Source organism: Cibotium barometz, chromosome 25 (genome assembly GCF_041138505.1).
Source record: "Cibotium barometz isolate CiBa-2024 chromosome 25, ASM4113850v1, whole genome shotgun sequence".
In the NCBI taxonomy this organism is placed as follows: domain Eukaryota; kingdom Viridiplantae; phylum Streptophyta; class Polypodiopsida; order Cyatheales; family Cibotiaceae; genus Cibotium; species Cibotium barometz.
Genome location: NC_141070.1, coordinates 48,832,579 through 48,886,286, shown reverse-complemented (window position 1 = coordinate 48,886,286; position 53,708 = coordinate 48,832,579). Strand labels below are relative to the sequence as shown.

At 42.8% G+C, this 53,708-nt stretch overlaps 1 protein-coding gene across 1 annotated transcript; it reads right to left on the bottom strand.

Moving 5' to 3' along the window:
• Nucleotides 1–11,691: 11,691 nt before the first annotated feature.
• LOC147624670 (uncharacterized) lies at nucleotides 11,692–34,944 on the bottom strand. The gene is made up of 5 exons (XM_086819695.1): nucleotides 32,427–34,944; nucleotides 14,207–14,334; nucleotides 13,727–13,952; nucleotides 13,189–13,316; nucleotides 11,692–12,983 (listed from the first exon to the last, which is right to left on the bottom strand). Exons 1-5 carry the CDS (start codon nucleotides 34,783–34,785, stop codon nucleotides 12,171–12,173), a joined length of 3,654 nt encoding a protein of 1,217 aa, XP_086675821.1. The 5' UTR covers nucleotides 34,786–34,944; the 3' UTR covers nucleotides 11,692–12,170.
• Nucleotides 34,945–53,708: the final 18,764 nt, after the last annotated feature.

Here is a 53,708-nt window from a genome sequence, read left to right as displayed (position 1 = left end):
ATTTCGTGAAGTTAAGTTTCATGAAGTTAGGTTTCATGAACCGGTGAGGTTCAATGAAACAGTGGGGTTCCGTGAAACACGGTTTCGTGAACCAGTGAGGTTCCATGAACTGGTTAGGTTTCGTGAAACAGTGGAGTTCCGTGAAACGAGGTTTCGTGAACCGGTGAGGTTTTGTGAAACATTAAGGTTCCGTGAATTGGTTAAGTTTCATGAAACAGTTAGGTTTCATGAACCGTTGAGGTTCCATGAAACAGTGAGGTTTCGTGAAACACTGAGGCTTCGTGAAACATTGAGGTTCCGTGAAACATTGAGGTTCCATGAACCGTTGAGGTTCTGTGAAACAGTGAGGTTCCGTGAACTGGTTACGTTTCGTGAAACAGTTAGGTTCCGTGAAATAGTTAGGTTCCGTAAAACAGTGAGGTTTCGTGAAACGCTGAGGTTTCGTGAACCGGTTAGGTTTCGTGAAACTGCAGGTTCACGAACCTAAGGTTCCATGAAACAATGAGGTTTCGTGAACCGGTTAGGTTTTGTGAAACTGCAAGTTCATAAACTTGAGGTTCCATGAAACAGTGAGGTTTCGTGAAACAGTAAGGTTTCATGAACTGGTTAGGTTTCATGAAACTGTAGGTTCACGAACCTGAGGTTCCGTGAAACTACAAGGTGATAATATCGTGAATCTTTAGTGAAGGTGCCGTTTGTTATGTTATTGGTTTTTCATTTTTTTCTTTCATTGTTAAGGTGCCTACTGTGCTTTTAATGCATGTGAGGATACCGTGAAGAAATTTTTAGAATAATTATGATTCAATAATTTATGTACAATAAGCATTCTCGACAAGATATTGATCAATCATGAAGATCAAAAATAAAAGAAGAAAAAGAAAACAAAAAGGGAATGGATCAAGCTCCCACCTCGATAGGAGACAATCGATTATAGCCCAAAATTCGGGATGGAAGCACAACAATCAGTAGTAGCGAAAGTGAAGCACAATTGAAAAGCAAAGGTCACACAATGCAAAATGACGGAAAAGGAAAGAAATTTGATTTTATAACGCAGCCATCGGACAAGGCGGCTACCTTAATGAAGAAAACCTGTGAACCAGTTCACTGTATGAATATTTTTGAACTAGTTCATGGCATAAACTTCTTTGGATCATGAATGCACAAGATCGATACCTTCTCTTTTTTTTTCTTCATGCTCAAGCAGTTAAACATGCACATAATGAGTGAATGATACCCTGCGTACCTTTGTACCCATTGTGTAACCATTGGATACCTTTATATTTTATTGCCACGAGAACCAAGGGGTTACCTGGGCACTTTTGGGTATTTGTTGATGCAGTCGTTTTAGTTCTATGTGGGAGTCTTTAATTCTCCTCTCCACCCAACTGAACAATGTTGTTACTATGTCCTGTGGTGGAGGGCTTCTATTTGTGTCCCTTTGCTGAACTTCTTTGTTTCTACCTTTAGGTTCCATGTTCAGTTCTATGACCTGAGTGGCTACTGTCATTGTTTTGGCAATTCCCAACCTATTTTGTTGAGTTGTCTTTTTCCTCCACACAAAGGTTGGCGAGGTTCATGCCTGGGTTGGGAGTTGATGCTGTATGTTTTTAATACTCTCTCTTTTGTGACTTGAATTGCTTATGGTGTTGGCCACTAAGTGAGGTTTGGGTACCCATATTGCCGTATTGCTTTAGTAGTATCCTTGTGCTCGCAGTAAGTCTTTTTGGACCCATTGCTTATGGAACCCTTGAGGTCTATCGGGATGCTTGGAGTCCTGCCAATTTGTTCGTGTAAGCAAGGTCTGACTTTTGATTTTTTTATAGATTTTTCTTGCGGTCCCCATATTATTCATGGTGTCCTTCTTGTGAGGTTGGTTTTCAAGTTGAATCTAGGGCACCCACTTCTATGTACCCTTAGATTTTGGGTATTGTTTATGTGCGAGTTTTGTGGGACTAATGCTTGTTCTGTTTTATGAGGTGAGGTCATTGTATTCGTTCATCATTCATGACCTGTTTCCCTATGTTTGTCAAGCTCCATATAAGGGTATGGACATGACCTTGTCGCCCTCGCTCAACAACGTTGTCCTCTCTTCCCATTGGATATTGCATTTCCTGGCACAGATCTAGGATCGTCCTAGAATCATTTCCTCTTCCATGGAACCTGCAAGCATGACAAACACCTTCCCAACCAAGGAATTATTTCTGATGGAGATGTTAACACTTAAAAATCCCTCAGCTCTAGTTATTAAGTGCACATTGCGTACTTGCACATCAGTGGGTTCAAGGCGTGGTCTATCTAATGCTACCCAGGTGTCATACGAGATCAAGTTATGACTTGATCTCGTATCTCTTAATGCAATGCTCGTTGCATGGCCTTTAGGTGTAGTAAGTCCCACCTTGAGTCATGCTGTCTTAATGTTTAGTTCTTGTTCATCCAAGAGAGTCACGGAGGCCATGTTGACATGTATCTCAGATACTCGGAATGGTCCCAGGCCTCAGTATTTGAGTTTCTTTTTCCTAGTGCTTCCTACACCATACATGAGGACAAGGTCCCCCATTTCCAGTTCTTTTTGTTTTGGATTTTTGTCGAACCAATGTTTCCTGCATAGTTTTTTGACCATGTGTCCATGTAATGCTATTAGCCTAGTCTCATCAAGCTTCTCTAAGTCAATTAGCCTTTCAGCTAATTCATTCTCCGTCAAAAGTTCTTGTACTACAATCCTTAAGCTCAGGACTAGGTATTCCATAAGCATAATTGCCTCAACACCATAAGCTAGACGGAAGGGAGTGTATCCCGTCGCTACATTATATGATGTTCGATACACCCATAGGGTTGCTGCAAGCTTATGTTCCCAGTCTGTTCGAGTTGCTTCCAAGGTTTTTGTCAAGATAGTACATAAAATTTTGTTTGTACTCTCTACTTGACCATTGGTCTCTCTGGAAAATAAGGTGATGATTTTCGATGAACCACTAAGAATCCCGCAAGTAAATGATCAATCACCTCATTAATAAAATGTGAGCCGCGATCACTAACTAATTCTAATGGGCAGCCGAACCTCGAGATAATTTGCTCGTATAAGAATTTTGCTGTTGTTTGTGCATCATCTCTCTTTGAGGCTCTGGCTTATGACCATTTTGTGAAATACTCTGTGGCCACGATCACATATCGGGCTTGGGATGGATGTGCCACACTGGACTAATAGGTCCCACAAAATCTTATTTTTTGAATGGTTGTCTTACAATAATAGGTGTGAGCGGAATCTTGTCCTTTTGTTATGGGATTGCGAAACGGCTCCGAATAACTTAGGCCACCATAGTCTTGCTTGAAGCACTTTTCAAGCTGTGATCTCTCCAGCAAAATGCTCGTCTGCTATCCCTGAATGAGATTCATCCAATATTGTGAAACAAACTCATCTTCTCTCATGCATCTTCTTAGCACATTGTCTTTTCCTAGCTTATATAGTTCTTTCGCAATCAGTTGATAAGGTGCAACAAGCTTGATAAGCCGCCGCATTTTATCTTTGTGCAAAGGTGGAAAACCATGAGCTAGATAATCTGAGATTTCCTCGCTCCATTCGGGTACCATGTCCAATTTGAACAAAAAAGCATTAGGGAGATCTTCAACACCAGTTGTTGCTGGTTCCCCATTTGGAATTCTTGGCATATGATCGGCTAACACATGCTGTGTTCCTTTTCTTACTGTGACTGTAAAGTCGAATTCCAATAATAATAGCAACCATCGTGTGATTCTCCCCGTGGTGCAAGGCTTATTCACCAGGTTTAATAAGGCTTGATGATCCATGAAGAATACGAATTCGTTGGCCAAGAGGTAATGTTGATACTTCTTGACGCCGGCGTAAACCATGGCCAATCCTTCCCTCTGTGGTGGTGTAGTTCACCTTTGCATCATTTAACTGATGACTAGCGAAGCAAAGACTGGATAGTCCAATTTGAACTCACCGGGCTAGGCTAGTACGCAACCAATAGCAAAATTTGATGCATCAATATATGCACGTGAAATATGAGATCCCAATTAGGGGGTCGTAGAATTGGCACACTAGCCAATGCTTGCTTCAGCTGATCATATACTTCCTGGCATTCCTTAGTCCATTCAAAGACAATGAGTAGCTTGTACAATGATCTGGCTATTTTAGCATAGAAAATTATGAAGCAGTGATAATACCCCACATGGCCCGTAAATCTTCGCACACCTTTGTAATTGGTAGGCGGTGGCATCTCCAATATCAACTTACCCTTGCTATCATCCATTGGATATACCATTCTTTGAGACAATGTGTCCCAATATCACAACATGTTTGACCGAAAACTGACACTTTAAAGGGTTCAAGGATATACGATATAATCGACATCGCTCGAACACTTTCCTTAAGCAGGCCAGATGGTCTATCCATCAAGAGTGCGCACACAAATTGTCAATGAATACCTCCAACCACTTCTGTAGTAGTCCTTGAAGGCTGTGCACATCAACCGTTGAAATGTTGTTGGGGCATTGCACGTGATCTAAGGCCCAATCATGCACCAATTTGGATTCCCTCATGAAGAGTCTCCCCAATATTATGTCATATGAATCAGGCATAGGAAGTCCATGACCACAAATGTATGATGGTAGCGAAACGTAAAGAGATTGAATGTCACATTCTCCAGAAGTCCAATGGGCCCTGAAGATGTTCCGTCAACCATTTTAACGATTAGATCTGCTTTTTTTAGATTGGGTTTTCCCCAGTTCTCCCAACAATGTTTTGTGATGATGCTAACCCCCGCCCCACCATCCAGGATAGCCAGTGCCTGCTCTGCTGGTACCCGTTATGATGAATTGGGATTGTAGTATTTGTATTGTCACTTTCGTAATAACGCCCCAGTTGATTAACTCGTATCTTAACGACTCAAGTTTTCCTTGTGTGTCTCAAGGTTCTTTCTACCCAGAGGTGGCAGAGCCTCATCTATAGTATTGGCTGGCTTTAGTCCACCTTCTACCCATTCTTTTATGTATGTCCATAGGGTTGGTGAATTGCATAATAGTTTCCCTAATGGCATTTGTACAAGCGTGGACAGTACAACTGCGAGACTTCCTATGTCTCTGGGTTCTTTGGAGATTGAGTGTTCTCCCCAGGTGTGTGACTCGCATTCATCCATAGGGAAGGAATGGATGGAGTCCCCCAACGCATTTTCCTCAAACATTCTGGACATTGTGTTTGCTTGGGATCCCTCTTCTGTTTCTTCTGGAATTGGAGTAGATACGTCCAATTCCCTTTCCCTAGTTGGCTTGTTTGGTGGATAAATTGTATCCCTCACCCGGTTAGTAGTCCTTCGCTTGGCTTCATGAAGCCATTGGCATTCTTCGACTAAGGCCCTGGCGTCTTTGAGCTTTCTTATTTCCTCGTCGGCATTGGAGTATTCATCGACTCCTTTAGGAGTTGTTGGTTGCTCCCTTTTCTCCTCTAGGTCCGGCCCTTTGTAGTTGATCCTTTGATCCCCCTCTTCTCTCGATTGGGTGGATCGTGTCGATTGTATCTTCCTCGGATCCATCTTGGATTGTGACCCTTGTGTCACCCTTACCCACTTTTTTCACTCTTCTCTTACGCCTAGTTTTGGAAATAGTCGCATCTTCTCGATTCTTTCCCTTGTCTCCTAATTGAGCTTGAGCTCTTGTCAGGACATTGAGTGGTGTGATACTTCCAGGTTGCACACTAATGGTTCGGATGGTGGCCTGATTGGTAGTAGAAGTCGAACCACTTGCGCGGTATGGATAATCCATGATCAAATGATCAATCCCACATTTAGTACAAGTGAGTATTGGCATGTCATTGGGCGTACCAGCCACTTGTTGGGATTGGTGCATATGAACCATATTTTGTTTGGGCCCTTGGCAACTCGATGTGGCCCTCCACAGCCAAAACATTGTAGCGGTCCTCTTCTCAGGTTCGAGTTCATGTCCTTGCCCTTCCACTGTACCGTGGTTTGAAACACAGGTACTAGTGTGTTATTCTGTAGGACGTAGACGTGACCTCCGTCGTTTCCTCATAGTACTCTCCGCTAAATTCTACTTCACGCACCAAATCAACATCTTTTGACGGCTCTTCAATCAATACGTAATTGATTTTAGCCTACGGGTGGTTGTGGTGGCAGAATTGGTGGTGGGCAGAGGTGAAGCGTCCTGTACCCGGAACATCCTCCTAGGTAAGTAGGAAGAGTAGGTTTGTCTTGCAGTAGAGCGGTGATCTGTCTAGGTGGCACAGGTAAAGCCAATGGAGCTCTAAGTGCTGGTAGCTATTGCAACATTTTGGAATCTTGGATATCTACACATTGAAGTGTCATGATTCCCTAAATTTACACAGTGGGCACAATAGAGTAATGGCCTTGCTCTTAATTGTGGACATTTGGTGGTAGTGTGATTCAATCTGCACATAGAGCACAACACCAATTCCGTGCAGGGGTAAAGATGATTATGCCCATGCCCAGATGTGTCTCTTCCCTCCTTTACTTTCAATTTCTGTAGTATAGCATTACTGAGCTTGTCCACAGTCATGTTTCCGACTTGCTTGCTCCGAGTTCCAATTTCTTGGTGACTCGAGACACGTGAAGTCTTAGTTGCTGAAGATGTTCTGACATCTTCCGGTTACGAAAATTCTAGCATATTATCTTCATATTTAATTGCCAGTTTGCAACATGCATCAAGAGTAGCGGGTTGGGCTAGTACTAGATAATCATGCATCTTGTGGTCTCTAACCCCTCTCCGAAAGCAAGGCAATAACTGATTGTCGGTACCTCTCCCGTAGTGTGCACCTTGAATTTAAGTGCTTAAGCTGGGACACATAGTCTCTCATCAACTCAACTTCCTTTTGTTTAATATTATGTAACTGTGTCACAGGGCTCCATCTATCACCACTTCGGGCAAAGCTGGGCACAAACACATTCTTGAGCCGTGTGAATTTAACATTATTCTCGAGTTTGAGGGTTCGAAACCACTAATGCACTTTCCCTTCCGGGGTCAGTGAAAAGGCATGAATCATTGTCACATCACTAACAGGCCCACAGGTTTCACATGTGGATTCAAAAATCTCTACATGTTGGGATAGGATCTTCGTCCCCATAGAATTTTTGGATGAGTTTGGAAATGATGTGTGGCTTCATCTGGGAGGGTCGGGATTCTAGAGCAGTGCCTAGTTCTCTAACTATTCCTCGGCCCATCTCCACCACCATATTTAGCAGATCTGTCCTTTTGGCTGCATTAAGGTCAATGGTTGGATCTATCCTTGGTCTTTGAGGGTTTGCTCCCCCCCTTCCTAGACCTCGTCCTCTTCCTGTATTGGCACTTCTAGGTATCTCCGGTCCATGGGATGGTCTTGCCGCTGTACCTTGGAGTGGTTCGTCTCATTAGTCCGCCTCCATACACCTTTGCAAAATTAGAAGTTCCATGTCTTTTAGGAACGTAGGATAATTGATCTACTCAATATCTTTTTTGCTGTACAGATGGTCCCCCACTTCACCCGCCACTCTTGTTAGGTTATTCTCTTCTTCTATGGTTGTAAACCCTTCCTCAGCTCTGGGCTCCTCATTTATGGCTTCTAAGTTCGGAATTTCTCCCTCACTTCTTCCCATGACCAATTCCGGTTCCTTACCCCGTGATTGGAGTAGGTTTAAACCTCTCGTTTCCTTTTGCTTAGCTATCGCCCTTCGAGGATCGAGCTCTTGTTTCATTACGCTCAACTCTCTTAGCTGTCGTTCCACCTCACTCCTTTTGAGATCTAACTCTACTTCCTCTGAGGTGGGGAAGAATATTTGACCCGTCCTGGCCGCACTTTCCATGTCCCGTCTCATTCGGGGAGTGTTGGTGTTCAACAGCGAATTCGACGTTTGGATGGGCACTTATTATCATGGACCGAGTCCAGCATTGGTTGACGGATCCATGCCCACAGATTGCACTTCTTTGTCATGACTTGTTTGGAGACCAAAAAATCCCCAGGCGATATCAATGATACCACTAGACCTAGTTGGGGAGGGTGGTTTCTCCCCTTCCCCAAACCCAGAGTACCTAAGGGATTCTTCACTACTAGTTTCAACAGTGGTCAAGTTTCTTAAGACGCTCAGGCATCTATTTGTTTTGCTGAATGACCTGAATCCACACTTTTTTGATAGGAAGATCTTGGGTGATTCAATGCACTATCATCAGGTGTAGGATCGTCTCCGATGAGCTTTCCAGATCTTAAGTGTATGTATGTATTATTTGATAAGCTACTTTGTTGACCCAATTTAATTTTGATCCAATTCTACAAGTCTGTTTCGGAGGCCCTGAGATTGCAGAGAATAGTTCACAGCATGAACTGTTAGAAAACAGTTCATGTCGTGAATATTTTTCTGCAATTTCACGTGTTCAAAATTTTTTGCTTTTAGGGTCAAAACCCCTCATCCTTGTTGTAGGCGTCCCCCCCTTACCGACCTTCGTGGCCTTAAAGAGTTAGGAAAAGTTCACGTCGTGAACAAAAAAGGGTTCACACCGTGAAGGGTTTCTAATTGGCTCACATCGTAAACAAATTGGTTCACGCCGTGAAGAGTTCTGAAAAAGTTCACGGCGTGAACATTTTTCTAAACTTTCACGTGTTCAAAATCTTGTCAGACTTCGTGGCGTCAGAGGTGTCACATAAGGTTACCTATTTTTGGCAAGGCAAGCCCGTGATTTGCAACGTTAATTGCGGCGCTAATGTCGAGAGCGATTCGTGGCGTAAAGTTCCAAAAAAAGTTCACGGTGTGAGCGTTTCTCTACAGTTTTACGTGGAAACTTCCTGCGTCGAATGTTATGTTTTTCGGTGCAAAATACTTATCCAACGGATCCAAAAATTATTGTGCCACGCCTAAGGAGTGGAATACAAGTTCACGGCACAGTCAATGGCTCCATATGTTTTTTATTTTTGTGAATTTTTGGAAAAGAAGAAAACAAAACACCAACCTGTTCATTCACGTTGATGCTTCCAACGATGCAAATATCAAAATTAACAAGAGAAAACAGTGAAGCTCTATTCTAAGACCACTCCACCACACACATACACAATAACACAACCAATTTCACACGATTTCTTACTTTCACACAAATCTTATCCATTCATTTTTTACACAATGCACTACCAGAATGCAAGGGCAATCATGAATCTTATGCAATGGGAGCTAAAACTCCAAGAGGAAGGAAGAAACAAAGGTGTTTCCTCTCGGTAGCGGTGCCAAAAATGTTATGGGCTACCACACCTCCAAGAGGGAACTCAATGCATTCACCTAAAGGATGAGCAATAGATCACAACTATCGTAGGGCACTTACCAATGCTTCGAACTTGAGTCCCTTGAGGCCTCCAAGTTCACTTGTAAAGCTCCACCTCCATGCTGTCACCGTAGAGTCACTCGCACCATCGCATAAGGCAATCACTCTCTCTCACTCTGCCACAATCATACAAGCATAGAAGAGGAACAATGCTAGAATGCTCTCTCTCTCAATCTCTCTCAACACACAAGGAAGAGCTCTCTATAGCACAAAAGGAAATTGTGTCTTTTCATAATGAGAAAATGCCTTATATACATTTGGTCCTTATTCACACTTGGGCGCCCAAAACTTACTTAACTAGGCCTTGGGTGGGCGATATCTCATAATGTACAACTTTTATAGTTCTATTTCATGATACTTATTAATGTCCTCAATTGGAGGATCATGGTTGTTAATCCAAAATGGGATTAACATACACTAGGGAGCTAGCCAGTACACCCATGCTTTTACTCCTCATAAATGGGACACCTTACACTAGGGAACTAGTAGGTACACCTGTGCTTTTGTAATACTCTACCACAAAAGTGATTACTCCTCATAAATGGGGCCTTACACTATGGAGCTATTCGGTACACCCATGAAGTCAATCATGATGAGGATAGAACATTAATTTCCAATACCATGTTCTCACATCTAAACTAAAGATTGACTGTAATATGACCTATTACAATGTCCACTAAAATCAATTGAAGATTGGACTTGAAATAGCCTTCCAAGTCTACTTGCCATATCTAGGATTAAAAAATTAACGTCATCTTTGGAGTACATAGTACAATGACATAGTACAAAAGAACCTCCTACTAGTAGTCCATCTATAAATTTTCTACAATACTTGGATCGTCACATGCAGATTCTTCCCTATTTATGGATCCAATAACCTTTCAAAACATCAATATCCCCAACGGATCACAATCTTATCTACCTTTATAGCCATGAACATCAAGAAACTTAACACAAATTATCTACAACGACAAAAGAAAACAAAGCTATGTACTATGTACTATGTACTATATACACATAGAAACCTAAAAAGTCCAAAAAGAGAGAGAGCTCTATTAATCTCATGATCAATCATCTAACAATTAATTTGACAACAAAACCATTTGGTATCTTTGGAAAACAATTAGTAGTAGTTGCTGATTGCACATTTCTCTAAAGATGATAGAAATGCAAAACAAAAAAAGACCCCAAAAAAAAAATCAAATGGCACCCCATATGTGAGAAGAAGCTTATGAAGTATAAAAGCCAATTTTTTATGTTTGTGATTAGCTTCTTCCATTTATGCAATAGAAGAAGTGCTCTCTCTACACAACAGATACTAGCTTGGCTTGCAACAAGTCCTCACAATACATGTTTAGGAAAGTAGGAGCATAAACAAACCTAACAAAGAAACAACCTCAAACTAGAGTTAATTGATTATCTAGAATATTGCGTAAAACTACGAGTAAGTTCCTTGGAGAGTCAAGTTGGACCCTATGTTAGCCAAGAAGACACCCTTAGACCAAGTAGCTCTATGTGAGACAATTGGAGATAAGTATAAATTGTTTGGGAGCCTTTCTTCAAGGAGGTCCATCAATATAAAGTGGTTACACAATGGAAAGGACCTAACAAGATCAAAGCCAATTTTGGTAGTAGCAAGATTTCTTCGCGAAGATAGCCTACACTTAATTCCTTTACTGGATAAAAGGTGAGAGTTTGGCAAGTTGAGACCAATTCAATGGAACAACTATATCTTTGGTTGCATTATTTGTTCCACAGTATGACTTATTTCTTGTAAATTTAACCATTGACTTAGATAATCCTACATAGTTCAATCCCACTTTCAATAAGGTTCCAAAACCAATACAATTTTTTACCGCATGGCATATGTTTTGATTGGTTGTCCAGTTCTTTTCCACACATTACATCGTTAAAATTTTCATCAACGTGGGCTACTGGTCATCTGGCTACCGTAACTAGTCCAAAAAAGTGTCTTGCATTGGTTATTATCGATGATGTTGGAATGAATTCTTGCCCTTGTAGTTATTACATCAATGATGTTGGAATGAATTCTTGCCCTTGTGGTGGTGTATTATCTCACATGGTGGGTTGGGGTCTAATTGACTCTAGCCCTTGGTCTTCCCTCATCCCCCAGCCAGTTGTTGGCCTCCGTCCACGTGCTGCACCTCCACTCCGTGTATGGGACTCAAAGTAGGCATACCATGGATACACATTTATGTCATTCTACTTTCAACTTCATGTAATTGCCTCCATTGAAGGCTCCTCAATTGCTGCTACAGCATAAAATCATTTTTCAATCCCACAAGGGTACTCTTGTTCAATTACATACACGTGACTCCAGGCTCTGAAGTGGGGGCAGGGGGATTTCAAAATTTCATCTTGAATAAAGGTCCACAACAGATAAGTATACGGCACTACAACTAAATGATATTCGTGGCACCCAAATTGCAGCCCAACTATGCATTTACAAACACTCAAAAACCACTCTGATACATGATACAGCTTACTTGGTTGCTGCAATTAGCTTCTGGATTTCAAGACAAATTACAGCTTAGCTTGTTTTTATGCACACGAGAGCTGTGCCTTCCCAAGGGCAAGCAAGCACATAAGAGTCTGCTCAGTTCAACCATAGAAAGAGGTTTCCCTATCCATCTTCCTGTAACTCCCCTACTTTCATGACTGGTTTGCATGTAAAGCACTGTTCAAATCCTTGCGAGAAAACCAATAGGCAGTTTACCATTGCATAAGTGATCTAACCCTTCGAAGACACTCTGGCTCTTTCATTTTAAATAAGCATCTGATTCCATGGCAAGAACATGACTTTCAGCTATACATTTCAGGGGCTATTTAGGTGTCAGAAGCCTGGCTAGCTCATCCACCGGAAGCCCTCCCATTCGAGGTACATCTACTGTAGGTGACTGGAAAGCTCGCTTTGCTGATTTCTTGTGTCTTTTTAAATTCTGGAATCTGCCAAGTTGAATTTGCAAATCGCTGTCTGGCCTTTTCTTCATCTCTTCTTTTTTGATTTGCAGCTTGCTCAATAGTCTTCGTGTATATACAGGTCCAATAGGGGCTACCTGTGCTAGTTCTCCTGCTTTCTTGACAACGGAATCACTGTCCATATCTGCCTCATCAAGTTCAATTGCCATTCCAGATGCAATTGCATGATCCCACAGAGCATCCACACGCACAACCACATAATTAGCTTGAACCCCCTCCAGCAGACTGTTGATAAGCTCACCATCTTGCGCAGCCTTACCGGCCAAATCATCTAGGGCATCCTTATTACCCTCCACTTTCTGTAAAGAAAATTCCAAGGGTACAGCTGCCTCTGGTACCATCTCTTCATCCAGATCTCGTTGTTGAATGAGATTAGATTTCACAGATCTGCTTGATTCCCCTGAAGGAGTATCTGGCGCTGTATTGGCAGATGCATCATCACCCAAAACCTTGATTTCACTTTCGAGGATACTAAGATCAGAGCATCCTAGATCACAGGAAGTTGATGTCTTTGCAGCTACCAGATCAGGATTCTCTGTCAAACTTACACCTCCATCTGGAGGCTGCATAACAACATCTAAAGAAGCCTTTGCTTTCCCTTTCCACATCAAGATGTGCTCTTTGTCAAAAGAAAGCAGAACACAAGGTACTAGATCCTACATCAGAAATAAAACATATCAGATTTCTTGTAGAGGCCAAACTTAAAACTATGTGAATCTTCAAAGTCCATGAGCAGCTGGTATAGAGGCAGGTATCAGAGGCAGCTAAAAGAAGACTAACACTAACATAGGGCATAAAGCACTCATTTGATTCATGTAAAGATCCATGTATAAAAAGGGTTTGGGATTGTCTTCAAATTACTCTCAATTTTGCCCCAATTTTTTTATAGTCGCTTGGATTCAACCCTTGACAGTCGATGCGCACCAAGTCATCCACTTTAAAAGCATTTCTTACATCCTCCACAAGAGTCAAGTACACCCCATTTTTACCTGCCAACAAGCACGAATTCAAAAATGGTACATATCTCTGAGCAAAAAAAGATATCTCAATAATTTTGAAAAATCTTATATATTTGAATAATGATAAATAAACCGATCTATTACTGATTAGTATATTTTAACAGCAAATTTAATTATTAGATTGACATCCTATCAAAATATTTTTTTACAAACGATTAGGTAATATACATATTATTAATTTATTTACTATCCTATACAGACTCATTGAAGAAAAATTAGATAAACTTGTGAAGATTTTTCTTTTGAGTTTATTAATAAAGATATCAATAAAATATATAATCTTTTAAACATTTTATAGCAATAAATGAATTGTTTGAAATTTTGCACGTTGATTTCTCTCTCTCTCTCTCTCTCTCTCTCTCTCTCTCTCTCTCATGTACCTAGCTTGCACATTGGTTCGACTTTCCAGCCTAGCAGGCGTAGCCTATCTGCTTCCTCCTTTGTCAAACCTTCTGGAGCTTGTTGGATCAGCTTAGGGTACACAGGCGTGACTGGTTTCCAAAGCATGAGAGGAATTTTTGGACGATCTTTGTAGTTGTAATTACGCCCTCGAAAAAGATACAAAACACCCCCAGTCCGATAAATAATCTTTCCCCCTGTTTTGTGCTGTAGCAACGACATTACCACTTAGCAGCAGCACTCAGAATGATGACCTTGACCTTAAGTTCCTACAGCTCTGAGAGAAACAGAGAGAGAGAGAGAGAGAGAGAGAGAGAGAGAGAAGACAGAAGGGCAGAAAAGGCCCATGAGACCAATGATGATACAGTATGTGTGAGTATTCTGGAAGGGATGCATAGGGCATCCCCTTTCACCTGAACAAAGCATAACGAAAATGAAAAAGAGAGACGAAGAGAACAAACCTCAATGTGAAGGCACACATTGTCCATGTCAACTGTGGGCACGCCTATGCATCTGACTTTGCAGACTCTCCTTCTTTTCCAGTGACTGTGAATCAAGTCCAGCATGTTATGGGTCAATCCATCCCTACCTGTGTAGCCATTTTGGATTAGTCCCCGATTATCTGAGTAATCATTTTTATTTGGTTAATTTTTAAAAAAAATGTTGGCCAGTTTATCCATGGATATGTTTACACTAGTGGACTCTTAAGTGGTACAATCCCTGGAGTCTAGGTGTGTTAATTTGTATGAGGAAGTTTTATGCGAGTCAGCCCATTGGTTTTGTGCTGCCTAGTCAAGAAGACAAAGTGTGCTAGTATGGTCCTCAAGCTTGGTTCGTGAAAATCCATGCATACTTGATTACCCAAGGCTTTCTAAATAGTCCGTCAGAGAGTACCCTCTAAGTCAAGAAGGACAGGGAGGATTTGATTGTGATCATCCTTTATGTGGATGGCATGTTGCTTACAAAGTCAAGTGAAAACAAAATTGTGACATTCAAGGCTCATTTAGAATCGATTTCAGATCTCGGGCCATTGCATTTTCAGGTATACAGTTTATACACAAGGATGATGACATTGTTTGATGCAAGTGAGCCGGATATGGCTCCCCCCTTACGAACAAGGATGACTAGTTGAAAGGACCCAACTATGCCCATCGGAAGCTTCAAATGCGGATCTGGTTCATCCACAAGGGTTTGTTCTCTCCTCTATGTTTTGTGTCCTTTAATCTTCCAAACTCCAAGCTTCTTACCTTAATCCCCCAGGGCTACTTGTTGCTTTATTTATGTCCTCTGCTGCTTAGCATCTTTAATTATCCAACATCCTAGCTCTCTCCCTCTTCTCTGCTCTCTCTGTCTCAATATTTAACCATCAGTCCCAGCAACATCTTCTTATTCAATTGGCCAATAGCAGCTTCGAATTAGCCCTCCCTCCTCTCATGTAACTCCAAAAACTCATTTTTGTCCTCGAATTCCCCCGCTATTGTGCATCCAAATTAGCAACATCATATACTTGCTATTTTGAATTACCAATTTCCTGCCCCTTCCCCACAAACTGGTAGTGCCTCCCCATTTTGCCAAGTGAAATGCCTCCATGTATAGATATGGGATCTAGGTAAAGAGGGTCTGTTGTTCCACACATTCGCTCTTATAGAATATCCATTCTCCATCCACCTTCTTGTGAGAGGGAGCCTGCACTTATCCTCACCAAGCGTCCTCCGTACTATGATGTGATTTCTTGATCTTTGCAGTGCCAAGTCACATCCACTCAGTTGGATTTTGATGGTCTTAGCTCCCTACTATTGGAGGAAGAGTCTGTTCTCATTTCACAGGGTAAGTTAAAGGTGTCAATCAACAGTTTTGACCAGGCACTTTCCTCAATTCAGAAGAAAGGTCAGAGTCGTTACTTCTCTTGCGGGAAAAGAGGACATCTCTCCGAGGATTGTTTATCCAAGAAGGACAAGACCAAGGGCAAGGCTTCATCTCAAAGAAAGGCAAAGACACGACACAGGATAGTGATACAGATTCTAGTACCACTTCTAGGGCTCCTAGGGCACTTCCAGCTCAGGAGAACCCAGATGGTGTACTTCTCTAGTACACATGCAGTTCCCCCCCATGTGCTTCCAGCCAGAGGAGGCTTATAGGCAGGAGAGGGGACTGATTACAGCTCCACTCACTGGTGCATGGGGACCGTAATTCGGAGTTCCAAGCATTAGACATTTAGCAAGACATGGTTATCTTTTGTATAGCAGAGAATATGAACTGGATCTATTCCGAGTTCATTGTTTGAGGCTTTTGGGACGTGATGTGTTCACCACCCACTGTTGGGGATTATGGGCGCGGTGTGTCGAGCAGCTCATCATCTATTCTTAGAGTTCACTGCACACTTGTGAAAGAGTGCATAGAGTGAAAGCAAAGGGGCACTAGAATGTGCTGAACAGAGAGTGCAAGAGAGAGAGAGAGATATGGAGCAAACTATGCTGAATATACTGAAGCAAGACAGTCCCAAGCAAGAGACACTACAAGTCTCATAAGTGAGGGAGCAAATATGTACAAGACTGAATGAATGATGAGAGGCTAGCACCCACTATTTATAGTAGAGGTAAGCTGGCTGATTGGAGCTGCAAATATGGCCGACTAGAGCTACTGGACAGGCTGACTGTAAAATGCCAGAAAAGCTAGGAAAAATCCCAGAAAAATACTAGAGAAAGGGGTGGCCAACCCACAAGGAAGGGCCTTGCAAAAGGGACCAAATGGGCATCATAAATGAGCAGAATCTAGGGATGAATGTGCTAACATCCCCTCACAGCACTAGATGCTGAACAAACTCCGAGAATCCGAAGATGAGCCAAGGAAGCCTGAGAAACCGGCTTGGTGAACAAATCTACAACATTCTCCGCGGAAGGACAATACTCCAAACGCAAATCTCCAGCAAGAACCCATTCACGAACATAGTGATACTGAATCTCAACGTGTTTCGTACGAGCATGAAACACAAGGTTCTTGGCGATGGCGATGCAACTCTGATTGTCACACCAAAGAAGAGTAGGACAGCCGAGCTCCTCCAATAATCTCCGCAACCATATCGCCTCACATGCAGCATAACAAACTGCACGGTACTCCGCCTTGGCTGCTTTTTACTGCTCCAAGAAATGGATCCTGACCCAATTGGCCATAATAGATGCCAAAGTCCATAGTACCACGCAAGTACCGAAGAACTCTGAGAGCACACCACCAATGCTGCTGATGGGGTTTGGATGAGAAAGAACTCAATAAACTGACTGCGAATATGTCCAATCGGGAGTAGGTCAACCATACCAAACAACCGACGAGAACCCGATACTGTCCCTGATCAATCCTTGAAGAAGCATCAAGTGAAGAAAGCTTCTCACCAATATCCATAGGAGAAGATACTGGTTTGCATCCAGTCATCTGAAATCTGTCGAGAATCTCCCGTGTGTACTTCTACTAAGAGAAGAAAATGCCCTTCGAGGTCTGCCAAATCTCAAAGCCGAGAAAATAATGCAAGAGGCAAAGATCCGTCATCTCAAACTCTATCTCCAAAGCATCCATAACAAAATGGATCCTCACAGAATAAGAACCTGTAAAGATGAGGTCATCAACATAGACCACAATGATAACAATCAACCCCCTCTCAAGGAGGATATAAGGGTTCGAATCTCCATGAGAACGACGCAGGCCGAGCTTCTAAAAGAACTCATCAATCCGCTGGTACCAAGCCCGCGGAGCCTCCTTCAGACCATATAAAGCCTTCTTTAGCCGGTACACATGATCCTGAACAACAAACCTAGGCAGCTGATCAACATAAACCTCGTGTAAGCTCTCCATTCAAGAAAGCCAACTTGACGTCCATCTGGAAAACGGGCCATCTATGATGACCTGCAAGAGCAAGAACGGTGCAAATGGTAGTCATCCGGGCCGTCGAAGCGAAGGTCTCATCGAAGTCGACACCACGGCGCTAAGCATAACCCTTGGCAACCAACCTCGCCTTGTGCTTGTCCAAGCTGCCATCAGCTCGGAACTTCGATTTGAGGATCCAACGCACACCAATCACCTTACGCTTTGCTGCAGTGGCCGTGGCACCAAAATCCAAGTGCCATTCCGTTCGATAGCATCCAGCTCTGCCTGCATAGCACGATGCCAAGGCTCATGTGAAAAAGCCTCGTCCACAGAAGTGGGATCAAAAGGACCATTAATGATAGAGGACATAAGGGCAGAATTAACAAACATGTTGCTCTCATGAATTTGTTTCCCTGTAACTCTAGAAGAACGCCGGAGAGAACCAAGCGGTGGAGCAGAAGGAAGCTAACGTAACCCAGAATCACGAACTGTCTGATAATACCATCTAGGCACAAATCTGCTCGAACTCGCCGTAACAAAAGCAGCTGGAGGAGGAGTAGGAGAAGGAGGCGGAGACGGAGACGGAGGTGGAGGAAGAAGAAGCTCACCACCCCCCTCTGAAGATGTAGGAGTCTCGTCGAACACCACATCATGGCTCACAACAACTTTGCCGGCCTGAGGATCATAAAGACGATATGCCTTGGACACAGTGCTTTATCCGAGAAAAGTCATGCGCTGAGACTTCGAGCCTAACTTGGAGTGATGCTCCTTAGACACATGAACATACGTCGTACACCCAAATATCCGGAAATCAACAACGGAGGGCTTCTCATCATGGAAAGCCTCATTATGGAGGTTTATCTGGAAGAGCAACAGCAGGAGACCTGTTCTGAATGTAGACAGCAGTGAAAGCCGCCTCAACCTAGAAACGTCGAGGTAATGAAGAATGCTCAAGCATAGCACGGGCCATCTCCATAATGGTCCTATTCTTCCTCTCAGCAACTCCATTCTGTGATGGAGTATATGATGAAGAAAGTTGTCTCCGAATGCCATGGGTCTTGCAATATTGCTTAAACTCCTGGGATGTAAACTCACCCCCTCCGTCGTCCTGAGAGCCTTGACCGGTGACCGGTCTCTTTTCCCACCTCAGCTCTCCAATCACAGAAGTGCTGAAAAGTCTCATCCTTGGTCTTCAGAAAGAAAACCCAAGTATATGTGGTAAAATCATCCACCATCATGAGCATATACAACGCCTTACTCAAAGACGCGGTACTCATAGGACCACATAAATCTGCATGAATGAGAGCAAGTGATGTCGAAGATCTGTGTGTCGCCTTCTTCAGAAAGGCGGCTCGATGTTGCTGTTAGAAGTCATCTCCTGTCTAGATTTATACACCAGGGCCTTTGTTGTGGGTGTGCCCGCCCTTATTAGGTGTTTTATCATTTTATCTCACTCCCCGCATTTTTCCCCTATTTTTTCCCATTTTTCTATGGCTTGGGAGGCAGCCCATGTGCTGGCCGACTGCTGAACTAGTCCACGACTGCATCTGGGAGGTGGCCGACTGCTGATGATCTGGCCGACTGGAGATGTGTGCTGGTCGTGGAGTTCTCAGGCCAGTCAGCTGCCTACAGCAGGCCGACTGCACATGTGGGGGCATATAAATAGGCCCCCACCCCCATACCACTCAGTGTATCATATTCGGGATCTTCTTGTGTATATCAGAGCAGAGTTACACGCCTACATCTCTCTCTCTCTTGTGCTGTTTTTCTGCATGCGTTTTTTGCTCTTGAGTTCCCAGATCTGGTCATCATCTCCGCTGCGTATTCTGACATGGTATCAGAGCCCTAGGCTCTAGATAGGTCTTGGGATTTGTGTGAGCAAGAGGGGGACTGTTTTGTGGCTGATTGGTGGACTATTTTGGACTGTTCGGGAAGAGGAGAAGCAAGAGGAAGGCGGGCTGATTTGCTGGACAGCCACTTGCAGGTTTTATTCCTTCTTTGTTCCCACCCACCCACCCTTTTCAGAGTACATCCCCGCAATGGCAGATCTGTTTGAGATGGCCGAGAGACATGTGAAGATCCCGACAGTCCCCACGTTCCCAGTGGACCGTCAGTTGGACGGGAGCAACTACGGCATATGGAAGGAATCTGTTCTGGAGTCTTACGACCTCGCCGATTTCGTCGTTGTTGGTGTTCCACGGCCGGAGTTGAGGAAGGGGAGTTACCGTCGACCCGAAAGGACCGGGAGGCCCAGACACAGATGTGGGATCGTGTCAACGCCAGGGCCCGTTCGTTTATTTTCCTCAACTGCACACCACAGGTAATCAATCATGTAAAGCACATGACGCTGGCCAGAGGTATATGGCAGCATTTGGCCTCACTTTACAACAGGGTATCGCCTATGAAGAGGATTTCCTTGGAAGTACAGATGCGGGTTATGAGCCCTGCAAAGTCGTTGACGATGCGGGAGCATATTAACAAGCTGCAGGCTCTTCAGCAGGAAGTTCTTCAGGCTGGGAAGGAGATATCGTCAGACGACATGGCCATAACATTGCTGTCGCACTTGCCCTCTTCGTACTCAGCATTTTACTCGTCTTTGATTACCAGTGTGGCAGGCTCAGCACCATCACGTGGGGGGAGCTTGTGCCCATGGTCTTGGACCAAGAGGAACGATTCACGAACCCTCCTCAGGGTGGAGGTTCGGAGGCCTTAACTGGCCAACGGTCGAAAGGCCGTAACTCGGGTAAAGGGAAGGCTTCATCAGAGAAGTCTTCTGAGAAGAAGTCCGATGCTGACCGTGAGAAACTGAAGGCAGAGAGGACCTGTAATGATTGTGGCGAGAAAGGCCACTATTGGAGGCAGTGTCCCAAGCGGAAGACCGAGAAGGGTGACGATTCCTCAGCAGCAATCATGAAGACCCTAGCTTTTGTGCACCTGGAGGTGATGGACACCAATGTTTCATTTTCTTCAGGCAGGGAGGAGATTGGAGGACTCTCTGCAACGGATACTCGGGAGTGGATTCTCGATAGTGGTGCTTCCAGGCACATGACTCCTTCCTGTTCCGGTTTACAGGATCTCTGCAGGCTTTCTGGTCATATTCTTACTGGGGATACGTCCACTATCCCAGTTCACAGTGAGGGCAGGATGGAGATAGTTCCCGATGGCAGAGGGGAGAAGCATTCCTCCCAGGTGTTGTAGGTTCCGGCACTTGGTTTTCATCTGTTGTCAGTGCATCAGGTTTGCAAGACTGGCATACGGTTGGAGTTTGATGAGCATTTTGTTGCTCTCCGGGACAAAGCAACAGGCCAGGTGGTTTGGGAAGGCGGAGTGGAGAATGGAGTTTACAGGCTTTCAGCACTCTCTCTCCCAGGTCCTCAAGTTTGTGATGAGTGGCAGTCTGGTAATGGCCACTTAAGTGTGGATATGCTGCAGGTGCGGGCTTTCCAAGACCAGATGGTGGATAGCTTACAAGTAGATGGCAGCGGTTGGCAGGAACTTTCTAGTACTGATGTTGGTAGTTCTTGTGTTCGTCAGTCAGAGGAAGCTGAACAGGTCACTTATGCTCTGATGTCTCGTAGTATTCGGGACATAGAACTTCCAGTAGTTGAGGATGTTCTTTCCACGGGGACCTTTCGGAAAGCCAGGCAGGTGGCAGGTGCTTACTTGCAGAAAGAGGTGGTTTCTCCAGGCTTTGTGGTTCCGGATTCAGAGGGGGTGGTTGACAGGTTTCATCAGGTTTCCAGGACTTGTTTGTGCACCGTAACAGGTGCTGATCCTTGTGAGCAGTGTGATGTCTCTGTGACTCAGAAGCTGTATGGTTCATTGCTCTGGTTGAAGGACACCAGTTTGGACAGGAGCTTCCTGATGAGGCGGTTGAGCTCATGGTTGCAGATGTCTCTTTGGGAGGCAGGATTGCGTTTCCTGTGGTTTCTGCGGCATGCGAAGGATCAGGGACTCTTGTACACAGGAGGGGGATTGTTGGATGGAGTCCGACTCCACGGTTGGAGTGACTCAGTTTGGGGAGGAGATCCGGACACGAGGGGATCTACTTCAGGCCCAAGAGCAGTTTTACGGAGCAGTTGGAGACAGTCATCTTTTGCCTTGTCGAGAACAGAGGCAGAGTACCGGGCTGTTTGTGATGCTGTTTGTGAGGTGGTGAAGATGCAGAGGTTGCATGGCAGGTTTGGGCTTCCACTGGCAGAACCCATGGTCATCCAGAGGCACTTTGTTCGTGAAAAGATCGTTGCTGATGACATCTTGCTGGAGTTCTGTTCGACGGAGGACAGTACGGTGGACCTCTTCACGAAGTCGCTATCTCAGGATTTGCTCAGGCGGCACCCCAGCTCCCAGTGGTTGGTTACACAGCCAAGAGCTGAGAGGGGGTGTTAGAAGTCATCTCCTGTCTAGATTTATACACTAGGGTCTTTGTTGTGGGTATGCCCGCCCTTATCAGGTGTTTTATCATTTTTCCTCACTCCCCGCATTTTTCCCCTATTTTTTTCCATTTTTCTGTGGCTTGGGAGGCAGCCCATGTGCTGGCCGACTGCTGAACTGGTCCACGATTGCATCTGGGAGGTGGCCAACTGCTGATGATCTGGCCGACTGGAGATGTGTGCTGGTCGTGGAGTTCTCAGGGCCAGTCGGCTGCCTACAGCAGGCCGACTGCACATGTGGGGGCATATAAATAGGCCCCCACCCCCATACCACTCAGTGTATCATATTCGGGATCTTCTTGTGTATATCAGAGCAGAGTTACACGCCTACATCTCTCTCTCTCGTGTTGTTTTTCTGCATGCGTTTTTTGCTCTTGAGTTCCCAGATCTGGTCATCATCTCCGCTGCATATTCTGACAGTTGCTTTCCTTGTAAACAAGAGGAACAAGTAGAAGACGGAGCCTCGATGGTCGGTAATCCCTCAACCAACCCATCCTTCGAAGCTCGCTACAGAAGCTGATAACTCAAATGGCCAAACCGAGCATGCCAAAGAGCAGAAGAAAAACCAAAAGAAAGCAAAGCGGTCAACTTGTAGAGACCACTATCTTGGACTCCCTGAGCCAAGATGCTACCAGTCGCCTTATCACGAATGGTAATCTCATAACGAGAAAAGATCACCTCTGTACCCTGAGCTGTAAGATCACTCACTGACAAAAGGTTAAAAGCCAAATCTGAAATATACAGAACGTCAGAGAAGTACCTTTAGAACGGAAGATGGGGATAGTGTCATGTCCAATGTCCATGCACTGGCACAGAAGAATCACCAGAGTGATCTCGCCAGACCTGGCAGTGAAGTCCTCGAACCAATCTCGATGGGGATCATATGAGCAGTAGCACCGCCATCAACAATCCAAGACTGTGACTGAGAAGTCACAAGAGCAAGTATACGCCGAGTACCTGCTAAGAGAAGGATGCCATCATCCTTCTTGGGCTGAGACACCGCCGTAGAATAAGAGTTCTTTGTTGCTTCATCACCACACGCTTCTTCTTATGACATTGGGGTGACTTGTGACCCTTCTTGCCACAATAATGACATTCAATGTCCTTATTCTTTGAAAATTTGTTGTCTTTATCCTTGTCGGAAGAAAATGCGTCAATCATTCGACTACCAAATATCAATATGTGCCTGAGTCGCACCACCGGAAGCAAGGGTGGGAGGGGTGGCATTGGCCGGTGTAACAAGCCAATCCCAAAGATCCACGCCACGCAAGGCTGATTTCACCTTCACCTTCCATAGGGTGTAGTTGGAACCATCCAACTTTGCAGACTCAGAGAACTTATGAAGAGAAGTCGGTGCAGCCAGCACAAAAGCTTGGGCTCAATCTCAAGAAAAAATGCACAAACTCTGAAGTAGAAGTGTCCTCCACAGGTACCAAGAGTGCCACCAAAGCCTGCAACACCAAAGACCCCCTCTGCAAAGGAGCAAGCCCACTCGAGAGGAAAACGCAGCACAGAAGGCTGCTGTCCTGAAGAAAACAGGCCGCCAAAGTCCCAAACTCTACGTGGAAAAGAAAACGCTGGTCAACAAGTACCTGATGGCTGAGTTGATGAAGCCTATCTGAAAGCAAAGCGACCAGCAGGTTCAGTCCAGAAACGCAATGTAGTAAAGGGCTGCAGATCTGTGAGAAAACGCAGAGAAGAAGGTGCTGAAAACAGGGCTGAATCTGGGGCAGCAACAAAGAGGTTGCTAAACCGGGAGCGATGATACCATGAAAGAGTGCACAGAGCGGAAGCAAAGGGGCACTAAAATGTGCTGAACAGAGAGTGCAAGAGAGAGAGAGAGATGGAGCAAACTATGCTGAATATAGTGAAGCAAAACAGTCCCAAGCAAGAGACATGTAATATGCGGAAGCTTCGGAGAAGGATCGGTACTTCAAAACTCAGAAATCAGCACTCTTTTCGCGACGGAATTAACGCACAAACTGAAAGGAGATGTGCAGAAAATAGAGAGAGAAGGGGGAGATGGAGAGGACACAGTATTGGGTCCCAATTACCCTCTGTAGGGCCCCCACCACGGATGGTGTATTTGCTTTATTAGAATGATGTAAATCTGAAAACAAATACAGAAAACTTGACCTTTTCTTGGCTGGAAAATCCTGCCCTTGACCTTCAGTCTTTCACCCCTTTGCGTTAGCAACTTCTTGGCTGTCCTGGCCCTTGTTTGCTTGGAGCACTTGGTGAATTATGAGATGGCTTCATTGATTCTAAGCTGGAGTATTTATACTCCCTTTATCATTCAGTCGGCCAGCTTCATAAAGCCCCACGACTAGGTATTTTAGCAATTATGTGCTTTCACACTATGCAATATGCTGCCCACTCTGCGCATGCCTGCTGGAACAGTACCAGGCTGCTGGGCACATCTGCGCATGGGTGTGGGACTGCCCCTACACCTGGCCAACCTGCTGGGTAGGGTTTCTAACCCTGTCGGCTGCCTGTCCAGCAGCATTAAAGTTGGCCGACAGCCCTTCCAGCCCATGCCATGGTTGGTGGGCACAGCTTGGGCCCTCCTGGCCCCTTGGGGGTGGTTCACCATCCCAGGTCCTGCACCTTCTGTACAGAAATGTCTACGTGGCATCCAAGTGCGGGATGCACGTGACATCCCCTTCTGCTTAACTTGACGGAAGCTGCATAGCCTCCAAATAATCCGTCAATAATGCCGGATAGTCTTCGAAGAATTCTTTGTCGAGCCATACCGCTTCATGAGTTCCTCGGTCCTGAAACTTCGTGAGAAACTGTCGTAGTCTTCGGCCTGAGCCATGCTTGAAACGGTGCAGAAGGATCTGTTCTGGAACCATTACTTCTGCTTCATCAATTATGTCTGGTTCCGCTTCATCTTTGACCTCTGAAGGGGGTGGACCTGCATATGGCTTTAACCAACTGACATGAAATACATCGTGCATAGTCCAACTCGGAGGTAGCTTTAACTGCATAGACACTTCATTAATCTTTTTCCGGATGGGAAATGGTCCGAAGCTCCTGAAAGACAACTTTGGGCATCGCTTGCCCACTTGCTTCAATCTTTGCTTCATAATCCGAAGATACACCCAATCCCCTTCCGAAAACTTCATGTCCCTTTGGTCTTTATTGGCCTGTCGAGTGTAGGCCTCTTGCGCTTTAGCCAATCTGTCTTTAACGGACTCTAGGATCTCCTGGTAAGACTCCGTCACTCTGTTCGCCTCCGGTACTGAAGACGAAGTCCTGGTTAACAAGGACTGGAAAGGCCTTCCAAACGCTGCCTCATATGGAGTCCTGCCAATAGCTGAAGAAAAAGAGTCATTCAAAACAGCTTGAACTAAAGGCAAAAACGATTCCCACTTACCTTGCTGATCGTGGACATAACACTTCAGCACATCAAAGGCCAACTGGTTGTATATCTCTGTCTGGCCATCTGTCTGTGGGTGGAATGCAATAGAAAATAATAGAAAAATATGCTTATTTTTAAGGGATAATAGAAAATATGCTAGAGAAAAAAGAATTCAACTTAGTACCAAAATTATCAAACAATGCCCTCCAAAAATGACTGGTAAACTTGGCATCTCGGTCTGACACTATGGTCCTAGGAATCCCGCCAATCGGGTACCAATGCCGAATGAATAGCTGAGCAACATCCTCGGCGGTCACATTGGCCCTGCAAGGAATAAGCATAACAAATTTGCTGAACCTATCAACAATAGTTAAACACTGCGTATTACGCTTACTCGGACTGGGAGGCAGATTTGTGACAAAGTCCATTGAAATGTCCTGGAAAGGACCCTCAGGAATTGGCAAAGGCTGTAACAACCCTATCTTCTTTCCACGAGGAGCTTTCACCTTTTGACAAATGTCACAGCGTTGTACATATGTAAACACATCACGCCTCATCTTTGGCCAATAGTATTGCCGTTCTAATTTCTCCAGAGTCGAATTCATGCCCCTATGACCACCTGTAATGGCGTCATGGGCATCATGGAGAAGAGCTGCCCGGAATGATTTCATGACACATAGTCGGCCTTTGTAGAAAAGCGAACCATCGCGTATCAGAAAATGGCATGGTCCTGTGGCATCCAATGCCTCTTCCCACTGTGTACCGAATTCCTTGGAATCCGCGTACGTGTGCTTCATGTCTTCTAGTCCTGTACCAACAAGGTTAAGTCTAGTGGTCTGAATCGCAGATACTTGTCCCTTCTTGCTCAAAGCATCGGCCACTGGATTGGCCTTTCCTGGAAGGTACTCAATCATACCACCGAACTGCTGGAATATCTGACTCTAGCGGTGTTGTCGATCACTCCACTGTGCACTTGGCATCGTCTGAATCCAACGCAATGCCTGATGGTCAGTGCGAACCTTGAAGTCACGGCCATACAGGAAATGTTTCCAATGTTTCAAGGCCTGAATAACTGCTAGGAGTTCACGATCATAGACTGAGTAGTTCTTTTCGGCGGGCAGTAACTTACGAGACATGTAAGCTACTGGATGACCATTCTGTTGCAATACACCTCCAATTGCGATGTTACTCGCATCGGTAATCACTTGAAATGGTTCGTCCCACGAGGCAAGGGCTAAACAAGGCGCTTCTGACAAAGCCACCTTGAGGTTCTGGAATGCCTCCAACGCTCGTGGAGTCATTCGAATCTTTTGCCTTCTTGTTTTCACTCCCTTTAGCAGATCGGTAAGGTCTGCCGAGAGATCAGAAAACTTGTCAATGTGGGTGGAATATGCCTGGCATATACCCACAAATGATCTAATGTCATAAGCGGTCTGAGGTACTTCCCAGTTAACAATCTTGGCCACTTTAGCCGGATCCAGTCGAATGCCTTCAGCACTAATTATATATCCCAAGTAATGTACCTGGAACAGATAAAATTCTGACTTCTTTTCATTGACATAGAGCTCGTTGCTTTCCAGCAACTGAAGGACTTTCTCCACATCAATGTCATGCTGCTCAACTGTAGCTGAAAATATGAGTATGTCGTCCAGAAATATGAACACACACTCTCCAATCAACTCCCGGAAAATACGCATCATCATGCGGTTAAATGTAGCTGGGGCATTCGTCAAACCAAATGGCATGACCACAAATTCATAGTGGGCCCGTTCTATACGGAAGGCTGTTTTGGGGATGTCCCCCTCTACAATCCGTACCTGGTGGTACCCACTCTTTAAATCCAATTTAGAGAACACCTTAGCTCCATTCAGCCTCTCGAGAATATCGTCAATTCGAGGCATCGGGAATATGCTCTTGATAGTCAGCTTGTTGAGTGCACGATAATCGACACACAACCGAGAAGACCCATATTTCTTCTTGACAAACAAGATCGGTGCTGCAAATGGCGACACGCTTGGGCGGATGAAGCCAGCTTGCAACAATTCTTGGAGTTGGCGGTCCAACTCCGATTCCATTGCCTTAGAAAGGCGATACGGAAACTTGCTCGGGGGTTCCGAGCCTGGGAGGAGGTCAATCTTGTGATCCTCCGGTCTGGACGGGGGGAGCTGGGGAGGGAGACTGCCCCGAAGAAAAATCTTCTGGAACTTTTCATGGAGAACCGAGTACTTCTCGGAAGCACTGGCCACCGTCTGGGCTGTCTGGATGTAAATCATCGCACACTGTGCACCTTTCCTGACTGCTCGCTTAGCCTGCAAGTGGCTTATGAGCGGAAAGTTTGGAATACCTGGCTCACACTTAATGGTCACTGGGATGTTTGACACATTCCGATCGATCTGGAACGTGTGCTTGTCCCACTTGACATCAGGAAGAAACTTGTGAAACCACTGGATACCCAAAATTATGTCTGCTCCTACAAGAGGGGCAACCATAAAGTCACGCACAAACTCTATGCCCTGAATCACTAACTTAGCACCTAGAGCTTCATACTTGACGCTTCTTGTCATACCTGTGCTAAAACCCTCAACCTATTTGTCCACCGGAGTCAGCTCGAAACGGGCACGCCTAGCGGCCTGTTCCGTGACCACATCCTCCGTGCTGCCGCTGTCAAACAAGACGACGACTCTCTGGCCACCTATGTAGCCAAAGGACTTGAGCAATTCGTTGCGCTCATACTCCTGGTCATGGACGCCCTTCTGCTTATCTTCGAGCTCCCGGCTAATAATTGCTCCAACTGAAGCACCGGGGGTTGAAGAACTAGGGGTAGCCGCTGGGGTCTGTGTGGGAGTTGTGCTCACCACGGAAGCTGTGGAGGCGGCGGCGGCCTTTGGAGGCTTCTTCGGACAATCCCGAGAAGTATGTCCTTTTGTGTGACAAAAGAAACATCTACCCTCCTCCTTGTACTGAGAAAGCTCCTCAGCACTCAACTTGCCACCTGTCTTGCCTGCCTCCGCTTTCTGGTCTGGAGTAAGCTTAGACGCATTGTTCGAGTTCTTGGAGCCAGAGGCTCCCGGGCTCTGTCCTGGGGAAGACCCCGTCTGGTTCTGGCTTTTGCCCCCCGAGGCGTTAGCCTTGGGAGAAGCCGGCTGGGAAGTCTTGGGCTTGCCACCATTGTGTTTCATTTCTGCACTCTGCGCAAGCGAGAGTGCGTCCTCAAAGGTGGCTGGCCTAAACATACGCACCTCCCATTGGATTTGCGTGTCCAGGCCATACAAAAACTGCCCTTTCTTGTCCGTATCAAATAAGCCTAATTGCAGACACAAGGTCGAAATTTTATTGGCAAACTGAAGGACTGGTTGCGCGTTCTGACGCGCTCCCCTGAACTCGTCTTCGAGTCGCTCAAGGTAGTGGGGCGGTAGAAACCGTTGCTTAAGGTCGCGGACGAACTCGTCCCACACATAAGCTGCCATACCTGCTCTGGTGTGGGCATGAGCCCACTAAGTCCACCAAGGAATGGCCTCACCTTCCAAGTACCAACTAGCTAAGATCACTTTGTCAGTATCTGTTTCCTAACTGCGGCAAAGTAAGCTTCAAATTGATGTAACTATGAATAAAGAGTAGTGGGATCGAGTTTACCATTATACTTACTGAAATTCATTTTCTCGGGAAAATGATTCGAGGGCGCCGCCGGTGTCAATCTGGCGTCCAAAGCTCTGAGGTAACGCTCGTGTTCCACTCGTCGCATGGCGTCGTCTTCTCGTTGTCGAATCTCCAATGCACACATCTGCATCTCAAGCAAGGAGCTTGGCTGCGGCTGTGACCCCGTGAGAGGGTCCGTGTGACAAGGATCTGGTATCTGGGATATGGAAGGAGAGGGAGGAGGAGATGGAAAACGCGACGCTGGAGAGCGAGAACGCTCCTCCAGAGCCAAAATCCGCGCCTTCTGCTCATCCAACTTGGTTGTCTGGTCTGCGATTGCTCGCATCATCTGCTGGAACATGTCTGTGACACTCAAGCCGGGTGCCCTAGCTGGGCTGCCTGGTGCACTCTGGTCCCATGGTTTTGGTTCTCTCTCGTCGCCGAAACTCGCCATAGCGGGAAAATGCAATTCCTTTCCGGAACGCAATCTGACCATCCACTATCTGTGTGGGAGACTTCCAGAGGCTTCCGGAGGCTAAAAACCAACCGTCCTTCGAGGGACAGGAGTCACTCCGAAAGGGGTAGTCCACCGGCGTCTAAAAACCAACCACACGAGCGAAAAAATTTTCTGGTTTTCTTTGCTGAATCTTTGTCCTTGAAGTAGGCTCTGATACCACTGTAATATGCGGAAGCTTCGGAGAAGGATCGGTACTTCAAAACTCAGAAATCAGCACTCTTTTCGCGACGGAATTAACGCACAAACTGAAAGGAGATGTGCAAAAAATAGAGAGAGAAGGGGGAGATGGAGAGGACACAGTATTGGGTCCCAATTACCCTCTGTAGGGCCCCCACCACGGATGGTGTATTTGCTTTATTAGAATGATGTAAATCTGAAAACAAATACAGAAAACTTGACCTTTTCTTGGCTGGAAAATCCTGCCCTTGACCTTCAGTCATTCACCCCTTTGCGTTAGCAACTTCTTGGCTGTCCTGGCCCTTGTTTGCTTGGAGCACTTGGTGAATTATGAGATGGCTTCATTGATTCTAAGCTGGAGTATTTATACTCCCTTTATCATTCAGTCGGCCAGCTTCATAAAGCCCCACGACTAGGTATTTTAGCAATTATGTGCTTTCACACTATGCAATATGCTGCCCACTCTGCGCATGCCTGCTGGAACAGTACCAGGCTGCTGGGCACATCTGCGCATGGGTGTGGGACTGCCCCTACACCTGGCCGACCTGCTGGGTAGGGTTTCTAACCCTGTCGGCTGCCTGTCCAACCAGCAGCATTAAAGCTGGCCGACAGCCCTTCCAGCCCATGCCATGGCTGGTGGGCACAGCTTGGGCCCTCCTGGCCCCTTGGGGGTGGTTCTACACCTCCCCCATGCCCACACTAAGGGTGCAACTCTTCGCACTGGGGTAGCCCTATGGGCTGGCCCCATCTCTACATGCAAACCTATATGCCCACAGAGGTCTGGCATCCAGTTGCAAACTAGACACACAGAACATCTGACATCATTCCAGAGGGAGACTCACAGCGCGGACTGGCACTGTTTCATGTGCAGGACAGTGCACACCTGACCTTGGACTCATGTGCAGGACAATGCACACGTGACCTCGGACGACTGAGATGGATCCCTGGCTGACTCGTCCCGGACTGGGCTCACATGGGACCAGTTCACCATCCCAGGTCCTGCACCTTCTGTACAGAAATGTCTACGTGGCATCCAAGTGCGGGATGCACGTGACAAGACACTACAAGTCTCATAAGTGAGGGAGAAAATATGTACAAGACTGAATGAATGATGAGAGGCCAGCACCCACTATTTATAGTAGAGGTAAGCTGGCCGACTGGAGCTGCAAATATGGCCAACTAGAGCTACTGGACAGGCCGACTGGAAAATGCCAGAAAAGCTGGGAAAAATCCCAGAAAAATACTAGAAAAAGGGGTGGCCAGCCCACAAGCAAGGGCCATGCAAAAGCGACCAAATGGGCACCATAAATGAGCAGAATCTGGGGATGAATGTGCTAACAACTTGTGTGGGAATTCGTGGCCAAACAAAGTTCCTTGTTGTTCGTGGTGGCATTCTGTTTTGAGGATATAGGTTGGTAGGTGCTCTCTCCAAGATGATTCCAGTATTCGCGGTACTGGAGGGTCCATGGTTGCATCTTCATCGGCTTATCTTCTTCCGACTCTTGCACACTATGAACTGCAGAGGGAGTGTTAGAATTTATGCATCTCTGTGTAATTCGGCTGTACCATTTATTGAACGTTTATTGTATTTCTCCTTTATTTAGTAGGTTGTGAGCTGGTCAGCCTGCTTTAGTGCAGTCGGCCAGGTCATGCATGCACTATATAAGGAGTTCCCCCATTTCTCACTTTATTCATCCAATCCCTTGCACAAGTTCAACATTCTCTTGCTGGCCAATTGCCATTGTAAAGCTTCAAGCTAATATAAAAGGTGATTTTGTCCACAAGCTCTGTCTACAATCTCTCGTCTTGTTTATGCTTTGGCCTGTACATTCTCCAACATTGTCCACTATGCTGACTGCTAGCCTGACCTTAGAGGGATTCTTCTGCATGCTCCCGAGCCTTGCTAGTGCCCTAAGCCTACTGTTTATCTGCTGCCCAAAGCAGGGATTAGCCTGGAGATCAGCCATGTCCATGTGTGCACATGACACTTGCCTTTCACATGCTTGAATGGATGAAGAATGACCATTGACCTCCCTTTACATAGGGATTTGATGGCAGCTCTTTATATCGTGATTTGATGGCAAGTCGTATGCTGGTTGGCCAGCCCTTTTCAGGTCCCAAAATATCATCAAACATATTCATATTGTGCCCAATGTATGTCTGAACCATTGATGCATGTCCTGGGCACTTTGGGTGCGTGTTGTGATGCCAAAACTACTCCAATCTGCCCATATACCACCTCTAACCTTACCCTTTAGGTGGCTGCAAGTAAGATGCATGCTCACATAGCACCGGATTAACATGTGCACATGACAGAGGCGGCCCCACAAGAACCAAATGTGGCCTTAACCCTCACCAACTTGGCTACACCTCCCCACACTCCCCATGTCTTACCAGCCCTTCACTCCAAAACACTCACATTATGCTTCATATAACTTAATCTTAACCTCTTACCACTCCCCATGGCCTACCAACCCTTTACTCCAAAACACTCACAGTATGATTCATATAGTTTAATCTTAACCTCTCACCACTTCTAACTTTTATAACATTTTTCACCGCCTCATTGACCTCTCAGACAATCATATTTCCATGATATAAAACACAAGCATTCAACTACTACTTTGCAACAGGCAAAATCCATGGCTGGGCAAACAAAGCCTGCACTATGCATAGTTTAGTAGAGTTCCAAACCATACCAAGATTGAGTTGACGGCGTTCACTCTGGCATTTCTCCACAAGATATACAATCTCCTCCTTTGTCAAAGGCTCTCCGATGATCTCCTCCCTTGACTTCGATGGATTTGGGCCTTGGCCTTCGGGATAAGGACCTGGGTCTTGAACAAACTTAATTCCTTTCTTTCCTCTTGGTGGTGGATTGAAAGAATCGAACTCTGGCAGCTTCTTCTTGCTTTGCTTCAGAGGCGCACGCCCGGTCCACGGTCTATCCATCGTGGTGGGCCCGAATGGAGAATATGGGGGCTCCCGGTAGCGTATGATTGGTGCTTTCGGGGTCTCTGAATAGCTGTACTGAAATTCAAAAGGGAGATCTGGTAGACTGTGGTTATGCCAACTTGCACTTCTATCGCTGTCTCCACCATCAGAAGACCCAGAGACAGCAGTGTTCACACCCATGCAAGGGATTGCAGAAGAGCTATTGTTAGAGTTAGTCCCTGATGCTGGCTGATTGGATTTCATGCCATGGGGGAACCTTGCACCAGAGCTAAAACTAGTAGCCACATCATCTTCAGCATCTGAAGGGATGGACAAGACATTATCTGCATCATCGTCAGTATCTGAATCGGTCCAGTCAAATTCAACATTCTCCACCGGCTCTACAGAATTTTCAGTGTGTGACTTTCGAAAACCAAGCTGACTTGTACCCTCATCTTCTTCCAGCTCCAGTAAGCCACGCATCTCACTGCCCTCCTTATTCTTGAACCATGGTTCGGTTTGTTTAGCTCTTCCACTGGACTTCAAGACACGAGTACTCCCTCTTCCAGCCTGTGGATCAGGCTTTAAGTCTTTTGGGTTCCTGCCAAGAACTGATGATCGAGAGGGGCTGGACCGAGAACCAATAGAAGTAGCTATGCGCCGGACTGACAGATTAGCATTCCCTTTTCTGATTGAGATATGCGACTTAGAAGCTGATGAGTACCCTCTGTCGGCTTCCCAGGGTACAGGAGGGGAACTAGTAAATAGGTTAATAGGTGCAGTCCCTGCTTTCTGGTCTCCTCCTGCATTTTCTTTTCCTTTTGTAGAAGACCTCCCTTTTCCAAGGTCACTTTGCCTTTCCTCTGCATAAGTCATTGAAGAAAATCTTCCTTCTTCATACTGGATTTGCCTGTTCTTTCTGGCATCGTTCCTGTAGGCCTCCTCAACAGAAGTTTGAAGGCTGAAGGCTGTATTCCTTGCACCTTGCATGTCTTTTCTTGAAGGTTTCCAAACACTATTGGCTGGTGCCATGTTACCTTGGTGTCCCCGAACTGCATGTGAAGGATTTTGTGAAGGTGATGGGGCATCATTATCTCTTGTTCCCTCATCATTCAGGCCTTCAATGAAGCTACTCCGTTGAGATAAACTATCTTTCTTCTTAAAGTTTGACAATATTTCCTCCAGCTTGGATGTAAAGATGGACCCCTTTTGAGGATTGCCGTCACCAACAGAGCGCTCTTGCTGGGAGTTCTGGAAGCTAAGCTGGGAGTTTTGAACTCTCTGCTTCAGACCTCTACTGTATGATGGTGTTTGTCTGCTAAACTTTGAAGAAGCATCTGCTTCCTCTGCAGACAAAAAGGGTGCAGCAGCACCATTGTTGGAAGAAAGCCGAAATATGTCTGGTTCTGTGACACGTTCAAATACGGAGAACTTATTGTGGAGTCGCGAAGGTTGATTCTGAGATAGTGAAGAAACTATACGGTTAGAAACCCTAGTCTGCTGCTTGTCAGGTGACCAGGAGTTTCTAGGTTGACTCTGAGACGAGAAGGAAGCCCTATGCTGATTCTGAGATGAAAAGGAGTCCCTGTGCTGATTTTGAGATGGCCAGAAAGCTGTGTGCTGATGCTCAGATGACCAGGAAGCCCTGGTTTGATGCTTTTCAGGTGACCACGAAGCCATATTCTGCTTCTTCTGAGGTAACCGAGAAACCTGATCCTGCGACGTCCAGGAAACCCTGGCCCTTGCAGGTGGCTCCGCAAGCTCCTGCACATTCCCCCTTGCAAAATTCGCTGCCTTCTGAGTCGCACTTCTTCCACCTCCAAACCGCCTGACTTCTGATCTTCCATCGCCATCGCTGTCTCCTTCTTCGTCGGAATCCAATGGAAAGCTTCTTGCCCCGACTACCACAACCCTTCTGTTGTGTTTCATGCGGTGCTGCCCTGTCCGAGAGACAAGGAATCTCGGATTGGAGACTGATGCAGAGAAAGTAAGCGGACATCCTGCTGCTGGTGATGAGGGATGGAGTGGCGAGTAAAGAGCTACATTTGGAGAAGCTCGTCTCCCAGGGAAATCGAAAGAGGAGGGAGAGCAGAAGACAGGAGTTGCGGGGCATGTGACAGTCATGGACTGTCTGCGCTGTAGCCAGGAGGGGAAGGAAGCTGTCGCTGGAAAGGATTCTGAAGGAGTGGACTGAACTTCCAGGTTCCTCTTCAGTTTAGCTTCCCCCCTCAAAGATGGTGTATTCCAAAGATATTTATTTATCTTGAAAGTTATATAGATAACTTAAAGAATTTAAGATGGCCTGCCTTTTTGTACTTAATGTTAGGGATACTATGTAAAATAAAGCAAACAATGTTTTGGAAATGGACTAAAGAAAAATGAGATTATATTAGAAGAGGAGTTTTTACAAGGCGTATGGTGGATGGGATTGGAAAAAGGATTGTGATGTAGAGTTTGATATTGAGGTGGTTGAGTGATTGGCTGGATGGGTAGGCTTACAAGAAGTGGTGAAGGGGGAGGGGGGCTGGGAAGTTGCAGGGGGCAGTGAATGACAGGTTGAATCGGGTGTAGCAGGATGAAGTTTACAAGGAGAGTGCTAATTCGTTTGGTGTGAGCATGTAGAGAATTGAAAGATCTGACCAGTAAGAGTAGTTGGTTCCAAATTTTGCATTGATGCTCTTATTATTTGTCCATATGTGGTCTATAGTTGATTGGTGCAATGTGGTTGGTGTTGTGATATGTGGTCAATAGTTAATTGGTGCAATGTGGTAAGCTGCAATGCAAGCTTCTTGTGAGGCACTTACAAAAAAAGTACGGAGAAATTAAGCATTGAAGAGACTTACAGATGCCAAATCCATTGAGGTTGGACCATCTGCAATGGTCAATTGCTCGAAGTAACAACGAAAAATTTATAGACGATATTGATGGCTAAGCACAACTAAAAATCTTCAAAAAGAAAACGATCTAAAAATCCATCTAATAAACTCTACTCTCTCTCTCTCTCTCTCTCTCTCTCTCTCTCTCTCTCTCTCTCTCACACACACACACACACACACACTTTGCACGAAATGAGTAGCAACAGTAAATTGACAGCATCATAGCCACCGAATTAAAAGCATTATAGGCACCAAGGCCTCAGCAACATTGACGCGTCATGATGGAAGAAAAAAAAATCGATCTAAAAAGCTATTGAAACTCTGTGCTCTCTCTCTCTCTCTCTCTCTCTCTCTCTCTCTCTCTCTCTCTCTCTCTCTCTCTCTCTCTCTCTCTCTCTCTCTCCGAAATGAGTAGGAGCAGTGAAGTAAATCGGCCGCCCCTAACATGGACGCATCAACATCAAGGCCCATGGAGATAAAAAATCAAAGCGTCATCCGCATGAATGCCTCAGTAGAGCAGTTAGCATCAGCCCGCCCCTAAAAGAGACACGTGCCCATGAGATTTCTTGATTCACATCACACACAAAGCCCAAGTGTGGCTGGAGGCATAACATCATAGAGAGAGGCAGAAGGGGGCGCGACCCTAAGTGTGGCTGGAGACATAACATCACAGAGAGAGGCACAAGCTCACGCAACCCCAAGTGTGGGTGGAGGAGCCGCGGCACTTTATAAAGCCTCCAACCCTAATCTTAGCCTCCTTTATAAAGCCTCTGGCAACCCTAATCTTAGCCTCCTTTATAAAGCCTCTAATAATAAGCGAACATTTTGGGCTTATTTTCCTAAGCAAAGAGAGCATTTTTTCGCTTATTTTCCATAGCTACGCGCATTTTTGGCTAGTTGGGCTCGAAAAAAGAGAGTGATCTTCGCAATCCTTTCAGCCACAATAGAAAAAGAAAGGCCAATAAACCACCCACAAAAAGCCATGATTAAAAAAAGCATGATGAACTAAAATGACCCACTACTTTTTATGATTTTTTTTTCTTAGCCAAAAAAAAGGAACTGATCACTAGGGCCCATGGCAAGCCAATATATATTCATTTTTTAAATTTATCCTTCAAGGTTCGTTTCTCTCTCTCTCTCTCTCTCTCTCTCTCTCTCTCTCTCTCTCTCTCTCTCTCTCTCTCTCTCTCTCTCTCTCTCTCTCTCTCTCTCTCTCTCTCTCTCTCGCACGGGGCTATTGCCTAGTCTGAAAATGTGACGCACTAGGCTTTTTTAACCTGCATCCGCCGAAGTCTCCAAAATGCGATCGATGCATGCTTCCAGACAAATCGCCTTCCAAAGACGGATCCAATTTTTTTAAAAAATTAACTTCACCTCGATGCCTTAAGCCTTCACTTAGACAACAAAAATTGACACCTATCCGCCCATCTAGCGGCCTCCAACCCATTCTATGAAGGCTATAATAAAAAGAGAATTGTCGATTGAAAAGTTAATTCTTGATTTACCCTTTCAAAAAAAAGTTTCAAAACAAGTGTCAAAAGAAGGTCAATGCTAAAAAATGCACATCTAAAACTACTACTAAGGTCAATCTAAATGATTGCAAAATCTATAGCTAACGAGGTCATTTTTGTTGATAATAACTTGATATTCACTTAAAAAATAAATGTATGTGTTGTGGCACTATAACATAAATACTAAGCCAAACTAGTCATGAGTCACAGTCCCAACGGTAGGATTCAACGGCCATCTACCCATCCACTGCCCTCCAACCTAGGTAGTAAGGTTACTCTAAATCAATGATATGATTTGACCAACATTTGCCCATCCAATGGCCTCTAACCCATTCTCTAAAGGAGGCCATCATAAAAAATGAATTTGTCAATTGAAAATTTAATTCTTGATTTACTCTTCCAAATAAAAGTATTGTAAAATTAAGGAGGTGTTAAAATAAAGGCAACACTTTAAAATGCACATCTAAAATTAGTGCTAAGGTTAATCTAAATGATTGTAAAATCTATACCTAACGAGGTTAGTTTTTTAATAATAACTTATTGTATGCCTCACGAAACTTATAGAATTAGAACTGAGTTGAGCTAGTCTCACGAGTCATACCAACAGCCATCTTCCCATCCAATGGCCAAAAGTTAACTCTTGATTACCCTTCCTAAAAGTATTGTGGTGTCAAAAGAAGAAAATTGTCAATTGAAAAGTTAACTCTTGATTACCCTTCCTAAAAGTATTATGGTGTCAAAAGAAGGAAAACACTAAAAAATGCCCATCTTAAACTAATGCTAAGATTACCCTAAATCATTCCAAAATCTAAAGCTAACAAGATTAGCATTGTTGACAATGACTTTGCTTTAAATTTTAATCTATGCCTCATGGTGGCAATTGTAGATTTTGTTAAAATTTGCAATGGATTAACCTATGCCTCGTGGTTAGCAAGCACGTTATTGAAGTTAATAAAAATTAATTATGTAGCTATATACACTCTTAAAACACGTCTAACGCGGCCAAGGCTTGGAGGTATTTTGGATGTGTCACTGTTTTGGGTTACACAGTTTTAATAGTTTGAATATTCCTACAACTAATGCTAAAATTAGTAATCGGTCCATTTGCGACAAAGAGAACTTCATTGAAAAATTCAAAAATTAGTGTTGCATGGTGCCTCGTGGAAGATAGCATTTGCATTGAAATTTTGTTACATGTCACTAATATGGCCCCTCTACCCTAGGGAGGTTATGACTAGGGTTTTTTATTCATTTGCTTGATCCTTGGGAGGGTTTTTACTTTTGGGGCCTCGACAAGTGCCATAGTCCACTTAAAGGGCCATCAAAATTCACACCACCTACCTGAGGCCTCTCCCCTCGCCCATTGCATTGCACATTTCTTATGCATCAGCCAATTAACACACCTAGGGCACAACACGGGCTGCATCCTTCTCTGACATTTGCCAGCAATCCACTTTTTCTAAAATGGCCTCTCATTGCTTTTGGCAAAAAAGAGAGTTTTTAATAGCTAGAAATCCCATTGTTTTATGTTTCTCACTATGAAAATGACATCACGTGGGCATCCAAAACACTTTGATGTACAAATGGTCACAACTATTCTAGAAAGCCCATTTCTCATAGTAAAAATGATGTCACTTGGGCATCCAAAACATTTAGATAAGCAAATGGTCATTATATTTCATCATTATAACTAGGAATTCTAAACATTTATCAAAGGAGAATTGTGCATTTTTTTGTCTTCTCTCTTATTGTTTTGTTTTGAAGATGCTTGAGGCTATGTTGGCTTAGTGTGTAATGGTTAGATTGGAAAAACCATGCCGAAATGAGAAATATCACCAACACTACTAGTGCCTTCTCGAGTTTCAAGTTAATGTTATAATATCTATATTATAACCTTATGAACCTTGTGTTAAAGCCTTTCACAAAATTGGTACATATAATGATCTTAAATATGTCATAACTTTTCAATGTTTCAAATTTGGTCCTTCCCACCAAAGGCCAAAAATTTAAACTAAATGTCTTAAGAAAATCCAAGTTGCCTATCAAATCCTATTGCATATCTCGCCCCACCTATTTCACCACTCTCCCCATCCTGTTGAGCGATCTTTTTATCCATAAACCTTACCTTTACATTCACCAATAATGTAAGGCTATCTGAAAAGATCAAGGAGAGAGGGCTTGAGCTCTTGTAAGCACAAACACACTTGCCATGATGGTTACCTTTTCTTTTAGAAGATATTATCTTTTGTTTTGTTTTTTGAGCTAGGGTTAGAAATGAGTAAGCTTGTTCTGAGACTCGAACAAAGAAACGCTTTTGTTATTAGCTTCGAAGATATTATCTATTACACAATCTTTCGGACAATATATAATAGAGGAAATGCATCAACCACCATACATGGGTCATCGAGGTGTTTCTTCTACTTTTTACAATTAGTGTTTAAAGAATTCTTTTAGCCTTATCTTAAACAAGATGTAGCAAAATTTGTGGCTGAATGTTTCGTTTTTCAAAAAATTAAAAGCTATAAATGTAAGACCCAAGGACTTCTCACACCTCTACCAATCCCTAATGAAACTTGGGAACATATATCAATGGACTTCATCATGGGTTTGCCTACTACATCCATTAACGACATGATTTGGACTATAGTGGACCATTTAAGTAAACAAGTCTATTTTTTACCTTGTAAAAAAACATTAACTTCTCAGCAAGCCACAATTATGTTTAACAAGCAAATCTTTGTGCCAAAAGTCATTATTTCTGATAAAGACTCTGGATTTGGACTATAGTGGATTATTTAAGTAAATAAGTCTATTTCTTACCTTGTAAGAAAACATTAACTTCTCAATAGGCCGCGATTATGTTTATTAAGCAAATCTTTGTGCATCACAGGTTTCCCAAAGTCATTGTTTCTAATAGAGACTTTAGATTTTTGGATCACTCTTTTCTCCAACTTAGGCACTAAGATTTCTTCACCGCTTTCCATCCGAAAACAAATGGATAAAATAAAGTTACCACCAATAGTACTATCTTATATCTACTCAGAGCTTATATTGCCCAACAACCTAATTCATGGGATAAATGGATCCATCTTTTGCAGTTTGCATACAATAATACTCCTCATTCGGCTATCGGTCGAGCACCTTTCGAAATTGTGTATGGAAAAGCTTTGCCTATTTTTACTACTAGAATTTCCCACAAAATTGAAGCTACTAATCAATTCACAATCAACTTTAGTAGCATTTTGAATGATGTAAGACATTCTATTGCACATGCTGAAGAGAAATTTATTAAGAAAGCAAACCGCAAGCGTAAAGTTTTCTCTTTTGAAATTGGAGATTATATACTTTTGGGAATTAAGAAACGCAGACTTAAGTGTTGAGAAATTCCCAGCTGTTAAGCTTACCCTAAGATTTTATGAACCTTTTAAGGTGATTCACAAAATTAATGACGTTGCTTACAAAGTAGAATTACCTTCTCATTGGCAGATTCATAACTCATTTCATGTGAGTTTGCTTAAAATTTCAGGGGATCACTTCCCACTCATCCTGTGTATGAGGATCCACTTCTTATTGAGGGTGAGGAAGAAGTTTTGATTCTAGATACTATCACTAACCAAAAAATTACGTTGACTCGTACTAGAAATCAATATATCAAATCCTTGATGACTTTTTTCAAAATCATTCTCATGAAGATGAAAGATGGTTGTCTAAGATCACCTTTTTGTATTTTTAGAGGCTATGGCTCATTCTTGAAATGAAATTACGTAAATACTCATGTGTGGGGAGAGGCCACACACATGAGGGGGCAAGATTGCACCCATGCTTTCATGAGCTAAGTATTTTTCATGTTATTTATTTAATTGTTATGAACTTGTGGTTTTTGATGAGTTATTTGGGTTGAATAATATATTTCTTACAAGTCTCTATTTTCTCTATTTTCCTAGAAGTGTATCCGTGTCATCATATAGTAAAAGCCAAGGTCGTGGTCATTTTGGAAATCAAAATTATGGACAGTAGCAATTCAATGATTTACAGCCATGATTTACAGCCAGCAGTAGTAGCAAACACCATACAAGTGGAAGAGGCTAGTCTCAAGGCAGGGGGAGCCAGAGAAAGATAACAATCGAGATCGGATTTCTTTTATTATAGCAAATCATGTCACTTTATAGCAAAATATCGCAAAGTAGAATGACATAAAAAGTAGCAAGTTACAAACAAAACAATTATGTATCTTTAAGTAAGCAGGCTGAAGATAGATGTGAGCATCTATTTGTTATGTAACACATGTTAAATTGAGTGATGAATGTAGATGTATCCACAAACGATGATGATGTGAGATGCCATGGCTCATCATGTTAAATTGAGTGATGAATGTAGATGTATCCACAAATGATGATGTGAGATGCCATGGCTCATCATGTTAAATTGAGTGATGAATGTAGATGTATCCACAAATGATGATGTGAGATGCCATGGCTTATCATGTTACTCACATTGGGAATGTGAGCAACAAGATGACATGGCTTATTCTGTTACTCACATTGGGAATGTGCCATTGGCTATATAGGATGGCAAGATGAGATATTTGGCTGGTATACTTTAGGTGCCTAACATAACAAATAATTTGGTTTTTGTTGGCCAGATGATTGAGCAGGGTTTACAAGTATGCTTTAACCTTGAGGGTTGATATGTTGAGGACTTTAAGAACAAATTTCATTTGGTTGCAAAGGGCAAAAGAGTGGGCATGATGTTTACTTTGGGGTGGAAGTTGCTATGTTTGCACAAGGTATAGGTGTTATGGTCGATATAGATATCTGGCACAAACATATTGGTCATGTGAATGAGTAGCAATTGAAGCCTATGCAAAATTCAGGAATTGTTATAGGTTTGCCAAAGTTTAAGGTGTATGGAATGCATAAGGCATGTGAAGCATGTCAGTTTGGGAAGAAAACAAAGAATGTATTTCCACATAACAAGAATGTAGGTAAGAGAGCACTTGATGTGGTGCACTCAAGTGTATGGGGAGCGATAAAGACGCCATCAATGGAAGGATGTCATTACTATGTATCTTTCATTGATGACCACACAAGGAAGATGTGGGTCTATTTCATGAAAGAGAAAAGTGAAGTGTTTACTCACTTTCAGAATTTCAGAATGTTGGCTAAAAAGCAAATAGGTTTGTTTTTTAAAATTTTAGAATGTTGGTTGAAAAGCAAACAAATTTACAAGTTAAGTACCTAAGGTCAGATTGAGGGGGGAAGAGTAGTTATCTAATGATTTTAGTGAGTACTTGAGAAAGCATGGAATTCAAAGGCAATTCACATGTAGGTACACTTCGCAAAAATAAAATGTGTTACTAAGAGGAAGAATAGACACATTTCACAAGTTGCTCGTGCATTGATGGTTGAGAAGAGCATGCCTTAATGTTGATAGACCATGGAGTGGTAGGCTGCATCAAGAAATCAGTCTTACAGTTCAACAAGTGCATCACATAAAGGTAAAGAGAAGGTTGATGAATCTCTTGGTATGACTAACATTTCAACAGGGCATTATGTTGGTGGAGAGTCTAATGGCTCAGAGCAGAGCCTTGATGAGTAGTTTGGAATTCTAGGTACTATTAGGACACATAGTGTGCAAGGAAGCCTAAGGGACTGATCCAGGACCACACAAGTCAACGAGGGTTAAAAACCCTGCTCAAAGATTGACATATGATGGTTATGTAGCTCACCATTATGCATACATAGCAAAGGTTGTGTAGAAGGTTAAACTTACATGTTTTAAGGATGTTGAGCATGCATATTTGAAGAAAGCCATGGATAAAGAAATGACTACATTGGATGCAAATATGACATGGGAATTGGTGCCCTTGCCTGAGAGTAAAAAGGCTATTGGATGTAAGTGGGTCTACAAAGTGGAGCACAACTCAAATGGAAGCATTAGCAGGTACAAGGCGAGATTGGTTGCTAAAGGTTATGCTCAGACTTACGACATGGATTATGAGGAGACATTCAACCTCATTGTCAAGATGGCAACTGTGAGGGTTGTTATTGCAGTGAATGCATCAAAAGGTTGGATTTGACATCAGATGGATGTAAAGAATACATTCTTACATGGTGAGTTGTAAGAAGAAGTATATTTGGACCAGTCACCTGGTTATGAGGATTTGAGTCACCCAAACTTGTATGGCTTGAAGCAGACACCAAGAGCATGGCATGATAAGATTGCACAGTATTCTATCACCATTGGCTTTCATCATATGGCAAATGCTAAGCATTCACTTGTATGGCTTGAAGCAGCCACCGAGAGCATGGCCTGATAAGATTGCATAGTATCTTATCTTTGGGGTCTACTCAAATACCATCAATAGATATAATATGTCCTAAGTATTCAATTTCCTCTGGAAAGAAATTTCTCTTATCAGGATTAACATAGAGTTGATTCTCTTGAAGAAGTGAGAATACTTTTTCCAAATGTTGTTCTTCTATACCTCTTTTGAGAGCAACAAGTAGAATAATATTTCACCCTTCCATCTCTGTGTTGTCTTCTCCATTTTTGTGTCCGTGTGTATTCTTACAAGAGCTCAAGATCTCTCTCCTCCCCCAATCTTTTCATGGTATCAAAGCCTAGTTCAGGCTAAGAAGCTAAGTGATAACAAGCAAAGGAAGCTACAAAGGTAAAGGAAGAGGTACACATGTGCGGAGATACCTATATTGTGCAGGGTACTTTATACTGAACTTTATGGCTAAATTTACATTCCGGTCTCCATTTGGCCATTACAAGGTGTTTTCGGGCACTTCTAGGAAGTACTGGTTTGGAACTATCTCTATCTGAATTCTAGTTCTTGTAGTGCAGTAGTGCATTTTAGGTGTGCAGATACAAAATTGTTGTGTTACAAGTTACATACAAAATTTGTTTATTTATAGATTTTGATTGTTGTAAGCCTGATAATCTTGACAAGAACAACTTCCATGCATGGAAGTTCAGAATGACTAATTTATTGATGTGAAAAGGATTTTGGGACTGTTGAAGGAGATAATAAGGAGCCTCTAAAATTTCCTGAAGAGAACGCTACTCCAACAGAGATAAAGGCATTCAAAGATTGGAACCAGGGTGCAAGGAAAGTCATGTAGTGGCTTTCAATCAATGTGACAAACACTATGATAATGTGAGAATATGGCACAATGGAAAAAGACATAGTGCGATGGATGCGTCCAAGACGTGGGCAGCTACACTACATTGACGCGGCTCTCCGCCTGCGTATTCATAATGTGTCCCAACCGATTACTACCCACTAATGATGAAATTAATATCCAAGAGAATATTCCAAGAAATATTCCCCAATTAACGCTTGTATTCCTCATCATCTCCTAAACCATCAACAGGGTCACAACTATGACCCCTTCCAGTATCTAAGCTGGGGTTCCCACTAAAGATATGTGCACCAATGGCTTCTCCTCATAATGGGGGCCGCACAAATGTACACCATAAATCAATGTGAGATACATGTTGAGAGGTGGGCATTGAACATATACTAATAGATAAGGCATATACAAGATGCCAACACTCTAGTAGTTGCATGGCAAAACATGGTGAAGATGTTCCAGACACTACGATAGAGCATATACAAGATGCCAACACTCTAGCAGTTGCATGACAAAACATGGTAAAAATAAGAGCCACATACAATGGAGAAGAATAACATGTCTATCAATGAAGATCAAGGGTATTTTTGAATTCCTCAGATCTATTAATGCCTCAATGGAAGATGATGACTTGGTAAGTGTTTATTTGAAAGGGCTTGGCAAAGAATACAACCAATTTAAGACCTCTACTATTGTAAGAGAGAATTCCTCAGATCTATTAATGCCTCAATGGAAGATGATGACTTGGTAAGTGTTTATTTGAATGGGCTTGGCAAAGAATACAACCAATTTAAGACCTCTACTATTGTAAGAGAGAATTTTCCCAACTTTTAAGATTTGGTATCTATGTTAACCGTAGAAGAGAAGTCTTTGGGTCAAGACTCTTCCTTCAAAACAAGAATACGTTAAAATAGGCCCTCTACTCAAATTTATGTAGAGGTAGAGGTCACATGTTATGAGAATGTATTTTAAGCTCTCTTAAAAATATTATTCTACCCTTTTAGATAATTTGGGATCGACACTTTATGGATTCGAAGTGGCTTACAAACCTGGCTGAAGTCAACCGTACACTCAAGACTCTTGACCACGCTTAGGATTCATTCGAAATTGAAGTAAAGGATGGTGCTAAGATCACCCTTTTGACAAATTTCAAACCCGAATTCAATACGGTTCAAGGCATATCAGGAGCTAATTTTTCATCTTTATTTATTGATATGTATCATAAATTTATATTTTCTTTCTTTATTTATTTTTACAATGGTGCGCTAATCCACTATGCAAGAGCAAATTCTCGCACTTCAAGAGAAAATTCAAGTGAGCATGAACAACGACACTTCAAGAGAAAATTCCAAGTGTGAGCATGAACAACGACACGAGCTAGAACAACATATGAAGCGTTCTAAGCATAAGAGAAAATTCTCGCACTTCAAGAGAAAATTCCAAGTGAGCATGAACAACGACATGAGCTAGAACAACATATGAAGCATTCTAAGCATAAGCGTGACTCTTTTGACTCTGATGAGGAGGAAAGTGATCATGTTAGGCAAACTATTAAGGCTACTTTGCATGCCTAGAGTTCTAAAAACACTCACGAATTAGCCAAAAGCCGTTCACTTCCCAAAACTATGATGGGAAGAAAGATGCATAAGTGCTTATTGCATGGCTCGGTCTCAGCTCGGTCTCGGTTGGATGATTATTTTTCAAACAAAAAATTCTCAGAGAAAGACAAGATTAAATGTGCTTGCAATCATTTGTTTGAAAGTGCTACTTTATGGTGAAATGTGATTAAGCAGGGCAAACATCGATCTACGACATGGAAGGAATTTTTAAAAAAAATTAAAGAAACATTTTCTTCCTTCACAATACAAGGCTAAAGCTCGTCAATGATGGGATACTTTATGCCAGGTTGAGAAAGAGAATGTCCAAGCTTACATCGATAAATTCTGGTATATTCTATTGTTTGCAGGTTCAAGTGATCAAGAAGGTCAAAGAAAGAGAGCAAAGAAGAATATTTATTGCCAATATCAAGCCACTATTAGGGCACATGTTAGTATGTTTCATCCTCATAATTTCAGTTGCTATGGATCTCGATCTCGATCTCGATTCTGAATGCAAAACTTCTATTTCTAGGGATTCTAGAATGTAGGAAAAGTATTATGCAAAGTCGTTTAAACCATCTTTTCCTTTGAACAATTTTGATAAATCTAGGATGCATTAGAGTAAAGATATAGCCAAAGGAGATGTTCGAAAAGATAATAACAACAAACCCTCAAATAGCAAGCTAAAGAATCGTATCATTAGGTGTTACAGATGTCACAAAGAGGGGCACATTGCACCAAAATGTCCAAAGAAGAAAAAAAAACTCTACACATGTGACTCGTGTCAACATGGTTGTAGAAGGTGATGATGATTCATTCAAGAAAGGGTAATTCCAATCCTGACTATTCGGATGAAGGTAAGATTCCTATTCATGCTTTGTTGAGAATTTAAGGAAAAATAAAAGCAATATAAATTTCTATTTTGCATGATGATGGTAGTTCTCATGATTTCATTTTCGACAAGGCATTGAAAGCACTTAACCTAGATGCATCGTACTCTAGCTATCAAGTGAAAGCTGCATTTCAAGAGACTAAATATAATTGTATACTAAAGAGGTTAAAAATCTAGAGTTGGAAATGGATTCATTAAAAGATAAGAAAATATTTTTAGTTACTCCTTTGCAAGGTGTTGATGTTATTTTAGGAATTCCATGGAGACATGAATGTAACCCTCAAATTGATTATGACATGCATACAATCTGGTTATTTTAGGAATTCCATGGAGACATGAATGTAACCCTCAAATTGATTATGACACGCATACAATCTGGTTAATGAAAGATGACAAAGAAATTTATCTTCAATATCAAACTAAGGGTGATTTAGGTCCTTTTTTAACTCATACCTAAGCTAAAAGAGCCATAAGAGAGGAGGAGAGTACATTTTTTATTCTTGTCAACTAGCTTAGTGCTCTGGTTGACTCTAAACCAAAAGTGTCTCATGATCCTTTTATTTCTGAATTCTCTAACTGTTTTATAGATGACCTACCTCCTTGTTTACCTAAACCTCATTTAGAAGATCATAAAATTGAGATAATCCATGAAAGCTCTGTGACATGTAAAGCTCCTTATCGAGTTAACATGCTTCAATAGAAAGAGATTCAGAAACAAATAGAAGAATTGTTTGAGAAAGGATTGATTAGACCCAATAGTTCTCCATTTGGTGCTCTAGTTCTTCTCGTTAAAAAAAAGAATGGGATATATTGAATGTGTATCGATTATCGTGATTTAAACAAGATTATTGTCAAGAATCAATATCTAATAGCACGAGTGGATGACTTGCTAGATAAGCTCAAAGGAACACAAGTTTTTAGCAAAATTGACCTCAAGTCTGGTTACCATCAAATTCGAATAGATGAAGGGAACATTTTCAAGACTACTTTTAGAACCCAAACTGGTTACTATAAGTTTCTAATTATGCCATTTGGTTTGACTAATACTTTCAACACAATGATAAATAGAATATTCTTAAAACATAAAAATTTTGTTGTAGTGTTTTTTTATTATATTTCAGTTTTCAATAAAAATCATCAAGAGCACATAAATGGTAACATATTTAAATCTATGTCAAAGTTAGATTCTCTTAAAGCAAATGTTAAAGCACAACTCCAAAAACTGTACCCTTTTAGTTATCAAGTTGTAAATAGCACTAAATGTACTTACATTCCTTAATATTCTCTATCATAACGCTAGATTTGCACTTAACTAAATAACAAGAAACGTTTAGAAAATTTATGCATCTCAACTAACAGTATAAATTTCAAAAAAATAACAACCAAAAAATTAAACTTCTCAATTTTTGGAGTTTTTCCTTTTTAACTCGGGTATCAATTTGATTTTAACTTATTATCTCTTTACTTTTTAACACGGGTTCTACACACATATCTTCTTTCTTCTTGGCTTGAGATTTTTCTTCCTCCTTTCCTCATTTTCTTCTTCATCTGCTGCTCATGTGGAGATCTTCTCTTGCAAGTGTCGATGGCACAGAAGAAGCTGGTTTCTAGGTTTGTGTGCAATTGTTCCTCCTTTTCTCTTTGTATTGAGGAAGGGCATGGCCTTCAAGCTCTCCATAGCTACTTTCTCCAAGCCAAGAAAATAAAAAAAAATGCCTTGTGGGCAGGCTGCATCGACGCGGCCTGCCCACAGGGTGTTTTTTTTAATTTTCTCGCCTTGGAGATAGTAGCCATGGAGTATGAGATGGAGAAGGAAGCTAAGCTTATTTAGCTTTTGTAGCTTATGTTTCTTTTGTGTTGGGGTTTTCAAAAAATAAAAAAATGCTCTGTGGTGGGCAGACCACGTCGGCATAGCCTGCCCACAGGGCATTTTTTTATTTTTTGAAAACCCTAATGGCTTAGCTTCCTTCTCCCTCTCATGTTCAATGTTTGTGTTACATTTTTTAAAATTTCTTCCTTCTCCCTCTCATAATACATGGTTCGTGTTGTGTTTTTTAATTTCTATGGTGAAATTTAGAAAGTCGCTTGTGTTTCTCAGGGTTTTCAATAAATAAAAAAATGCCCTGTGGGTAGGCCACGCTGGGCGCAGCCTACCCACAAGGCTTTTTTTGATTTTTTTGAATGCCATAAGGGCATGGATAAAATGGCTTATGAGCCTAGATGCAAAGTTGCAATGGGGACTCAAAAATTAAAAAAATATCATGTGAGCAGGCCGTGTCGGTGCGGCTTGCTCATAGGGCAATATTTTTAATTTTTTGAATAGCATAATTGCATGGACCAAAGGGGCTTAAGAGCATGGTTCCAAGATCACTATGGGCATTTAAAAAATAAAATAAAAAACCCCTATGAGTAGGATGCGCTAAGCTCGCTATGGACATTAAAAAAATTAAAAAACGCCTTGTGGGTAGGTCGTGCCGGTGCGGCCTGCTCATAGGGATTTTTATTTGATTTTTGTAGAGCTTAAGGGCATGGAGCAAAGGGGCTTATGAGGCATTTGACCATCATTGCTATGGAGAAGCCCCAATGCTCCATAGCCAAGATCTTCATGGCTTGAATGCTCTAAAGCCAAATTCTTTTAGCCACAAAAAAAAGCCATGTGGGCAGAGGCCGCAGCGGTGCGGCCTGCCCACTGGGAATTTTTTTATTTTTATGGATAAAAGAGCTTGGCCATGTAGAGCTTGGGGCTAAGAATAATATGGCTAAGGATTTTTGCTATTGGAGCATAAGGCCTTTTGTTTATTTTTACCTATAGAGAAGGGACCTTGGCCTACAATGAGGGATTTCTTTTTTGTGGCCAACAAGATGATGAAATGGAGAGCTTGCAAGCCATGTCCAATGGATTGTCTTGCCATGTTGGTATACTCCCAAGATTGCTTAAGAAGAGGTTTCTGTTTGTTTTTCTTGACTTGGTATATAAGACTACATGGCATAGTTGATTTAGAAGTTGATGTTATACATTTGGTTTAATGTTTTGTCTTTTGTTTGTTGTAATAGTCCTACAAATAAAAGCAAAAGAAGGTGGACATAAACAAAAAGATACTTGCTCCTCTACCTAGTGACATGGACCAAGTCAGTCGTGTGGTTGAAAGATACTTGCTCCTCTACCTAGTGACATGGACCAAGTCAGTCGTGTGGTTTAATGTTTTGTCTTTTGTTTGTTGTAATAGTCCTACAAATAAAAGCAAAAGAAGGTGGACATAAACAAAAAGATACTTGCTCCTCTACCTAGTGACATGGACCAAGTCAGTCGTGTGATTGAAAGTCAAGCTAGAGAAGATGTTGGGGGTGAGGTGGAGAGTCAAGTGCTTGATGCAAATGCCACACAATGTCAACATGAGGTAGACAATGAGCTCATGCTGCATGAGGTAAATATTGCATTGGTGCCTTACGTAGTTTGTCTGGAGATTCCTAGTGTGATGAGGGGCATGAAGCAAACTTATACCTTGCCCAAGGGGAGGACATCATGAAAAAAACCAGGTTATTCAGTTGCCATGAATGTCCTTCGATTCCGTTATGCAGACTATTACCACATGCCAAAGTGAGGGGCCTTCAGGAAGATTTATCGGGTTTTGAAAGCGGCAATTGGGAAGGAGGGATATGTCCTTGAAAAAGGAGCATTAACTGTGTCCTTATGGAATTTCTCCTGTGAGGAAACCATGGTCATAGATGTGGTAATGTCTTCTTGGGATCCCTTCTGGCAAGAGATTAACAAGGAGTTCAAGGATGAGCTCACTCAATTTTCGGCCCTCTTAGTTCTCCCCAATCACATGTTTTATGTATGGGAGGGAAATCAGTGATTGGTGGCATGGATTGCGGCAATCAATGAGAGGTTCTCAATGAGACAAAGGAGAAATACTACCGAGTCCTTTGCACAATCATTGATCCGTGCAAGGTCTACGAGATTGCATGCTCTCAAGTTTACAACGCATGAACTTGTGAGTAAATTTTTTCCCTATAATTAACATGAATTCAATGTAAATATTTAATGGAAACTCACATGCTATGTTGTCTTAGTATCAATACACATGCCTTGGTTCCCACTACCTTGCAGGATGAGATTTTCAATTGTATAAATATATGTGTGGCTGTGATCAGTTGTCGTACATGCATGACTTGCTGGAAAGGGATCAGAGGCTCATAATGGATATTAGTAGGAAGAAGTACATGCATGACTTGCTGGAAAGGGATCAAAGGCTCATCATGGATATTAGGAAGAAGTACACCAAGGGTGCTGAGCCTTGGTATCCATTGACACAAAGATATTTAGTAAAGATTGTTTATAATGTAAGTACTTTGCAATCACTATTTGACTGTCCACATGCTTCTCCTTCATGTGATTTTTTAAACAAGAAGCTTGATCTATAAAGGGCGACATTAAGCAAAGAATGTTAGTATACACTCAATGCCCGCCTCTCAGCATGTATCTCACTTTGATGCATAATGCATATTTGTTAGGCCCCCATTATGAGGAGTAGCCATGGTGCATATGTCTTTAGTGGGAACCTCGACTTAGATGCCGATGGGGTCATTATTGTGACCATTGATGATGGTTAGGAGATGATCAGGGGTACGAGCGTTAGCTGTGGTTCGGGGGCATTGCCAAGAATATTCCCTAGAATATTCCTTTGGATACCAAGTCCATCATTAGTGGTCGGTGGGCCGCGTTCTTGATACGCGGCCCACCGACCAAGAATATTCCCTAGAATATTCCTTTGGATACCAAGTCCATCATTAGTGGTCGGTGGGCCCGCGTTCTTGATACGCGGGCGGTGACCGTGTCTATGCAGTGTAACCGCCCTCGTTGTATACGTGTCTACCACACTACCTATAGTACTATATATGGACATGTGGTTGCCACACAAGCTAAGGTATCCAATGCTTGTGAGTATCCACCCCCTTCTACACTTCATACATACTCCATCCAGAGTTTGTCTAGATTGCCATCTAAGCTCTACTTGAGAGCACATGGGTGGACAGCACCATCACTTGTACCTCTTTAGTATAATCAGAATTTTAAATTCCTTTCCATCGTGTATCTATTGCATTGTCTATCTATTGTGCTTTGTCTTGCTATCTCTTTCTGCTGTGACATATTCTTATAAAGAAGAGTTGCAAAAGGAGGAGAAGGAGGAGGTAGAGTCTCTTGCATCACGTTATGTGGTGACCGAATAGGCAAGGTAAGGCTATTCTTTGGCTAGTGAGGTATTTTGTTGTCATAGGTTTGTCGAAACTAATTCGCATATTTGTCAAACCATCCAAAAGATTCTCAATATCATTGACCCTCGACTTTGGGATGCATGGCGCGACAAAGTATTATCATTAAAATGGGATTGTGAGAGCTTTGCAACATTGGAGAAATTGAATCTCCTCGCAATATGTGAAGCCCTTGCGGAAGCAAAGGTGTTATGGTTGTCTCTATTGGAGGCAAGAAGGCTACTAAAGCCATGTATCACCTTGCCTGTGGTGATCATTTGTCTAGACAGTGATTGCTTTTGTCCTCAACTTGTTTCTCGTATTATGAATTGATCATTGTGGATAATGTGCTAATCTTTTGTTCTCTTGTAGTTGGATATGCAGGGGAAGTCTTGCTCGAGAATATCTTGCATTTGGCAAGAGACATCTTGAGGGAAGTCTTGCTCGAGAATATCTTGCATTTGGCAAGAGACAGTGATTGCTTTTGTCCTCAACTTGTTTCTCGTATTATGAATTGATCATTGTGGATAATGTGCTAATCTTTTGTTCTCTTGTAGTTGGATATGCAGGGAAGTCTTGCTCGAGAATATCTTGCATTTGGCAAGAGACATCTTGAGGGACTTCGTTGATATTCTAGGGAGCTTGGTGTTACCTGGTGCGGATTTTTCCTCGTCAAAATACTATGAGGAAATCAAATTGGAGAGGAGAAAGGTCATGTTTCCTCTAGAAACACACATGGAAAAAAAGGAGAAGGGAGTAATCGACAAGGCCAGGAAGAACAAGCAATTAGTGTAGTTGGCCGCTCAAAGATTGGTATTTATGTAACTTCAATTGTGCTATTTAGACACTAGTCCTTCAATGATTCAATACTAAACTATTGTGCATGCGATATTATATGTGTACTCTTTCCTTTAGGTATTTTGACTTTAAAGGAGAGAGAATATATTACATTGATCCTAGCGATGGCTAGGAAGTGGACAGATGTTGCAGAGGAGGCTACTTGTATGTACCCTCAAGAGATGGAAAATCTCACAGAGTGGGAAATAGTAAATTGTCCTTGGTAGCTTAACATGGCAAAGGGACATGTTTTAGCAAAGGAAAAGAACTTGTTTGAGGCCAAGGAGAAAAGAGGTCAGTGTGGATAATATATTGTCGATCAGATTATATTGCTTTTAAGTTTGTTATCTTTTACACATGACCATGCTTTATTTTACAAGGCCAGTGAGGCTTTCATATAATACTATTGTATGCCACGCAGAGTGTGAGGCCTTGAAAGGCTTATGGTTGTTGTCTTGGTTTTGAAAATTTGTTGAGTTTATAAGGGAGACTCTGTCCACTTTTTTCGAGGAATTGGGGCTTGATTTGTAAACCTTCCTTGTCTATTTTTGGTTTAAGTCAAGTGTTACATGTATATATTTTATCATATTTGTTATGCTTAATAATTGTAGAAAAAAGTATGCTTGATTTAATGTGTCCAAAAATTGGCTTAATGGAATGTGCAAATGTGCACAAGGTTATTATATGTGCAAATGTACACAAAGTGATTTCATGTGTAAAGGCCCATTAGCATTTATATTTGGGTAAAGGTTTTTATATGTACAAACCTTAGGAACTTTGATATGGTTACCCAAAATTGTTCTAAGTCCCATAGACTATTCCACACTATTATCCACGATATTCCATCACAATATCTCTTTCCTTAATCCAATTCCATTTAAAATACATTCATAAACATATCAATTCTCACGTAAGTCACTATAGCCTAGTATCCCTCT

Bases quoted from the DNA above. Each gene is read 5' to 3' on its own strand.
- LOC147624670 (XM_086819695.1), bottom strand. From the start codon at position 34,785: ATGACTGTCACATGCCCCGCAACTCCTGTCTTCTGCTCTCCCTCCTCT. The intron at 13,953-14,206 runs GTTTGTTCTCTT...TCGTTGCTACAG, and splicing joins ATGTGTGCCTTCACATTGAG to CACAAAACAGGGGGAAAGAT. The intron at 13,317-13,726 runs GTACATGAGAGA...GCTTGTTGGCAG, and splicing joins CGAACCAATGTGCAAGCTAG to GTAAAAATGGGGTGTACTTG.